This window comes from Setaria italica, chromosome II, assembly GCF_000263155.2.
Source record: "Setaria italica strain Yugu1 chromosome II, Setaria_italica_v2.0, whole genome shotgun sequence".
In the NCBI taxonomy this organism is placed as follows: Eukaryota; Viridiplantae; Streptophyta; class Magnoliopsida; order Poales; family Poaceae; genus Setaria; species Setaria italica.
In genome coordinates, this window is record NC_028451.1 from 31136721 (window position 1) to 31205539 (window position 68819).

General features: G+C 47.5%; 6 protein-coding genes and 1 long non-coding RNA gene across 9 annotated transcripts in view; 6 read left to right on the forward strand and 1 right to left on the reverse strand.

Annotated features, from left to right (window-relative positions):
* The window catches only part of LOC101774947 (probable folate-biopterin transporter 6), a 6341-nt gene extending 4074 nt beyond the window's left edge, over nt 1–2267 (forward strand). The window contains exon 7 of the mRNA XM_022824319.1: nt 1191–2267. Within this exon, the coding sequence (XP_022680054.1) occupies nt 1191–1793 (603 nt within the window). The 3' untranslated portion in view covers nt 1794–2267. The remainder of the gene's footprint in view (nt 1–1190) is intronic.
* An 18013-nt stretch (nt 2268–20280) lies between these two features.
* LOC101763727 (aspartyl protease family protein At5g10770) lies at nt 20281–22806 on the forward strand. The gene is made up of 2 exons (XM_004956802.3): nt 20281–20649; nt 21326–22806. The coding sequence occupies exons 1-2, from the start codon at nt 20502–20504 to the stop codon at nt 22618–22620; spliced, it is 1443 nt and encodes a 480-aa protein (XP_004956859.1). The 5' UTR covers nt 20281–20501; the 3' UTR covers nt 22621–22806.
* A 1271-nt stretch (nt 22807–24077) lies between these two features.
* On the reverse strand, nt 24078–29158 carry LOC101764122 (probable monogalactosyldiacylglycerol synthase 1, chloroplastic). Its single transcript, XM_004956803.3, has 8 exons — nt 28539–29158; nt 27550–27722; nt 26720–26881; nt 26477–26618; nt 26161–26385; nt 25739–25801; nt 25550–25624; nt 24078–24661 (listed from the first exon to the last, which is right to left on the reverse strand). Exons 1-8 carry the CDS (start codon nt 29055–29057, stop codon nt 24425–24427), a joined length of 1596 nt encoding a protein of 531 aa, XP_004956860.1. The 5' UTR covers nt 29058–29158; the 3' UTR covers nt 24078–24424.
* Nucleotides 29159–30932: 1774 nt separating this feature from the next.
* Nucleotides 30933–31289, forward strand: LOC111256278. The gene is made up of 3 exons (XR_002676306.1): nt 30933–30952; nt 31107–31178; nt 31269–31289. It is a non-coding gene; the product is annotated as an uncharacterized LOC111256278 (long non-coding RNA).
* A 2221-nt stretch (nt 31290–33510) lies between these two features.
* LOC101764529 lies at nt 33511–36331 on the forward strand. Its single transcript, XM_004956804.4, has 3 exons — nt 33511–33941; nt 35698–35847; nt 36024–36331. The coding sequence occupies exons 1-3, from the start codon at nt 33723–33725 to the stop codon at nt 36099–36101; spliced, it is 447 nt and encodes a 148-aa protein (XP_004956861.1). The 5' UTR covers nt 33511–33722; the 3' UTR covers nt 36102–36331.
* A 1591-nt stretch (nt 36332–37922) lies between these two features.
* On the forward strand, nt 37923–45817 carry LOC101764942 (AP2-like ethylene-responsive transcription factor At1g79700). Of its 2 annotated transcripts, none has more exons than XM_004956805.4 (9): nt 37923–40031; nt 40105–42249; nt 42375–42457; nt 42765–42773; nt 42914–43002; nt 43115–43188; nt 43324–43374; nt 43537–43613; nt 44850–45817. In XM_004956805.4, the coding sequence occupies exons 2-9, from the start codon at nt 42074–42076 to the stop codon at nt 45455–45457; spliced, it is 1167 nt and encodes a 388-aa protein (XP_004956862.1). In that variant the 5' UTR covers nt 37923–40031; nt 40105–42073; the 3' UTR covers nt 45458–45817. The 2 variants fall into 2 exon arrangements, with proteins under 2 accessions (XP_004956862.1, XP_022680128.1); XM_022824393.1 differs by having other exon boundaries at nt 37923–38927; nt 39560–42249.
* Nucleotides 45818–47691: 1874 nt separating this feature from the next.
* On the forward strand, nt 47692–55178 carry LOC101765742 (queuine tRNA-ribosyltransferase catalytic subunit 1). Of its 2 annotated transcripts, none has more exons than XM_004956806.3 (16): nt 47692–47899; nt 47993–48089; nt 49290–49383; nt 49911–50089; nt 50370–50420; nt 50874–50930; nt 51053–51173; nt 51373–51439; nt 51543–51584; nt 53339–53444; nt 53601–53711; nt 53919–53990; nt 54091–54192; nt 54276–54322; nt 54411–54438; nt 54589–55178. In XM_004956806.3, exons 2-16 carry the CDS (start codon nt 48072–48074, stop codon nt 54748–54750), a joined length of 1257 nt encoding a protein of 418 aa, XP_004956863.1. In that variant the 5' UTR covers nt 47692–47899; nt 47993–48071; the 3' UTR covers nt 54751–55178. The 2 variants fall into 2 exon arrangements, with proteins under 2 accessions (XP_004956863.1, XP_014660142.1); XM_014804656.2 differs by having other exon boundaries at nt 47692–47867; nt 47952–48089.
* Nucleotides 55179–68819: the final 13641 nt, after the last annotated feature.

A 68819-nucleotide genomic window follows, 5' to 3' on the forward strand; every position in this document is an offset into this window, starting at 1 on the left:
TCAGTAAGATGTGCAGGATCTTCACAAAAGGTTTAGTCGAAGTAATTGCTGTAGTCATACATGTGATGGGGAAAGGGGTGTATTGAACTGGAAACTGGAAGTAATACTACCAGACACCAGTGAAAATAAACTTGGTGTATGTGGTTTGTTCTGCGTTGATACGAGCCTGACATGAATTGATTTTATTATAATACTTCTGCTCTCAAAACATTTAGAAAGAGTGCAGCATGTGAGCAAATTGTAGGCATACAACTTCCTTGCTTGCTTTCTTCGCATCTTCATCTCAAGATGATTTTCACTTTTTATTATATACAGACATACAACCTTTTAATCTCTGAAGCATATTTTATAACTTTATCCTTATAATACTAAAAGTGCATGAAATTGGGAGGAAAGTACAAAAAGCAAGAAAGAAATAGAACATTGAGGTACAACACCAATCACTATCTGTAAACTGAAACTAACAAAAGCAAGATCTATCAAAAAGAAACCTAGATAAAAGCTGCCCTCCTTCAGACTGGAAATCTGGGATGCAGGTCCTGGTCCACCAATATTGCTGCTCAATAATGCTGCCCTGAATGTCCCTTTGTACTATATGATAGACTGGTAAACTACATTATCCCAAGTTTTTCTCTCTCCATATTTTAGAATCTTAGCCTGGATTTGATCATTTGAATAGCCAGTCCACTTTTGAATAGCGTCTCTGCAACACTGCATCTTCATGACTCTTAGGCCAAGATTTAGAGGTTTAAACTGAGAAGTAATCCATGGAATCCTTAATATAGCATTTTTTCAGAAAGATCAGTCATCTGATGTTTATACCCAAAAAAAAGTATTAGCACAATGAGTGCTACACTTTACATTTGAATTGTGGAAGAAGAAGAATGCAAAATGTCCCTTACCAATGATTAAAAACTACTTGGGATTTGGGAACAAAATGGCCAGTTTGTGGTTGTTTTGTGGAGTTGTGCTGTGCAATTAAGGGTAACCTGCTAGGCAGTAGCTACAACAATCTTTACCGATCCAGTGGCCAGGTTTGTCTGTCTCAACAAGGAAAAATTACTTGTAATATAGAAAAGATAAGTCCTGCGTTTTTTAATGAAACTTTTTTCCACAAAATGCCAAAACTATCATGAGAATAATACATGTATGCATGAAAATCATTGTTGCACCCACCTCCATGTATGCAGGAATTCGTCGGGCTGGTCCACGCCATCGGCGCGGTGGCGTCCATGGTGGGCGTGCTCATCTACCACAAGTGCCTCAAGGACTACCCGTTCCGGAGCATCCTCTTCTGCGCGCAGCTCCTCTACGGCGTCTCCGGTCTCCTGGACCTCACCTTCGTGCTCCGCTGGAACCTGGCGCTCGGCGTGCCCGACGCCGCCTTCGTGATCCTGGAGGAGTGCGTCTCCCGCGTGGTGGGCCGCGTCCGGCTGATGCCGATGATGGTGCTGAGCACCAAGCTGTGCCCGCCCGGCGTCGAGGGCACCTTCTTCGCGCTGCTCATGTGCATCGACAGCCTCGGCATGCTGGCGGCCAAGGCCGGCGGCGCCGCCGTGCTGCGCGCGCTGCACGTGACCAGGGACGACTTCGCCCGCCTCTGGCTCGCCGTGCTGCTCAGGAACGCGCTCAGGCTCGCCACGCTGGGGGCCATCTGCCTCGTGCCCACGGCCGACCAGACCGACGTGCTGGTCCCGCGAGAGCTCCTGGTGAGCTCGCCGGCGGCTGTGGCCGGTGATGACGAGGAAAGGCTGCAGCTCGCGATGCTCACTGCCCACACTGACGATGTATGATATATATGATCCACGTTGTTGTGTACAAAAGGAAATGAATCAGCCAAAGTGAGCATGCCTCGTGCCCACGGCCGACAAGACCGACGTGCTGGTCCCGCGAGAGCTCGTGGTGAGCTCGCCGGCGGCTGTGGCCGGTGATGACGAGGAAAGGCAGCAGCTCGCGATGCTCACTGCCCACGCTGACGTTGTATGATATATATGATCCACGTTGTTGTGTACAAAAGGAAATGAATCAGCCAAAGTGAGCAAAGGAATTTTTTTAAAGGAAAAAAAAAAGAGCAATGGACTCATGGGTACTACACGGGCTCTCGGAAAAAAGTTGCTAGAGTTGCTGGTCCAATCACCGATAAGTTTCCCACTTGGGACCCTCTGATTGTTGGTCAAAAGGAGTCAGAATTTCTAAAATCAAATAGCTTGTACTCACTCTAGTAAAAGATACTCGAGTCTTTTGACTTTTCATCCTTGATATGCGACTTTGACCACTACTTTCTATTAGCATATGCTTGTAGGATATAATAAAATTAATATGAAGTTAAGAAAATATCTTCAAGGTCAATCCGAATATTTATTTTTTATGTTTTTAACTAGAATTTTTTGGAGTTATTGATTGCCAAAATTTTAAAAGTTTGACAAAAAGAAAACATCAAGTACTAATGCCTAGGCCCTACGAGTTGTGAACAAGGAAGGTCCAAAGCCTAACTATATACAATTAAAGGTGAAGAAAGATGAGCAACTCAATGCTCTAAGGTTTACAACCAAAGTTAGTTCCACTTTGCCCATAAACATATAAATAATTATTTTAATTTACAATGCAAGATCGGTGTACTATATTCGTCATGAAAGCTACTTCATCTATTTAACTTTTTTTGTTGGAAATTGGAATACGACATTTTGTAGAAATTGCTAGAAAAAAAATCTCATCTTTGTAGACCAGATCACCATTATCCTCTTATCCCAAATATAAGTTGTTGTAGTGTCGACACCGGTCGCCTTCAATATGATACCTTGACTGGCAATATATGCAGAAAATTAATTATTTAAAATAGAAAGAGTTATACATATTATAAAATAATTTCATGATAAATTGAGTAATGTCAATACATATGACTTTTAAGATATTGATGATCAAAGACGTCAAAGTTTGACCAGCAATAATATTATGCAAATATGTATATTATCGGCCATACATCTATGGGCCCACCGGGAGGTTTGGATAGTTCTAGATACAGGGTTGTACACCGAGACGTATCAGACATAGAGACTACGGTGCAGAATGGCGTGGTCTACATGCTACATGGAGGATAAGGACTAGTCGAGGATTAGGAAACTAATCGTAGTACTTTGAGTAGGACTCTCTAGTCGAATCCGACTAGTACTCGTGTAAACAACCGACCTGTAACCCTACCCCCCTCCCTCCCCCCCCGATATAAGGCGAGGTAGGGATCCCCTCCAAACAACATCAATCAATATAATCCAACCAATACACAGAATGTAAGGAATTACGCGACATAAGCAGCCTGAACCTGTCTAAATCGTGTGTTCGAGTTCACCTTCGAGTTCCTAGTCTTCAGTGAGCCCCACACATAAAACACTATCTCAGATACCTTCTCGGTAGGTTGCTGGGTCTAAACACCGACAGTTGGCGCGCAAGTTAGGGGCTCTCGCCAAAGATCCATCGGCGAACTCGATGGCTCCATTCATCATCAAGCCCACTGTCGCGTTCGAAGAAGGCGCAACATTCGTCTTTAGCTCCTGGGTCTGTGTCACGGACAGCGCTGGAAACTTCCACCGCCACATTGCGCTAGCCCCAGAGGAGAACCACTACGACATCAACCTCCATCGCCAAGCTTTGGAGGATTTCGTTGAAAAATTCAACAAAATTTTCAACCTCTTCCGAGACCCAAGGGATGAGTTCGAGTACAACTCGACTTCTCCCACCAGTCGGACTGGTTCCCACAAGCTGGCGCTCGAGTCATCGTGCGAATCGGTCTACAATACAACTTGATTCCCGTTCGGACTCCAAAACACGAGCACCGTCTACCAAGCTTCCCTATCCAGATCCCAATCCAACTCGGATTCAATCGAGGACCTCGACTACTACTCAGATCCAGACGAGGAGACTCCTTTATCAGGTCCACGGCAGGACCTGGTAATCACATCTACTCCACAAGGCAGATTCGTCTACTGGATCAACATGAAGCCATCTGCCCTCACCAAGGACGATGAGTCACGCCTTGTCACATACCTCGACAACCTTCCATACGAGGAGGGAACACCTCTGTCGCCTATCTATAAAGAAGACGGCCCCGCGGAGATTCTCACGTCAAGTTCGAGTAGTTTCTCCCCAGAGCGAGAACTACTCGCCATCGTCGCTCCTCATGGGGGCAACGGCGAGGAGCCACCAGAAAGAAATCCATGACGCGAGCGCCATCCAGATGATGTGTCGACGGATGAACTCTCTGCCAATGTCCAAGGAGAAGAGACCGAGAGTCAAAGAAATCATCGGCGTACAAGAAACGCGGCATGAGCAGATCGTCGCCGCCGCCTTGCATCTGACCTATCCATCATGAACTTGGATCACGCTTTTGAAGTAGTTCAATCGCATCACCACCACACTCCTCTCACCACCATCGCCTCCATTGACTTGCTCACTCGCGTGATGGCACAAGACAAGTACACCAGGCAACTGGCTCTACTGGCGGAGCATGCGTACGAGCAACTCGATTGACAAAACCCGATCAGCTCGGTTCGACACACCTCCTCCAATCATGGCAGCAGTGGCAGGCACCCAAGTCGCAACGAAGCTGCTAGACCTAGTCAAAATGAGGTTCTCAAGATCAAGAACCCCAGAGCAAATCAACACAGGGTAGAAGGTAGTCGGACGGGACCCTCGAGAGGCTATGGCCACCGTGGGCCCTGCCAAGAGCCTGAGCAACCTCGCGACCTCCGTCAGCAGATAAACTAGAATCGCAACGCTTGTAACATTATCGAAGGACGCCGCCGCGAACGCGATCAAGAAGTTGACTACTTGGGAGAAAACTCCGACAGGTTCCCCGCTTTCTCCAAATGAGTATGCAAGACGGTTCTACCCGACAAGTTTAAAACCCCGGGTATTACCAAGTACGAGGGGAAGCAAGATCCAGTTCAATGGCCGCGGTGCTACTCATTGTTAGTCCAGGCGGCAGGGGGAAATGATGACACAAAAGTCATCTACTTCCCCATCAATATGGAAGCAGGGCCACTCACATGGCTTGAATCCCTAGAAGCGGGCTCCATCAACACGTGGAGTCAACTAAAGACGGCATTCACGAAAAACTTCATAGGGGCAATGCAATGTCCTGGCAACAGGATCGACTTGTCGCAGATCAAACAGCAACAAGGCAAGAACCTGTGTAGCTATCTACGCTGTTTCTTCGAAAAAAGCCACTATCGTAGACATCATGAAATCAGACGCTATAGAGTGCTTCCAGAACAGTCTCTATGATCGCCGGATGTTCCAAGATTTTGGCAGGAGGTGCCCGGAAAATATCAAATCCCTCAAGACTATGATCCAAGCTTGGGCAGATGAATAAGACAAAGAGATTGACCGCTTCGAGTCTAACCATAACCGAGGCCAGAACAACAACAACTAGAGCAATGGCCAAAGTAACGGCAAGAATCGCAACGATCGCCCCTACGACAACTGAGGCAACTACTCGGGTGGTCAAAACCTTAAGAGGAAGCTAGAAATACTGTTGCGACGATGTCCCAGTCCTCCAAGAAGAGCGGCGGAAATCAAGAAAGGACTCCATTCAAGGAGCTCCTAAAGAAGCAATGCTCGTGGCACCCACACTCCAAGCACTCTACGATGGACTGCTATAGTCTTCGCAGAGTCATGAAAGATCTGTCGGAACCTTCTGGAGCAAAATACAAGGGCAAAGCCAAAGAAGACGAAGATGAGGATGACAACGGGAAATTCTAGAACCCGTCCAACACCGTCAGCGTCATATTCGGCGGCACTCCGGGTAGTACTACCAAGCGATCCCAGAAACTAGCCCTTCGGGAAATCTTGTCCATTGAATCAACAACGCCTACGTTCCTTAAGTGGTCCAAAGTGCCAATCACCTTTTCAAGAAAGGATTAGTGGACTAGTTTCTCCGACCCAAGACGCTACCCTCTCGTCCTAGATCCGGTAGTCGCAGGCTCTCGACTCACAAAAGTACTCATCGACGGCGGCTGCGGCCTCAACGTGCTCTTTGCCAAGACTCTTAGGAAGATGGGCCTCGACGTTACGGATATGCTCACCCCAACGAACTCTCCGTTCTATGGGATCATCTTCGGGTCCCGGGTTAGGTGGTTTTGCTGGTACTTTCGGGACCAAGGATCATTACCGGACCGAGTACATCCGATTTGAGGTGGCCGACTTCGAAACTTTGTATCACGCCATCCTTGGAAGACTAGCATTGACCAAGTTCATGGTCATCCCACATTACGTGTACCTAGTACTCAAGATGCCGGGACCCAAGGGAGTACTCTCCCTGCGTGGAGACTTGAAGAGATCATACGACTGCGACACATAAGCTGTGGAGCTAGAGGCGACTACCTAGGTGCTAAATTTGATGATGCAAGTCTTCCCCGCCTCCAAGAAATTGACCCCGACAGAACTCGAAATCCCAGAAAAGAAGTCGGGGCAACCAAGGTCAAGCCGGCAGAAGAGGTTGATATCAAAGTTATCGACCTTGATACTAGCAACAGCTCCAAGACAACCCTGATTGGCTCAAGGTTGGATCCCAAATAGGAAGATACGCTCGTCAGCTTCCTCCGGGCCAACCGAGACATCTTCGCATGGAAGCTATCTGATATGCCAGGGGTGCCTAGGGAGTTGATCGAGCACTCTTTGAATGTGGATCCCAATGCTACGCCTAAGCGACAATGACTACGCCGATTCGCCCAAGATAGAAGAGAAGCCATCAAAAAAGAGTTGGCCAAACTACTCACAGCTGGCTTCATAAAATAAGTCTACCATCCAGAGTGGCTAGCCAATCTATCTTGGTGCGAAAGAAGAACAATAACGAGTGGAGGATGTGTGTTGACTACACGGACCTCAACAAGCACTGACCAAAGGATCCCTTCGGGCTCCCTAGGATTAATCAAGTCACCGACTCAATGGCTGGGTGCGCTCTACTCTGTTTCCTTGACTGCTTCTTAGGGTATCACCAGATAGCGCTCAAGGAAGAAGACCAAATCAAGACCGCATTCATCACCTCGTACGGAACTTTCTGCTACACTACAATGTCCTTCGGGTTGAAGAACGCAGGCGCCACATATCAACGAGCCATCAAGGAGTTCTTCAAGAAGAAACTACACCGCAACGTGGAGCCGTACGTGGATGATGTGGTCGTAAAGACCAGAAATCCTGATGACTTGATTGCGGATCTCAAAGAAACCTTCGCAAGAATGCAAGCATACCGGTGGAAACTAAACCCAACAAAGTGCGTGTTCGGTGTACCCTCCGAAAAACTACTCGAGTTCATCATCAGTCATCGAGGAATCGAGGCTAATCCCGAGAAGATTGCTGCCATCACCAACTTACATGCTCCATCGTGCATCAAGGACATCCAGAAGCTGACTGGATGTATGGTGAATCTTAATAGATTCATCTCAAGACTTGGAGAAAGGGGACTACCCTTCTTCAAACTACTCAAGCGGCAAGAAAAGTTCCAGTGGACCGAGAAGGCGGAACAAGCCCTTCAACACCTGAAGGACTTCTTATCAAAGCCACCGGTCCTCACGGTGCCTACTCCCAATGAAGACTTGCTGCTCTACATCGCCGCGACTACTAATGTCGTCAGCACTACCATGTATATAAAGTACAGAGGCTCGTCTACTTCGTCAGCGAGGTGTTGTTAGACTCTAAAACCAGGTACCCGCCAGTACAGAAGTTGCTATACGCAATACTACTCACCTCGCAGAAGCTACAACACTACTTCCAGGAACACAACATCTCCGTTATCACAAACTTCCCTTGGGAGACATCCTCCACAACAGAGATGCAACAGGAAGAATCTCCAAGTGGGCAGTAAAACTCGGAGCCTTGTCCCTGGAATTCAAGCCAAGGACTGCCATCAAGTCGCAAATACTAGTTAATTTCATGGCAGAGTGGCTGAAAAATCAAGTACCTGCACTGGCAGAATGACCAGAGCATTGAGTCATGTAATTTGATGGATCACTTAAGCTCGAGGGTGTTGGTGCAGGAGTACTCTTAAACTCTCCCAAGGGCGAACAACTCAAATATGTGTTGCAAATCTTTTGGGAGGTCTCTAATAATGAAGTAGAATATGAAGCGCTACTGCACGGGCTCCACCTGGCAGTCTCGATGGGAATCAAATGGTTGTTGGTCTACGACGACTCACTAGTAGTCATCAACCAAGTCAACGACAAGTGGGGTCGCCACAAAGACAACATGGATGCATACTGCCTTGAAGTACGCAAGCTGGAGAACAAGTTCTCTGGTCTGGAGTTCCATCATGTAGCTTGTGACAACAACCTAGCCGCAGACGTCTTATCCAAGCTTGGATCTACTCGTGCTCAAGTCCTAGCTGAGGTCTTCATCCATGAACTACACAGGCCATCCATAGTGGAGCCGGCACCTTCAAAAACCACCGATCGATGCAAAATAATGAGCCAAACTGGGAGGTTATGATGATCGATGTAGACTGAAAAATCCATTTCATCGACTACATTAAGGAGCACAAGTTGCCTCCTAAAAAGACAGAAGCAGAGTAAGTCTCATGGTGTAGCAATAACTACGTCCTCGTCGGGGACAAACTCTATAGACAAGGCGCATCATCAGGATTACTCATGAAGTGCGTCTCACGATAAGATGGCAAGGACATACTGGAGGAGATCCACAAGGGCATCTGCAGCAACCACGCATCATCCAGAACGATCGTGGGCAAAGCTTTCAGAGCGGGATTCTACTGGCCTACAGCTCTCGCTGACACCGAAGAACTAGTTCGCCGGTGCTAAGGTTGTTAATTATTCTTCGCCAAGCAGCAACACGTCCATGCCTATAAGCTGATCACCATACCACCCTCCTGGCCCTTTGCATGCTGGGGGCTAGACATCATTGGCCCACTGCCTACGGCGCTCGAGGGCTTCAACCGAGTACTCGTGGCGACTGACAAGTTCACTAAGTGGATTGAGGTGAAGTCAGTGACCTGCCTGAAGGCAGACGGAGTACTTGACTTCCTCGACGAGATCATCCATCGCTATGGCTTCCCCAATCGCATCATCACAGACGTGGGCTCGAATTTCAATAATCACAAGTTTTTGGAGTACTGCGAGAATAGCGGGATCGACATTCGGAACATCTCTGTCGCTCACCCATGGGCCAACGGCCAGGTTGAGCACGCCAACAGGATGGTACTGGAAGCTCTTAACAAGAGGCTACACGACATTGGCAACACCAAAGGAGGCAAATGGCTCAAAGAGCTACCAAATATCCTCTAGGGGCTTCGCACACAGCCGTGCAAACCCACGGGTGTAACACCCTAGGTGTTTAAATGGTAATTAGAGTTAATCATCTCCATAAACATGAGCATCATGGTAGTGCGATCGCGTAAAACCATTTTATTGTTGTTTATTGTTCAAATACAACATTACGAAGTAACTCAAAAAATTGCTATGTAACTATGCCTCCGCTTATTTTATTTAAATACTTGATGCAAAATGATGAATTTACAAAAATTTCCATAATTTTTGGGTGTTGTTTGCTAGTGTTAAATATTTAGTGAAGTTTCAATTTTAAATGTTTTACTTTTCAAATTCTGGGCAACCCCTTTTAGCTTTGGAGTTGGTTCAAGCTCCTTTGTGTTCTTTGTGATTTTATCTTTCCAATGGGTATTTTTGGGGAATTTTTTACCAGCTGCACCTTGCACTTTTGAAGGGGGAAAGTTATCTTCAAAATTTTTGCGCGGGCCCACTCATCACCTTCATCTTCTCCCTCCTCCCATGCCTCTGCTCTGCCACAAATGGCAAGGGTGAGCTCCACTGACCGCCATGCCGCCGCCTGTTCCACTGCCGACTTTGCAGTCAACGCACGCGCGCCCACCCTACGCACGTCATACTGCTGCCATCCCATCACCAACCGCCCCGCTCACGCCATCCTCGCCACTGCTCACGCCATCACCACCACGGTCACGCCTGCATCGCCACTGCTGCGCCTGCGCCCACACTGCTTGCCAGGACGACCAATGACCGCGCCCTCAACTTCATCTTTCCCACCAGCCAGCCTCGCTCTCCCTCTCCCTTTCACTCCACCCCACAGCCAGGACCTAGAACCAACCGAACCGAGCGAGCTCCTCCCACCGTTGGCAAAATTCGTCGCCTCAGCCCTGCCATTTTCCAGATCACCGCTGCCTAAACCTGCCTCACCTTCACAGCTCCCTCCTCGACCACTCCCTGGTCGTCGCCATGAACCATAGTGCCGGGGATTGAGAATCCCGCGCCCGCCATGGCCGCCACCCGCCCAAGCTTCGTCCCTCTATCGAACCCTCCCTTTCCGGCCTCCTCCTCACCAACCAACTACAAAAACCGAACCATAGAGAGGCTCGTGTTCTCGCTCTTGAGCCGGTTCGGTCAACTTGCCACGCCCGTTCCCGTGGCTCGCCGCCGGCGTGCGCCACCACCCATCGCGCCCATGGCTAGGGTTAGGGCCCAGGGCAAGTAGTAAGGGAGAAGAGGCGCCTAGTGGTGGGGAAGGCATGGGGGTAGTCATCGAGAGGGGAAAAGTTGTCATCGTGCTGGCATGGCTGCGCCTGCGCCGCCGCCGCCGCTATGCCTGGATGCGTGCGAGCCCAAGGTAGAAGAAGGGCGGGGGTCGAGTTGCGAAGATATAGAAAGTTCAGGGGGGTTATGTCGAAAAGTTTGGGTTTAAGTGTGAGGTGTGAGTTAGTCAAGGGGCTTAAGTGAAAGATTCAGGGGCTGGTTCATAAAAGGAAGAGCGGATCTATTGGGAAAAGCTATTTCGGAGGGCTTTCTCGCAAAAGCGTTTTTCTTCTTTTCGGGTTTAATTTTATTTAAAAGGGCTCTAGTTTGTGAAATCTATAGAAAATTATAGGAAAATGATAAAAATGCGAAATAAATCCTGTTAGGTTTCTTATGAACTGTTTACCTAGGAAAAACTTATTGTTGAGGTGCACCATATGTTTCCATTACTGAAAAAAGGCATGTTGTTTAATCTCCTTTTAATTGGAAGGCACAACTTGTTCATAAAATCTTATTAAATTATCCGTAGTATAGATTAGTGATGAAAGCTATTGTGAGAGGTTTTTAGCAACAAATCACTGACATAACTCCAGTTAGAATTTATTCTTTCTAATCTACCATGTCACCATGTTTGATTTTTAGTAATTTCTATGTTAATCCAATCATGCTCAAATTTTTACAGAAAACTTTTGGTGTGATAAGAAAGCTCCTGTAAATGCTTTATATTCTTATAGCATAGAATGCTTCCTGAATAATTACTCTTGAGATAAACTAGTTTAAGTTCTTAAAAATACTTGCTGCTAGAATTCTGAGCTAATAAATTATTGTTATGCTCTTTACCCACAGCATGATCATCCCTGAAAATTTTGCTAGTAGAATCTCTCTGGTTGCTTGTATATGTTATTTATTGGCCTCTAGTATGTTATTGCTATAGTTTTAGCCCTAAGCATATTTCTTGGGTAGAGAGAATATGTTTTTATGCTCTACTGGAACTCGTAATCTTGTATGATTGAGTTGTTGCACTCTCTAAACTTGACTTCATGCATGTGTCATAATCTTTCAATCAACTCATATATATGCATTTTCATGTAGATAACCCGCAAGTCGATGGTCTGTATGAATTGATCGTCGCGCCCGAGAGTGAGCAGCGTGAAGCCTCTCCATTTGAAGCATCCCAAGATCTGAACCAAAGTTCAAAAGAGCCCAAGGCTAATTTGGAAGGCAAGTCCCAGACCATAACCCCTAATTTCAAAACTATGCAATTATCTTAAATACGTGTTTACTTTTATGCATTAAGTTCCTAGGAGTTGAATGAAACCTTAGTTGCATGATCCCTAGGACTCCTAGGTTCAAAATACTAGTATGTATAGGTCGATAGAAGTGTCATGCTTAATTAAGAATGGTAGAGGTAGAGTGATTGCCTATCACTCGTGAGACATAGGACCTTTCGATATTTATGGCAAGTTACTTGAGAATGAATCACTGATGATAGAAAAGTTGGAGACCAGGCGGACACAGAAAATAAAGTTGAAGTTAGTATTGTGGTTGCATTCCGCCTGTATCGATTAAGATCCATTCGTTGTGGCCCCGCTGATCGAGTTTGAACAGTACTAACACATGCTGGAAGTAAGAGGTAGTTGAAACTGGTAAAACCTAGTGCCTTAGGGCGCGATTGCAGATTGAGTTGGTCTTGTTTCCTATTCGTGTGCTAGTCAGTAACTCACGATAGGCCCGGGGAGGTACCGGTGGGGTTTAGCACCCAAGGGTCGTAGGAGTTCGCAACTGCCATCATTCTCTAAGGGGAGCGTTTGCCATATGCGGCTCGACGGGGCATGCATATGTCGTGTGTATAGGTCCACCTTGCAAGTTATAAATCAAATCGATTCGCCGCCACTCTTGTTTAAGAGAACCTTGATCACCGTGTCACATCGTAGTAAGAAGTGGAATGAAAGGAAATGTGAAATGATGTTGATGTTGTTATCTAATCAGTTATTTTTCCACACTGAAAAGTTTTGAAAAATGTTGCTCACTTAGACTGGTTAGCTCAACCTTAAAGTGGATGCTCAAACTTGAAAGTAAGGATCCACTTTTAGTTGCTTCTTGGTAAAACAAACCCCTCAGCCAAAAGCCTTTCATACTAGAAGTCGGCTAAGTATATACCATAGTCGGATAAGTCTTGCTGAGTATTAGCATACTCAGCCTTGCTTTGTTGTTTATTTTTAGGTTTTAGTGATGAAATGATAGAGTTGGTTGCCGGTCAACCTTGGGATGGCCGTCCTTTACCTGAAGGGTGGTCGTTTGAGTGGTCTCTGACGTCGCCTTGAGGTGGTATCGTGTTGGATGACATGTAGCGGACTTCTCATGTCATCATGTATCTTTATTCTTGCTTTATCGTTTAGACTTCTGCTGTATTTCATTTCAAGAACTATGACTTGTAATCTTTTATGAAATTTGAACTTGGTTTGTAAATTAATTAAGAACTCTAAGTTTGTAACCTGAAATACCATGTTGTATCATCTACGCTCACCTTCGAGTGAGACTTGTTGCATGTTGTTTTGATCGAGGTACTCGGTGGTTGAATCGGGCTTGACCCGATGGGCGGTCAGATTACACCGTTTAAGTGTGTGCGACCGGATTAACCATTAAGATGATGGTTAGCACACTTAAGCTGGTTTAATTTGGGCGGTGTCGGGGATAGATCCCCAGTACCCACAAGGAAGGAAGAAGTTGGACTCCTACTAGGATTCCCCTGTAATCTAACTAGGACTCATACCGTGTACTCCTACTAGGACTCCTCCTTATAATCCGACTAGGACTCCCGCCCCCTCGAGTATATAAAGGAGGGCGAGGGTACCTAGATCAGCAGCTCACCTAAGCTCAACACCCAAGCGCAGGGCGCAATATACAACACCCCAAAACAGGATGTAGGGTATTACGCTACTCTAGCGGCCCGAACCTGTATAAATCCGTGTCTTGTGCCCTCGCTTTTACCTTCGGGTTCCAGGTCCGGTGATCCCCCAATCGACTAATCGACTACCTCGGGTACGCCCTTGGTAGGCTGCCGGTATAAAACACCGACATCTAGCGCCCACCGTGGGGTACTCGCCCTACTTCCTGGTCTACGGATTAGAAGCCGTCCTCCCCGCCGACGTCATGTGGAAAACTCCAGTGCTCGAGTAGTATGAGAAAGGTGCGGCTGAAGAAACAAGGCATCTAGATTTAGACAGCCTCGAAGAAGCTCGTTGTGCAACGTTTGTCCAGTTAGCAAGATACCTTGAAGGAATTCTCCGCTATCATGATCGAAACATCAAAGAACGTTCATTCAACATAGGCGACATGGTCCTCAAGCATATTCAAGACACCAAGGGGCTGCACAAACTAAACTCGCCTTGGGAGGGTCCATACATCATCTCCAAGGTCACTGGACCTGGATCGTACATGCTCCAAACTCTCACAGGCGAAGAAGTCAACAACTCGTGGAACATTGAACACTTGTGTAGCTTCTACCCATAGTTCACATACTCATGTAAATTGGCCATCGACCACAGTTGTATAGTTACAATTTAATAAAGTAGAGTTATTTTTTGTCGCAAAAGACTAGTCTCTGCCCACTCGCAACTTGTATTCACAAGTCTGCAGACATATCTTTCTGGTTATCAAACTCGTTGGATAGCAGCTGTTGGCGTTAGAAATCACTGATCAAATTCCCAACATCGGACACACGACCCGGGAGAATCTGCTTAGCTCCTGTTCGGGTGATTGCCCTGGTGCGGTTCGCGCGGCGTGCCAGCCAATCTGACCTGTTGATTGGCAAGGAAATAAACGTGTCAGTTCCCAGGGGCTGCGATTGGCTAAAGTTCCGATCTTAGGAAAGCTTATCGGCGAATCGGCCGATTTGCAGCAATGAAGGAAATCGGCTATGAGGCAACTGATTACCAGGTAGCGTTTGTAGAGAAAACTACTAGAGGAATCTAAACAACGCTAAGGTAGCAACACTAGGAACAGATCCGATCGACTATATGGAAGCAGTAAATTAAGTAACAAAATATAATAAAGCCGAAGGTTCTAATTCCAAGCTGGATAACTGGTGATAAAACTAGAACAACAGGTAAAACCAAGAATTCTAGTAAATATCGATAACTGGTGAATAAATCTAAACGAAACGACAGCGATGCGCCCGAAGTTAAAGCTTAGATATTACTCGATAAGCGGAACTTACAGAATTGGCCGGAGATCAAGTTGATGCAGCCCTACCAACCCGCACGAACTCGTGGGAAAAGAGAAAAAAGTGTTGGCGAAGTCGCCTGCTTGAAAGTAAGTGCGAGGAAATAGTAATTGGTTGTATTGAGTAGTTGATTATTATAGATCTACAAAGGTAGCTATTTATAGCCCCGTACAGATGACTCCTTATCTGACTAGAACTCTATCCCTAATTCAAATAGAAAACGAATATTTACAAGTACGATTCGTACTAGGTTGGTTATTATACGCTTCATGGGCTGATTTCCTCTTCATCCTTCTGCTTCTTTCCAAGCCCATACCGGCCCAATTATTCCAACCTCCTAATCGGCCGATTCCTTATCGGTAAAGGGTAACCGATCGGGAACCAGGCGTGTCCGATCCAAACCCCAAGGGTATCCATCGGCCGATCCTGTACTGTAGCATCAACCGATCTTGGACTGTAGCGCCAACCAACCGATTTCTAACTGTAGCGCCATTTCGGCCGATTTCCAACTGTCACCCCTGTATTCTACTGTACCTTCCCATTTCCTCTTCTCCTGGCGCCGATTTTACTTGTGACGAAATCTGGCGTCAACAGCAGCAAAGCAAGCTTGTTAGCTCCTTTGACAAATCTGTCCAATGACGGTCTTCGCAAAAGTCGTCAAGCCACTTGGGAGTTATCTACACTACCCAAGTTCTTACCTAGACAAGTCTATCTAATCGCAACTTGTAAAAACAACTCTGTAGTTCCAAGCCTTCAGAGCACAACACCTGAACAACTCAGAGAGGTTGCAAAGGTAGGCTCCAAATGATGAAGTCCTGAAGAGTCTACTCGCCTAAAGAGTCTGACAGCCTAGGTACTAGAATACTTGCACCCCGCAAAAAGGGTTGCATCCTAATTGTACTCAACATCGTGTATCTGAAGAGGCTCACAATAGTAGCCTTGTGCACAAACACTCACGACTACCGCACGAGTAATTATCAGGGTAGGTCGCGAGATGCACTAAACTGACAAAATTTAAACAATTCGACAAGCAAGCAAAAATTGTGACAAGACTTCAAATAATATTACATTTCATATACATAACTTGATTATATTACAAACAATTGTTTTTGCAGCTACTCAAGGTCTGTTTGACCGGCTACTTCCTTGGCAACAGGAGCCATCTCTTCCAGATATTGCTAGAACTGCTCATCATAACAATCCTCGGTGATGCCTTCTGCCGCATGAGGCAAGTCGGCTTGTAGGTAGAACGACTTTACCATGACCAGCAACTGCTTGGAGACAGAGTCCGCCGTCTTCTTGACGTAGCTGGTAATCTTATCGGGTACTTCCCTGAGTATTACTGCTAAAGTGCGGGGCTCTACGCCTTCCTCCGGGAGCTCCACCATGTCAGCAACAGGATGAGCGGCTTCTGTTACCTTTTTAAGAGCAAGGTCCTTTGCCTCCAACTCAGCCTGCTGCGCTCGAAGTTTCTCCATCAAGTCAACAAGTTGGAACTCCCCATCGATGCGCAGTTTCTTCTCTTTCTCGAGCTTGTGCTCTAGGATCTCGTACTTTGCGATCAGCTTGTCAATCTCATCCATAACTCGGTAGTACAAGTTTTGCCAGTCCATGGCACGACCTAGAGATCTCTATTCTCCTTGGTGAGCTCTGCAAGAACGAAGGCAAAGAAGAGGTCAGTACCGCTAAGGCCAAACAAGTACTCAGAGACAATGGAGGATAACAGTCTACCTTCATTTCAGTTCCTCAGGCCTTGATTGAGTTTTCGGAGCTGGTTCTTTTCTTCATCAGTTTCTGCACAAGGTTCCGGTACTCAGCGGTCTGGCCGTCGTACTTCATCAACAGCCGGGAGGAATATTGCCGCTCCTCGGCTAGTTTCTGCTCCAGCTCCTTACCTCGCAGAATGGTGTCCCCGTACCCTTGGATATACTTTGACTTCTCGTGAAAGTGCTAGATCAATTTCTACAACACAAAACAAAGTACTCATATGAGTGATGAGTACCAAATTCAAGTCAAAGCAACAGACAAAAGTGATACTTACCTCTGTAAATTCGCCCACATGGCGATGCATCTCCAGGACCGTGGCCTCTATCTCAATGGTGGGCAAAGGGTCCGCTAGCAGCTGGATATTCTCCAGGTTCACACAAGGAGGTAGAGTATCATCATACCCGGTGTGCTCCCCAGCATCTGGTGTACCGAGAGGGACCAGCGCTTGGCTAGTCAACGGACCAACCTCGGCAAACGGAAGGGAGGCAACACCATAACTAGTTGACGGCTCCGCCTCAGACGGCAGGACAACAGCTAACACTTGACGTGTCCCAGCAACCTCGACAACAGCTTCTGTCTCGGGGGCTACAAGTGTAGCCTGGACTTCATCCACAGCCGCCACCTCCACCTCGGCCTCTGGCTCCTTCTCGGCCTCTGGATTTAGCATCAGAGCCACCAGCTCCGTCACCATTGCGGAAGTACTCTCCGCGACGGGTTCGGCCTCCGGCAGCTTGGGGGCTAGCACTGCAGAAATATTAAGTGACACCAAGACATCGTGCACAAGAGCTGCGACAAGGGATACCGCACCTGGGGCAACTTCGGGCACGGGTTGCTCTTCCGGCGACAGAACTGCAGGCTCCAGGATGACTTCCTGGGCTGAGCAGCTACTGCCATCAGCCCCAGACTTCGTACTCGGGCTCTCAGCTTTCACGCTGGTGGATTTCCTGAAACAAGACAAGTGTTACAACACTCTACTCGACGACATCAAGATTAAGTCAATACTCGGATACTTACTTGGTGGACCTCTTTATTCTGATGGAGGGTCCAGTTCCTAGACGCAGTGCCTTGACAGTAGGCGATGGCCTCTCTAGGCGCGGCTCGTCAGATCACAGTTGGATCCTCACCAGCCTTAGCCACTGTCTCCTCCCGTTGAGTACTCAGCACTGGCACTTCCTCTATAGTCAGCAGCCTCTGTTGCACGACTACTATAGTCGGTTCTTTTGCCTCTATCTCCACCTTGACTACCTGCAAGTCAGCTATGTCAGAGTCTAAGTTCAGAATAAAGCAAACAATTCAAGAGTACTCAATCTTCAGGATCTTGTCTTCCTTCAACCAAACTTACTGGAGGTGGGACTTCATCGGCCGACAACTTCTTCACCGTCTATTTGACGGTGACGGTACGCGCCTTCTTCGGGCGTGGTGCCAATTCGACTTCCGGAACGTCCTTCGCTACACGCTTGAACGTCCCAGAAGATGACCCCGCCTTGTTAGAAAGATGGGGCTTGACAACATACTTCTTAGCAGACTCTGAATCAGAGCTGCTGAAGGAGGACCAGTCCGACGAGTCCTCCTGCTCCTTTTATTTCTCCTCCTCCTCGATCGCCCTCTGTACAGCCACAAGGGATAGTATATGAGGCGTGATGTCAGCACCAGGCGGAGGAGGGTTGGAGACATACAAGTTAAGTTCATCCTGCAACCAAGAAGACTAGTCAGCAAAAATGACGTCAGCACCAGGCGGAGGAGGGTTGGAGACATACAAGTTAAGTTCATCCTGCAACTAAGAAGACTAGTCAGCAAAAGTGACAAACGCCAAAATTATTACTCAGGAGCTGCAGGCCACGGGTACTTACTTGGTTTGGTGGGTTAACGGCGCAATGCTCTCGCAAGAAGGCCAAGATGCCCGTGACGCATTTGAAGAAGTGCTTCAGACATGCTATCACTTCATCTGGTGACAACTATTCCGACGTCATTCGTGATGGGTCATTGGGACCTGAGTAGTCGTACCCTGCTGTGCTACACAGTTGCAGGGGTCCACCGGTAGGCTTGGACAGTCTTAGATACGGGGCTGTATACCGAGACGTATCAGACATGAAGACTATGGTGCAGGGGTCTACATGGAGGACATGGACTAGTCGAGGATTAGGAAACTACTCGTAGCAGTTAGAGTAGGACTCTCTGCTCGAATCCGACTAGTACTATTGTAAACAACCGACCTGTAACCCTATCCCCGGCAATATAAGGCGAGGCAGGGACCCCCTCCAAACAAGATCGATCAATACAATCCAACCAACACACAGGACATAGGGTATTATGCGACATAAGCGGCCCGACCCTGTCTAAATCGTGTGTTCGAGTTCACCTTCGAGTTCATGGTCTTCGGCGAGCCCCACGCATAAAACACTACCTCGGGTACCCCTCAGTAGATTGCCAGATCTAAACACCGACATATATATCGTTGAATGGAGTAAGGATCAATAGGAAACACCCCCCGAGGAGTCTAAAGAGTAATGACAATTGGTGTGGTGCTTCATCAAATCAAGTAATCAACCCACTAACTAAGGGGTGTTTGGATACCCCCTTGCTAAACTTTAGCACCTGTCACATTAGATGTTTGGATACTAATTAGGAGTATTAAACATAGTCTAATTACAAAACTAATTCCACAGATGGAGTCTAATTTGCAAAATAAATCTATTAAGCCTAATTAGTCCATAATTTGACAATATGGTGCTACGTAACCATTTGCTAATAATGGATTAATTAGCCTTAATAGATTTGTCTCGCGAATTAGACTCTATCTATGCAATTAATTTTGTAATTATCTCATATTTAATCCTTCTAATTAGCATCCGAATATCCGATATGACCTCGCTAAAGTTTAGCGCCTCGTATCAAACACTTCGATCTTTCTTCCAGTGTCACGCGCGAATTGCGTTACCGCCAGAACTGAGTAGACCAGACAGTGCACGTCTCCTGCCCACACGACCCATCAACCGACATTGCCTTACCAAGTTGTACCACCCGAAGAAGGAAATACCATCAGTCGTCTCGGTCCCCATTACGCTGCCAATTGCCGCTTCACATGGCGGGATGTCCTACACCATAGCATGCAGCACATGCGAGGCCGATCGATCGAGCTCGCTCGTCTCGTCACGGCGGCACACACAAGCCACTGTTCCGTCTGCTCGTTTGTTCGGAGGCTCATCAATTCCACTCCAAGTAGCACAGTGCATTGCTGCCAGTGCAACGCCTTGGCTTGGCCCTCTGGGGACTGGGGGGTTCGTCTTCCTCCACGGGCTCGCGACTCGATCGCTCGTGGCATCTTCTTCTCCGTGCTACAGTGCGCGCGCCCAGACAAGGAGGGGCTGCGTCGCTCGCTGACCCCCCCGACCCGCCCCTGCTGCGGACATTAATGTCACTTACGCCCGGTTTTCAATGCGTCCACCCACGCACTCTGATGACTAAACTCCCGGCCTCTTTTTCCTCACCACAAGATACTCCTCCTCTTCTCGACTTCTCCCTCTCCCTCCATCCATCCCCATGGCTACTTGACTACTTCATGCTACCACTACTATACTGCTGCGCTGGTAATAAAGAAACGTGTCAGCAGCGAGGGCCTGGGATGGACCCCACCGGGTCAGAGAGAGAGAGAGAGAGAGAGTGCTGCGCTGTGAGCACTGTCTGGTGCTGCGGCCGAGCAAGAGGACATGCATGTGAAGCCCCCAATAATTCCTCTCCTCACCCACAGCGAGTACACCACCGCAACCCCACGCCCGACCCGGCGGCCAGCCGCCAGCTGCTGCGCCTTTGTTCCCATGCGCCGCAGCAAGCCTACCTCACCTCTCACTTGCTCACGCCACCGAGAATCTTTCATTCTTCTTCCCCCTCTCCTCCCTCCTCCGCTTTCTCTCTCTTCTTGAGAGTGAAGTGGAGGGGAAGAATCGCGGCTGAGCTGAGCTGAGCGAGTGATGGCATGGGGAGCTTGCATTGCTGCTCTGCTCCTGCTTCTTCTTGCTGCGACAGGTGGTAATGGTAATGGCGGCGTGCATTGCCTGGAGGAGGGGAGCCGGAGCCGGAGCAGGAGAGCCTTGCAGGGGAGGCACCACCTGAGGTCAAGTAAGTTCCCTCATAAATCACTATCCTTCCTGTCCCCCTTCTCTCTAGTCTCTACTTCGTTTCTTGGTTTCTCCGGCGTTCTTGGATGGATGAGGAGGAATCAATGGGTGGTCGGGGCTGGGGGACGCCAGAAAGATTCAGTCAGTCCCAATGCACCAGCAATGGCAATCCCATTCAATTCATGGATAGTTTCTATTCTTGGCGAATGAGGTGCTGTGGATTCTATTTACTCCCGTTCTGGAAATGCTTTTGATTGGAAATTGTGCGAATGCTACTGTTAGAAATGCACCTTAATTGGATGGAAAAACAAAACAGACAAGAACTCATCTTTCACATGAAAAAAATGGAGGCCGCCAAGATGGGACTGTCACGAGGAATGCGATGCGATTTCCATGGTGCTTTTTCGGTTTTTGGGGTCAGGCCTCCGGCAGTGCCAGAAGTAGCACGTCCCAAGTACTTTTTAATGTGGACGGATTACATAAACAACGATAAGAATAGTAAATTACTAAATTTCCATGTGGTAGGTGGTGACACCATCCCAGATTTTTCAGCTGCTGAAGTGTGCGCGCGTAGAGAGAGAGAGAGAGAGAGAGAGAGAGAGAGAGAGAATCGTGACTCTTCTTCATCCCCGTAGACCATGGTGTTCACTCACTCCCGATTTGGTTGGAATGTTCAGGAGCGGTGGGCGGCGCCACGGTGCTGGAGCTGAGGCACCACAGCTTCAGCTCGGCGCCGAGCAAGAGCAGGGAGGAGGAGGCCGACGCCCTCCTGTCCTCCGACGCCGCGCGCGTCGCGTCGCTGCAGCGGCGCATCGAGAGCTACCGGCTGATCGGGAATGATGCGGCGGCCGTGGCGGCGTCCAAGGCGCAGGTGCCCGTCACCTCCGGCGCGAAGCTCCGGACGCTCAACTACGTGGCCACCGTCGGGCTGGGCGGCGGCGAGGCGACGGTGATCGTGGACACGGCCAGCGAGCTCACCTGGGTGCAGTGCGCGCCGTGCGAGTCGTGCCACGACCAGCAGGACCCCCTCTTCGACCCGACCTCGTCGCCGTCCTACGCCGCGGTGCCGTGCAACTCGTCCTCCTGCGACGCGCTGCGGGTGGCGGCGGGCATGTCGGGGCCCGCGGCAGCGTGCGGCGGCGACCAGCCCGCCGCCTGCGGCTACACGCTCAGCTACCGCGACGGCTCCTACTCCCGCGGCGTGCTGGCGCGCGACGAGCTGAGCCTCGCCGGGGAGGCCATCGACGGCTTCGTGTTCGGCTGCGGCACCAGCAACCAGGGCGCGCCGTTCGGCGGCACCTCCGGCCTCATGGGGCTCGGCCGGAGCCAGCTCTCGCTGGTCTCCCAGACCATGGACCAGTTCGGCGGCGTCTTCTCCTACTGCCTGCCACTGAAGGAGTCCGACTCGTCGGGTTCCCTAGTCCTCGGCGACGACTCGTCGGTGTACCGGAACTCGACTCCGATCGTGTACGCCTCCATGGTATCCGATCCTCTGCAAGGGCCGTTCTACTTCCTCAACCTCACCGGGATCACCGTCGGAGGCCAGGAGGTGGAATCCTCGGGGTTCTCGGCCGGCAAGGTGATCGTCGACTCCGGGACCGTGATCACCAGCCTCGTTCCCTCAATCTACAATGCCGTCAAGGCCGAGTTCCTGAGCCAGTTCGCCGAGTACCCGCAGGCGCCGGCGTTCTCCATCCTCGACACCTGCTTCAACATGACGGGGTTTAGGGAGGTCCAGGTGCCCAGCCTGAAGCTCGTGTTCGACGGCGGCGTGGAGGTGGAGGTGGACTCCAGCGGCGTGCTCTACTTCGTCAGCAGCGACTCCTCCCAGGTGTGCCTGGCCATGGCCGCCCTGGGATCCGAGTACGAGACCTCCATCATCGGCAACTACCAGCAGAAGAACCTGAGGGTCATCTTCGACACCTCGGCGTCGCAGGTCGGGTTCGCACAGGAGGCTTGTGGGTACATTTGACTTTGACTGGGATTGGGGAAGCCACGAGCTATATATGTGAATATCTCTATACTTGCAGATTTGTTTCGAGATTACCTCGGGTGATTGGCAAATGGTAATACAGTATTTAGTTGCTGGCAAATCTACAAGCATCCACGATTGCTTCTGGAGTATCTGTTTTTTTATGCCAATTCCTTTTGCCATTCATCCAAGATCAATTGCATTGCAAGAAACCAGTGGGGTTCTGCGTTTAATTTTGTAACTCATAGGTAATGTAACTGGGCAATTGTCAGCTAAACCCTGCTGCAAGAACATCCATCTATACAGCCTTGTGGCAGAAACAAATCAGTGAAAAACGTAGGAATTCCAGTTTCCAGCTGTTTTATGAAAGGAGCTACGCAATGCCCTGACAAATTGTATAAGACATGTCGAGAAGCACATGAGAGAGGGATGCGGTATTATAAATTTTTTATGCAACTGAAAAGCAGATCAGGCGATGCCGGCCCTTTAGTGGTCAGAATTCAGACATGGAGGGCGTCGCTGCCTTTCCATTCGAGGACACCTGCAAGAGAACAGCTCACGGGGAATATATATACACACACGCACTGTGCAGGAATGTGATGCTACAGAATACAGATCATATCATGCCGCATGATGGTTTTTCCATCGGTATCACAAAAGAAAAATGAAGAAAATCTAGCGTCACTTTGGTAAATCTCAACCCGCCCCCACTGCCGGTCGGAGTACAAACTAATGGCGCGAATTCTCGCAAAGGAATAGGTTGTAGGTAAACATTTATTTATTGTTTATTTATAAATGCGCAGAGTTGTGTATCTCCATTTTAAACCGTGGTAAAAGTTTGACACTACACACTAGAGATAGTAGTTATTTTACAGGAGAGTCCATGCAATGTTAAAAAAGATAGGGTGCTTCCCATTTTCAGTCATGCACTTGAGAACAAACATTATGCTTGAGAAACCAAAAAACTACAAAAACAAAAAAGAAGAGTTATAGTACGATCACGGACGCACAATCCGTGAAACCAGTACAGCACAGTCGCTAAGCATAACGAGCTCACCTGACCTGACGGTGTCCCCGCTCCTGACCCGCGTGCCGGAGCCGCCCTTCGGTGGGTGAGGTGCGGGCAGCGCAAGCGACCAAGGAACAGGCTGTGAGCCAGAGCCAGGCCACAGGGAGGGAAGGAAGAGCCCTGCCGCATCCGCATGAGCTATAACGTTGCCAAAACAATTCGTTCATATCCACCAGCTCATGGTGACGCTAGTATTTTCGAAGGGGTTTAGGATGAGCGCCTGACACTTAGATCAGAGGACAGGGGATTTGCCACATGCAGGAATAGTGCCACTGGGTGATGGGGCTCATGAATCAGGGAAGTGTCAGTCAAGTAAGCAGTAGATGGACAGAGCTCCCATGTTTGACTTGACCAGATCCTACCACAACCTCTCGAGGATAAGATGCAGTCGCTTCAAATAATTTATGTGGGCAAATGAATTGTTTATTCGATCATCTGAAGAAAATCCATGTCTTCCAGATAAGCCCTTGGGAATTTCACTGGGCGGGAGCTTGGAACCCTAGAGGTCTAGACCCACTCAAAGCTCCAGACCTGGCCAGACCTTTGCATTTACAACAGTTCTGATCTGAATACACGAGCGAACTGAGTGGGGAAACAAACTTAGAGAGCTCAAATAATTTCACTGCTCTCATGGAGACATTTGAAATCAATTAATATTTCCAATCCTCACAATCAGCTATAACTAGTGCCGCATGGGGAAAAATGTCAAACTAAAAAAATGGAAGAAACGACCTTTTATGTTGCGCATGCGTACTGGGGTACGAAACATTTTTGCCTGACCAGCTCGTGCAGATCGTGGACGATTTTGAACACAGCATCTGGGCGAGCAAGTTTGAGGCAATTCTGGGACATAATTCTGAATTCGTCCGACTTTGGGCCAAACCAGTCGGCGACTATGTTTGCAATCTGTTTTGGAGATTTCGAGAACTTCCCGCATCCATTTTCAACAACGTACGGAACATTGCCAGCTTCCTGTGAATAAATAATTTTTGTGATAAGACATCGTGCTTAACAAAGTTAATACTCGTAGGTTTATTGAGATGTACTAGGTTGCTGATATGTTTCACTCTTGACATGATAAAATGCCTCATCGACTGGCCAAAGAAATAAAAAGTACTAATCTGATGCATACAGAAATAAGTGACATATTGCACGGTTAGCAAGTTATATTGGGGGGGAGAAGAAATAGGAAGAATCCTACCCAGCGTATATGCAAAAACTAAGGTTTTCCATTTCCCAAACTTTGAATCTCAGTTTTTTAAGATTTTAGGCTTTGCCCCTTGGGTGCCCAAGAAGTAGCATTACATCTAATTTTTTGGCCTGCCAAAAATAAGGTCAAATGATGTTCTGAATTCGCCCTTTAGTAGAAAACCAATGTGGTCAATTTGACTGGTCTCAACAGAACATAGACTAGACTGGCTTTCCTTCCATTAGCACCATCCAAGGGTATAGGCTTATGGCAATGCAAGTAACAATTTGCTTATACCTATAACTTTGTATAGGTCATATGGCATGAACCACGATGAAACAAACTGATGATAATCTTCAATGGGCAAGTAAATTTCGGATATGTATCCATAAAAGAACAAGGCCATGATTTGTAGCTAAGCTTGCGCTCGATGGTACATGAATCTATAGCAGTAAGGCATCATGCTATTTAAGTGACTTTTAACTAACCACTTCTCTAAGATTTGTAACATAGAAATTGGTCAATGGCCCAGGGGTTAATTCAATGTTCTGACAGCCTATATTTGAGGACAGCAAAATGTCAAAATGGCACATGGTAACAACAATATGGATCAGCACCGTGAAAAGAAAAACAAATCAAGCAGACTCTACAATGGGTGCTAAAGAAAATACCTGCCCAGCAATATAATCATTTAGAATAATTGGTAAACCACGGATCATCGCCTCTGCGATAGTACCAGGCCCTGCCTGAAATTCAACATAAATCATGTATTATGACATCGCCACCAATCACGAAAGTTGTATCACATATTCAAATACAAAGTGCATGATTTGAACATGAGATGCTAATGTAAGGCGTACCTTGGTAATGATACAATCACAAGCACCCATACATTCTTCCATCTTTGTAACAAAACCTTTCACCTAGATTTTAAATAGAAAACAAGGATTAAAAAATCTGGATAGTGTATAACTTGCTGGAGGTTGAAATACAAGAGACATTTTTAGTTAAGAGACATATTCAGTTCACTATGTCCAGATAATGTTTTTGCCGCAATAAACAGATCAGGGTCATGTATTCTAAGTTCGTAATATGCAATTGCTGCTTGCCTAATTACCACGAATAATGTGGCTTGGCTTAAGTTCACTGAAGCTATCTACGCAGTTGAAAAGATTGGACAAAAATGGTCTTGCTGAGGAAAGAGCAACTCAAGGAACTGGTAAAACGACACAGTTATAATGTTAAAATTATTAGATGTTACAAATCAGCTTATAGGGAGTACCTGAACTGGAACTTTCCAACTTATCGACTGCAATCGATTAACCAGCTTCTTATTACGTCCACAAATCACAAGTATCTGACCAGTGGGTTCCCCTAGGTTTTCATCATACAGAGTATCACCAAGCGCTTTAGCAGTGGCCTCAATAGGACCCATCCCTTCACCCCCACCCATCAATAGAACAGCAGGCAGATCTTCATCCATGCCTAATTCTCTTCGCAGTTCATCCTATAGCAATAGACAGTACAGTCAGTAACTTCTGACAGATGGAAAAGATTCAGAATAGTAGATGCTACACAGACACTAGCTGATTGTGTACCTTTGGTCGAACAGGCTTGACAAAAGAGGGTCGAACAGGGAGGCCATAGACTTTAATCTGTGAGGGCTTAAGTCCAGCTTTTAGTGCTCTCTTTTCCACTTCAGTTGATGGGCAGTAACATCTAGTGACAAGCTTGTGGAACCTAAAGTCCAACAATAGAATAGCTATTTCATTGTAAGGGTGTATGTCTCACATTGTGGTAAGAAACTAAGAACAGTTAAGCGAACATTGAAGCCAGCATACCATGTTGGGTGACAAGTGCTGAGATCTGTAATAACTGTAGTGAATGGGATCTTATCCAAAAGACCTTTGGATCTTAGAATTCGGAGGGGCACATGTTGCATTAAAGGATGTACACTGATAATTACATCTGGTTGGTACTTCATTAGGCCTTTTGCAACCTCTCTGCAGAAAGAAGTGGCAATTTCTAATTATATAGCTACCCTACTTTTAAAAAAAGAAGAGGAGGTAGCTACAGTACAACACAACTTGCATGAAGTAACCATGGTCTACATTCTCAAGCAGGATTTGTGAATCCTACAGACACGTCATTTTGCCATCACAAGCAGTCATCGTAGGACAAAAGCCCTAGGATATAAATGGTCTGGAATACTGAAGGTGGTCATCATTGTTCTTCATGATTATCATTGTTCTTCAAAAACTTTATATTAAGAGAACTTTAGTTCATAATGGGCAATTGCAGGTCAAATACCGCAGGCACATAATTTTTTGCTTTTGACTCTAGAATGAAGCAGGAAATTTGGGGTGAAAAAACTCACGCAAATAAAATAAATATATAGAAGGGAAAGAAAAAAATAAAAAATGGCCATAACAAATTTTCCTAATCTAAATTGCGCAGTGGTTACTCTGCAGCTGTACAAGGACAACATCTAGAAGTGTAAACACTGTGGTATTAAGCAAAATTATATGAAAACAGTGTACCTTATTCTGCACTACAAATATACATGTCTGCACTACAAATATACATGTCTAGTAATTCATGAATGTAATGAGAAAACTATGAAGACCCTTCCATGATGTAAAATAGAACTTTTTGTGATGTAACTAGTAACCTTGCTATGAATGTGGATGTTGCAGCAAAATGTGGCTGATGAATTACACGCGGTGCAGTACCATAGTATGTCATCTTCCACAAGGGTCCATGTTTCACCAAAAAACTATAGCTCCTTGGCAGTTGGTTGAATGGCCATGGAGTGTGGTCGGTCCACAAATCAGTGACAAATACCTGCAGCAAAGTTCCTTTGTTACAAATAAAACAAAACCTATAAACATTAATATTGACAAAAGTTCTTAAAAGTGAACAGCACAAATCTGTAACTCTTTCATTCTAATAATATTGACAAAAGTTCTCAAGAGTGAACAACACAAATCTGTAACTCATCGTTCTATATCTAAGAATTAAGCCAATGCATAAAGACACTAGCCACCACAAGTGGAGAAGTGCCAACTGCCTAGACTCCTTATCCTATTATAGACAGCAAAGGCAGCACTAAAGTTAAGCTAAACCATCATGTGTCATATCAGTACTGACTATTTTATCATTCCAACAAAGATAGGTTGTGACTCAGTGATACCAATGAGCACTACCTTGCAAACAAAAGGACATCCTTCTTCTCCACTAAAAGGACAGCGTCAACACAGCATTATGCTAAAGCATCAGAAAAAGGTAGGGTTACAAGCATAGCAAAGACAGTACCTTGCGAAACCATTTATTCACAATTAGTTGCAGTGAGCACATCGACCTAACAGGGTAGGCAACCTTATTAAATGCCAAACAGATAACAGCAAAATCAAATCACCAATCAGTTGCTCCATTCAAGTTCTTACAGCTTATAATGGGATAATTCAAGCAAGACTGCAGAGTTTGATAATGCATCGTACAACATATAATGTGGTGACACTATTAAGAGTGTACAAACCTATAGTGGTACACTGCTACTGTTAATGGTACGCAGAGCTTAGAGAACAACATGTTACATGTGCTGATGTGCAATAAGTACTATGCAAATCAATAGCGAAGAAAATGGGAACGAAACCGCACCTGGTAGTCGTCGCCGAACTCCTGTGTGAAGGCGGCCTTGATGGCCTCCGCGGACGCTCGGTGCCCGCCGCCCGTGTCGCTCATCAGGATCAGCACCTTCTTCGGCGCCTCGGCCCGCGCCGCGGCCTCCTCCACCTCGCCTACCGCATCCACATCCCCTCCGCCCCCTCCCCCACCGCCGGCGCTACCCCCTCCGCCCTCGCCCCCGCCGAGGCCCAGCCCGAGGGACGCGAACCCGAGTGGAGAGATTTGGTTCCCGTGCAGGCGCACGAACCGAGCGAACTCGCCCCACATCCGGTGGAGGCGCGACGCGGCGGTGGAGGCAGGGCCCGGGGCGGAGATGGCGGCGGAGAGCGCGCGGGCCCCGCCGCGCGGAGGGCGCGGGAGGAAGGAGGCATGGTGGGAGGAGGGCGCGGGGGAGGCGGAGAAGGCGGCGCCGGGGAGGGGCGCGGAGAGGAGCGGGGAAGGGACGCAGAGGAAGGCGGCCGGGAGCGCCGGCTCGGCGGTCGGCGCGGGCATCGCGGCTCGGTGCGGGCGGCGGCCGAGGAGGTCTCAGTCTCGAAACATTCGAGTGCGGTGGTGGTGGTGGTGTGGGGGAGAGGGGAAGGTGAGCCACACAGCCGGGGAGAGGGATGCGCGTCGGGTTTTGTTCGTGACGACGATGGGGTTGTTGCCTTGTTGGGTTGGGTCCGTGTGGCGTCCCACCCGGTCGCGGTCGGTGGCCGTTAGAGTTGGCAAGGCGTGTGAATTTGATGTGGGTTCCGGCTCATGACCAGCGAGGTCTTTGTTTTTGCAATTTGTGAGCTTGTGACCCGGCAAAAGATGGTCCTGAAAAGTGTAAAAGATTCTGCCTAACCACTCATACAAATGTGAAGTCGGCAAAATTAAGTGAGACATGTTACATGTGATTAATTAGCTATGTTTATGTTTTCGTGGGCAACTTTGTTTGATATACTTCACTTTTTTTCTTCCATGTGTTGGATATTGTTATAAAATTTCTTATATTTAGTACAAGTAAGATGACGTAATTAACAACTCAGTATTGACAACCTTATAGTACGACTCTTGTTTCCAAACGGTGGAAAATGTGAAGCATGCACTCTATTTCCAAATGCAATTCCTTTAGGACATTGATCCCCTTAAGCAACTCCAAGAGTTCCTTAAAAAATTCTTCCCCAAAACGATATATTGAGAACTATGCTAAAAATATTTCCCCTAAAAACATATCAGCCAACAGCAGAACGCTAAAAACTACCCCTAATAATTTAAAAAAGTTCACGTCGTCATAATTGGATCACTTACTTCTTGGCACAGAGACGCTCCCCGCCCTCGACAACCTTCAGGAGATCGAGTTCTGTGATCATCATCGGCCGACTCCGGAGCAACCACCAACGCCTCCGGCGTCCACGTTCCGCTTCTCGGCCACCCTCCGCGCCGCCACCACCTGTAGGTGCCACAACCCCGACGGCGGCCCATGTAAGGGATCCGCTTCCCCCGCTCCAGCAGCTCGGAGTCTCAGACTCAAGTTTCAAGAACTCGTCATCGAGGATGCTCCGTGTCTTGAGAAGTTGCTGTGTGCTCAACGTGTAGGCTTCCATGTATCTGTCATGGCAGCACCAAACACGTGAACTTGAGTGGAGGCCCCATGCAATCGTGCTCCTGCGAGGCTCTCGGAAACAATCAGATCATGCGCGGAAACAGATCAGCACGTGGGAATGAGCAGTTGGAGGGATTGGGGAAGGATCGGACTCCCGCGTATATGCGGGACGATGGAGGTGTTTTTAGCGTCCGCGCATTTTTAGGGAAGGATTGGGGGTGGTTGGATATAAGTTTTTTCTAATTTTCCCCTAAATAAGGTTTTAGGGCAATTTAGGGGGAGCTGTTGGAGCTGCTCTTAGAGTAACTCCAAAATGCTGCTAATCTTTACCCATACCTTCTTTAAGGAAAAAAGGAAAAAAAAAGAACTTCAAGAATCCACCTAAAACTTTTCTAAAAGATTGGCGATGCGAAAAACACCCTGGCCGCGGATATTTTCGAGCGCTTCCCAATCCGTCCCCCCACCTCTTTCCCGCGCGTGTTTTTTTCCTGGGTGCATGCACCAAGTGCCGGCCGCCGTGCCGGGGCCGCCCCGCAACACCCGCCGACCGCCCCGCGCCGTGCGCCGCCCCCCGCCACTGCCCCATGGGGCACGGCGTCAGCTGTGCCCGCACTGGCGACGAGCACGACTACTTTCGCACGGCGCAGCTCGGGGACCTCGACGCCCTCACCGCGCTCCTCGCCGCCGACCCCTCCCTCGCGCGCTGCACCATGCTCCACGACCGCCTCTCCGCGCTCCACATCGCTGCTGCCAATGGGCGCATCGAGGTCGCTCCTCTTCTCCAGTCACCCACACCATGGTGAATCGGCACAAGCAGGTGCTGGATCCCATTCAAACTGATGCCTTTTTTTTTTTTGCAACTTGCAAGGATCTCTCTGCTAGCTGTTGAAAAATCTCTTTTGTTTTTACCCCCGGAAAGAACAAAAATCTCATCTTTTTTTCTACTTGCTTGCTTCTTGTTTGTGCTCCAGACTCCGCTGATGCTCGCGGCGATGCACGGCAAGATCCACTGCGTGCTCAGGCTCCTCCAGGCCGGCGCCAATGTGAGAAAAGCTTCAAATTCCTTCTCCTAATGATTCCGCCGCTTGCAAGACTCACTCACTAATCATGAAGCCGTTCGATTTGTGCATCAGATCTTAATGTTCGATTCGGTGCCTGCAGGCCATCCTCTCGGCGGCACAGACCACGCCAGTGGCCGACTCATGGTGAGATTTTGTCTCCTCGTGGCCCGATTAGCTTCTCTTCCTAAGTCAAATTGCAGATGCTAATTCAGGTATCACTCTCTACTGCAGGTTCCTGGTAGCACATCATTGCATCTGGTGGCTCGCCTGGTGCCATGGGCCGGGTGTAAATGGGCTCAATTATAAAGATGTGGTCTTTTTTTCAATTATTGGGGGTAGTTTTTAGCGTTTTGCTGTGTCCTGATACGTTTTTTGGGAAAAATATTTTTAGCATAGTTTCCAATACCTCGTTTTGAGGAACTCTTGGAGTTGCTCTTATATAAACTCATGATCATCTATTCTAAAACTCACCCATAAATACTAGTGAGGCCTAGCAACAAATAAAAGGAGTTGCCTCTAAAAGTTGGACTCATGCTCTCGGGTGTCCTCGCGTTCCCGGAGATACTCTCACATTTTATTGTTACCTTGGTAAATGTTAGCTCTTCTATTATTTCTTTGATGTGTACTGATATATGCACATATTACCATATTGGGTAATATCAAGGTTCCTGCTCCAAAAAAAAAGTTGAGACTTATGATATGCGCCAACAAGGCAGGTTCCAAGATTGGCCAAGAAAAGCTGACCTATTATGATTGTGCTAGGTGTGCGAATATGTTTAAGTCAAACTGTTTTAGTTTCGGTCTAGTTTAAGAAAATATATTAAAATATATAATATCAAATAAATATACTATCAAGACACATTTCGTGGTAGATTTAATGAAGCTTATTTGATATTATAATTTTAGTACATTTTTCATGAACTTAGTCGAAATTATACAAGTTTGAAGAAGTGAGGACAAAACCAAAACACCTTACTAACTAATGGCTAACTTTGTAGGTTTTTCCCTTGACTACAATTTATACTAAGTATGAAAAATACTATTGGTTTCATGTGGTATTAAGTTTAATTATCTGTCTAATGTATTTAGAATTTTTTTTGCGAATACTCATGCTGAGTCAAGGACTCAACCTTGAGTGGATGGATCTCACCACAAAAAGGAATCTAATCAAATCAAGCTCAATTTGTTTCAATAAAATATTTGTATATATGAAACTCGTTGAAACTTTTATAGGTTGTCACGTATGTGCGTACTTTATGTTTAAGCTTAGCGCTACATGTAAGAGAGCTTAGCGTTCTAGTGATAGTTAGGTCGTGTAGTACATTCAGAATTTCAGATTAAGAACGATGCCAAAAATGCCACTTACAGCCCTGGTAATTCCATTTAATTTTCGGCATTTGCGTTTCAGTAGCCAGATTTCAGGTTAAAAGAGATATTCACTTGGGTATAAGTTTTGGATTCCCCCTCTCTCTTTTTTAGAGTTTAAGGAGAAACAGACCCTGTCCATATCCATTGCAAACAGGACAAACAGGTTTAAGCAGTTACATCTTCAGTGCCTCAAGCCCCACACAGGCATTAAGAACTGTTAAAAAGCCAACAAGCTAAACAACAGTACTACAACACTCCAATTACATTGAGAACCACCTACTCAATTCACCTCAACTGGACCATCACTCTCTAGCTGCACACAAAAGGAGTACTGGTAGCAACTGGGAAGCCCTGCTACCGTCTTCTTTGCCTTTTTCCTGTTTTACGGGTTGGTGTTGATCACGAGGAAGCACCATCTTTCCAACAAATCCTCCCCGGCATCGTCGCCGGCGCCTCCAAGCTGCTCAGCCATGCATTGTATCTCTCCAGATGTTTTGCAGGGCACAGCAGGATCAATTCCTGAGCATTCCTGACATACTCCACCAAAGCCGCGAGAGGTCCTTCCACCTGCAGTTCTGAAAACATATCAAGTTCCTCGGTTTCTAAATAGCCCACATGGCCGCGGCACAAAACATATTCATCACACAATGCTTCTTATCACTCATCCAAAATCTAGCCACATATTCAAAATCCCTAGAGCCATCTGTGCCACCCATATCAGCTAGTCCTACCCAAATCTGTTGGGCAACCACACACCCAAAAACAGGTTCAGTTTCAGCACAGAAAAAACAAGTGTTGTCTTCTAGTTTTCTTCTCTTAGCTAGATTCTCTCTGGTTAGTAGTTTGTTCTTTGAGAGCAGCCACAGAAAAATATGAATTCCTCCTCTTCGCCTCACCGCTACATTTTTCTTTGAGAGGACTCGTCCTGCTGCCTGCTACCGTGTGACTCGTGCAGAAAGTTTCCATCGGCGCGAGTCCAGGACGCCACACCGGCCAGCCAGCCAAAGACGACCCGTTAGTCACATACCAGCACTACATTTCAGCCCAGTACCACGCGCTTGGTCCACAGGACAGGAGGCCCGGAACCCGAACCTCTCCCCTTCCTTCCTCCTCCCCCGCCCCTCCTCTACGGCCCCCGAAGCGGAGCCCCTCCGACTGATGCAGACGCCGGCGACCACCTGCGGGGCCCACGCGCCCGCCTTCGCTCCATTCCCCCGCCACGCCGCCCCTCCTGGAAGCTTCAGGAAGCCCTGTCCTGGGTCTTCTCGGCGGGCGCCAGGGCTCCGGCTCGTCGCTCCCATGGCCTCCACCGTCAACTCGCCGGGGAGCTCCTCCGACTTCGCCAAGCGCATCGAGCGCGCCTGGCTCATCTCCCAGGTTCCCCAGACTCCCTAATAACTCGCTGTTCGGTGACGTTTGTTTGTTCGATCGGTCCGGCATGTGATGCGTCAAGTTGTTGTAGTCATTTTAGGAACACTCGATAGTCGTGGCTGTGGGCGTGTGGCTAGATTGCGCCCCTTTGTGCAAGGTGTATGTTGCAAGTGCAACACAGTATCTGGGTTTGGGGCCTTGTATGTGAAACTGAATGGTTGTGGCGAATTCTCTAGCTGATGATCATCTGAATTTGGCACCCTTATCAGGAAAGATTAATTATGTGTCCAAAGGAGGACAACAAATACGCTGTTGCCATTGGTGATTCAAACATCCATTTATCCTCTGTTGGTAGAAGATTCCAGGAATAGTTTATGTAGATGTTGAACTCTTAATCCAAATGTAAGGTACTGTTTATTTTTTAAAAAAGAAGAAGGGCTTCATAGCATTTTGGGTGCATGCATTCGGACATACTAGAAATGAGTGGGATGAGTAATGAATCAGACGTTATGATGCGTGTCTTCTATACAGACTTTCCTTACGAATTGGACGGTTTCATGTGAAATTCCTCAACAGATCTTTAAGTTGCTAATTTGGGGAGCTTAGCTAGCTCTTCTGAGAAGTTGGTTGAGAAGGGTTTCAACTCCTCGCCACATTTTGCCAAACGGCTCCTCGTGCCAAAATTCTGGCATGCCACAACTCATGGCAAACAAATTATTCACCATACTCACGGTAAGTTTGGGCGAGAAAAAGGGTGTATGGCAGCTGAGGCCAGAAGCTAAGAAATTGCAGCAAACCATGCATTTAGTCATGTACTAAACAACAGGCTACTTGGTCAACCTTGTGGCCCATGCCTAGTGCAGTGGCAAACCATCCATGGTAGTGAATCAACACCCTCTTAGCTTCATTGAGAACGCTTAGCCAACTCTCATGTGTGGCAGAAGAAGGCTTTGATTTTGTAAAATTTGGGGGACTTCAAGTTTCCTTGTGAAGCCCAAGCTAAGAACCCACACCGTTTGAGTGAGTTTAAACTACCAGTTCATTAAGCTATGTAGAACCTCTTTCAAAAGACTTACCTTCTTCATCCTTTACTGACTTTGCATATCTCTCTATGCGAGCATAAGAGCATTGAACAGCTTCGTTCATTAGGAGTTTCTAAAAGAAGCATTACAACTTTTTTTTTCTTATATGATAACTAATGAGAGAATTTGTAATACTTTAGCTTTGCAGAGTGTGGTGCTGTATTCAACAAATTAACCCTCATTCTAAGGCATATTTGATATGCTAGGAGTGATTCATTAATTCAATTACATGTGTGTAAAAAAGAAGGAGAAGTGTTCCAAAGTTTTGGAAGATCATGCTGTTGGATTTTGTTCATGTATGTGGCAATAACCAAATTTGGAGAAGATGGATTGGAAAATGGAAATGCTACTTCTTCTAATTGCTTGCTTTTAGTTCTCCAAAGCTCAAACTAATAAATTGATAACTAATAAAAGAGATACAATGTTAATTATATGATGCACATTGCTTAAAAGTTATAATTGCATTATTTATTATGAATCAAATTGTGGACACCTTACCGAGAGGGCAGCTAAATAAAGGTCCCAAGTTTCTTGTTATTTCATCATTCCAGGCTGGTGATTAGAGAAGAGAATTAAATTTGATCAGAACTGGGCAAACCTAATCTTTTGTTCTATCTGCAGCAGTGCTATTAGTTGCTCAGTCTTGTGCTGCAGTCTAACATTCATGATCTGGTATGCAGCAACCAAGACCAATTTCTTGCTCTTCCTGTCAATCTGCTGGCCATGTGGAGTGCAAGTGGTGTGCAGGCACAGGTTTCTTTATCCTTGGCAACAACATGTTGTGTGAAGTACCCTCAAGAAATACAACATGCGTGATATGCTCTGGAAAGGTTGTTTGTGTACCTTGCCATTCATTTTTGATTCTGCTAATACATCTAAATGCAGAACACTTAATGTGAAATAAGTATACTGTAACTGTACAGTACTTTTGCGCTCCATGAACACGTTCATTTGACATGACTATGAAGTAATATATTAACTTACATAAGATATTCTTCTATCCCAGGGTATTGCAAGTTGTGCTGATTGCCAAGGGACTGGGTTTCGTGCCAAGTGGCTTGAAGAGCCTCCTGTTGACAAATGAGCTAAGGAAATCAATCATAATGTAAATTTTACCATTTCTCAGTAAAATAGCTAATTGTATGAACCTGTGTCCATATTCTCCATATGCAACTATGGCACTACTATTTTCATGTAACTGCATCAGTCCCATGCCTATGGTGACATGTTGTTAATTACTCTACATACCATTTCTATAAGAATATGAGTAGCGAGAGGTATTTCTCACTCTATCTCGCAGATTTTACCTCTGTACTCTGCATCTTTTCTTGTGCAATGAGCTACATGCAGAAAAGTAGGACATACCGTTTCTCTTGCTTGTTTTGTATGTAAAAAGATGAAGATGCATAGTGCTATTCAGGGAACTAATATTATCTAAACATCACGGTGAGGAAATTTATTACCATTTCTGTTTAAGTTATTCATAATTTCATATGCACAATACAATGTTTCCTGTTCCAGTTATATTCTTTTTCTTTAATGTATTGTATAATCATGGGATCAGATAATTTATGTCAGCATTTATGTTTTCTTAGCTCTTTTCTTCAACCAGATTTCCTTAGGCCATGACATGGAAAAATGCCATGTAAGTCTACAATAGTGAAATAAACTGCAATTTAACTATAAATCAGAGAATGGTCTCATCTCATGTTAGCACCAGCCAATAACTTGACATATGAAGGCAAAAGAGCCAACCTTCTAAAATATGTACAGGCCCCCAAAGTAAAATGAGAAAAGGCAGTAAATTGTTTAACATCTATGGATCACAAGTTTGCATGGTTTCATTTTAATATTGTCAGTTTAATAGGTTACAAATAGGCCCTTGCAAATTGGAACACTTTGGCTAGTTGTAACATGAGTAGTGGGATTCACCCCGTAGTAACTGTTGTTTTTCCAGTTACTTACCTCAGTAGATGTTGCAACCTTGAAATTTTCAAGCCAAATCATCATTGGAAACACAGATTTGCCCTGCTGTAGTTGCATATTGGCGTTCTTTGCAACAACAGTATTGAGTGTTGTTGTTCATTTTAATCCATATGCAGAAAATACTTCCAGTTGAGATCAACGTCGGATTAGCTGTCTACAAATCCTTGTGCGTTGTAGCTTCTCTAGTAGCCAAATGTTTTTGGAACTTGGAAGGATATGCTGCTTTTGTATTAAGCAAACAAACCCGTTCTCACACTGCCAGAGCACTTTTGACGACTTATGGATAAACTATTTGAGTATGTGCATTTCTTTGTCAGCGTGGTTGCACATATTTCTGATAATTGTTTGGCACCATATATCTGATCATTTCCTATCAGATGAAAGGGTAGGTTTTATCTGTCTGTTGCCAGGAACAAATATTAGATCAAACTGAGCTGGCTTCTAAATTCAGAAAATTGTTACTTTTTAAATCTGAAATTCGATGAGAGCAAAGCTGCCCTATGTAAACCTAAATAGTTGTGGTGTGCTTTTGTGTTTTCTGGTAGTAAACTACTGAAGATGCCAAAATCCCTTTCAGCACCACTTTGAGGTCTGCAGCATTTTCCTTAGCTAAATGAATTTTATATGGTCATTCATGGACTTACTGCCTTGACTTAAAAATCTAATCATTCCATAGCTGTTTACTGAATGAAGTTATTAGTTGGCTTTGGAACTGCCTCTTAACCTATGCGTTAGGGCCAAGTACACAAAGGACAATGTTTCTATCTACCCTATGCTTACTGTTTTCTTCCTTTGGAAGTAAATGAAATTATCCAAAAGATCTGAAGGGAAGGGATAACATTGTGAAGTACAAATCATGGAGCTTGCAATATTGTTATACCGCTATGGACAACTCAGTTATTTGTCCTCAGCAATTATGGCTTTTATTCTAGGGATGGTTTTGTTTACCTCTGCTGTCCATTTGGTTAATATGTTGGAAATTCCAAAATGGTCATTTCTAGATCTATGCTGATGGTTGAGCAATGCATATTGCCAAGGTATATTGCAGTATTTCAAAACATTAACGAATCAGCAGTGTCTGTATGTTTTCTGTTCCAAATTTATTTCTTTTCAATGTAGCTTTGTGCTTCTGCTGATTAACTTGTAACCACAATTTTATACTATGTTGTATTGTATGAGGCTGTATGCATATGCCATCAAATCCTTCTTTGGGAGCTTTTATCTTGGGCAAAACTTAAGGTGGATGATTTTGAGAAAAGGGGATGATGCATTGATATTTCCCTATTGTCTTTTATATTTTGTTGCGGGCTATTTTATCTTTTCTGTTGGGCTCATTTGGCTATGGGGTAGAGATGGTGTCAGCAGTTAAGACAAAAATTGTACCAAGGATTGGACTGCTTTGAGCCATACAACACAGATCCTCCAAATGGAAGTAGCCAAAGCTGTTGTTTGGTTGCCAGTGCAATTGATAGAACTTGCAGCGCAAAACAAAACGACAATTGATTGGAGTTGTATGAATTGATTGTGACTTTTATGGCATATAAGCGTTACCCTGAAATGTGAAAGGTCTGCATTAGATATTTGGATTTTATACAGCGTATCTGCAAAATAATGTCTCAGTGTATAGGATCCTGTAATCTCTGTTGTCTGTACCTTTACCTTTGATAGGGGGGCTTGAAATTATATATCTTCATGATTAGAAGGCTTACCTATGAGTTTTTGCAGTTTTATTTCTTTATCTGGCATATTCAGAGAAAACTGACCTGGTATATCAAATGATCAAAACCTACCTTTTTGTTATGTGATGATTGATCAGGACATTTAAAGAAGCCATGGAGGTGAACAGAAGAAAGACAACCCAAGGTCATCTCTAATCATCCAATAAATAGTTATGATTTGACAAGCCCACTCTCCATTTCTTCAGGTACATTCTCAAATCGCTCATACTGTCCCATCCAGACGGGAGATTTGGATTGCTATTTTATTTTATTTTATTACTGCTGCTATTGAGAACTGGATGAAAATGATGCGCACATTGGGAAATTTGTCATGCCCCAAATATCCCTATGCATGGAGCTCAATCACACAAATACATTAGGGGATCCATTTGCTTGTCAACCGGGGAATCTTAAGGCGTTGTCGGAATTTGTGTTAGCACTCTGCAAAATAATGGTGCAGAGTTGGGTTTGCGTGTGGTGCTGGTTTACTCTGTCCAGTCCAACCATAAGAAACATCATTAGTCCATTTGGTGCATGGTGAGCGAGGCATGCTGAACCTGATTGGTCACCGGGAGCTGCTGGGGCGTATTAGGTGTGACTCTCGCAATCAGATTGGTTTGGGACGCAGGTGGCTGACTTCAAGTCCTTTTGCCCCCAGTTGCCATTGCGGTCCTGAACTGAACATCAGGTGTAGGCATTAAGAATTGTCCATCTGCAAAATCATGGTGGGGATCGTCTCATTAAAAGGTTTTCTTTAGATAGCAAGGTACGCAAAATAAATTAGATTTTTTCTATTGTCACTGATTACAGTTGAATGCTTGGCTGTTTTTATGTCCAGCTGGCAATTGACAACAAGGTAATGAATTCACCAGTTGGACAGGATGAAAAGGCTCATTATACTATTTATTATGCTTTGAGTATAATGTACTGTAAGCCAATCTTAGATAACTTGGTCCAGTTTTACTGTACTCTGGAGCACCTCTGGATTGTAAGAGGTTTAGAGTATTATTAGAATCACTTTTTACATAATAAGGATATCAAAATTCTTGTTGGGATGCATTCCTAAATCCTAACCTCAACTCCTTAGGAGACCAAACTTGAGGTCGATCCTAGATCTTAGAGAAGCCCACTCTCACTTCATTTTCCTCCAACATTGTTGCATTGTTTCACCATTCACTCGCATCATATGTAGCATTCCCGCGTTTCAAAATCCTATGCTACTTGGTATTTAACAACATGTCAAGCCAGCGATCTTGGAAGTGCGGCACGCCGCTGCGGTGGTACCTGGACGGGTGCTTGGCTCGGCACAGGTACCTGTCCCATCAGCAGGTTAACATGCCTGCTTCAGTTTCTGAACATGCTTTGAATCTTTGTGGAGTTCAGACTCGAGCGGCTTCGACTCCGGTGATGGTCATGGATGTGCATGTACATCGGTATCACTATGGACAACACGGGTTGCCGTTGGCCCGTTGCGGCGTCATTAACTGGGAGAATGTACCGGTTTTAAGGGAGGGAGGCGGATCGTGACACCGGACAGTCGGAATTCGTTGGGGGTTGCTCAATTCCGTCATAAATTCCAGCCCATATTCTTCAAGGGGCTCTTTCCTCTTGAGGGAAATGATTCACTCCACGTAAGAATAAAGTGATATTGGCGACGGAAATCTACCCGGGTCAGTCAAACGTGACACTGGCTCACTCTTTCCTCCTTCACGATATCGCTGTCTGCTTATTGCCAAACTCATTTTCCCTCAAAAGTATGAAAACATTTGTACTTTTCCAAAGAAAAGTGAAGTACATGGAAAAATAAGAAGCCCGACAATGCCGGTTTCTGTCAAGGTCAACAAAAAGTCTCTGTTTCAAGTTGTTTTTACGAAGAATTTAAACATTCGCTCGGAGAAAAAGCGAAGGTAACCATCATTCTTGGTTTGCGTTTTTCCTCTGATTCCGCGGAAATTCTTGCATTGTTGCCTCGGAGAAATCCGTACGACGGCTAATGGATCGCGGAATAATGCTCACAGCTCACCATGAATGGTGGCTGCTATCTCGATGAGAAATGGGGCTAAGACTTGGGGAATGCGACTTTTTGACGCTTGAGCCAATGTTTGGTCAAATGAAGCAGCCTGTTGCCTGTTGTTTGTCTGTTTGAGCTCACAGGGAACAAGATTATTTTGACATTATTCTCACAAGAATTGAGAACACAGATAATTCAGGGAAGTGTTTGGATGCCACAGAGGGAAAGATACATATTTCAAAACACATCAAGAAATTCCACAGGAGTTCCGAAATAATTTCTCAGATGACAAGGTAGAGTTGGCAGTTGAATCCCAAAGAGGCATATTAGAACCGAATTGTCTCGAGTTCCTACATTTTCCTTCCACACTCCAAACGGGAATAAGCCTCCAGGACACTTTACAGCATCAAAACCGTGAGATAACGGACAACAGGATTTACATAAAAGCGGTGCCATTCTTCACCAACATTGCAGCATGCAGAACAAGTGATCAGTGATGAACACCTTACTTTCATCATGCACCATATACCAGTCTCTGTCAAAATTTTCTTCCCATCGCTCTCTGCCGTCACCTCTCCATCCCTCTTGTTTTCATAGTACAGTACCTGCAGCAGCGTCGAGTAAGGCCGTAAAAAAGCCCCCATTATCGACGAACACGACCCTTTTACGTTGTTGTCAGAACGTCAAAGGGAAACCGGCTCCTAGCATAGCATTCTCGATGGATGGAGCTCAATGCGGCTAGCTGAAAAGTAGCAAAAAACGTGGGTGCTGATCTGATCTGAGCCTGTCTCACGGTGCGCCGGACTTTGGTACGTGACGGCTGAAAGCAGCATCGCGATCTTGCGGAGTGTATCTGTGTATGTCGTAGTGGAGCTCGGTCAAAGTGGTGATCTTGCTTGCGGGGATGGGGAGGCTCCATGGCTTGCGGAATTAGGAGGACGGGGGAGGATTGCGCGTACGACGTGGCGCAAGGATCACCATCAGATGATTCCCATCTGGCCGTGGCGCTTCGCCGTATCACAAGCTCGCTAGGGACAACAAGACGCCGTTCTTAGCCGGCCAATCAGATGGATCAGAAAATTTTAGAGAGAGAGATAGAGGGGAGAGAGGAGAGAGAAAGGCCGGCTGGCCTCTCTCTCTCCCGTCCTTCTACCTCCTCTGCTCATTTGGCATTTGCCCTGCTCTCCAAACACCAACTAATTTTGCCGCCCCATCACCGAGCCCTCCCTCAGTCCCTCCCTCCCTCTCTCTCTCCACATCTTTAAAACGGCCACCTCCAGAGGCCACCATAGTTGGCCACCCACCTCTCTGCCTCTCCTCTCTCTCACACACACACTCACAATGGCCAAGCCGCGCAAGAACAGCGCCGCCGCCTCATCCACCAACAGCAACAGCACCGCCAGCGCCGCCGCTGCCGCAGGAGACGTCGGGCCGCGCGCGAAGCCGAAGCGCACGCGGAAGAGCGTGCCCCGGGAGTCCCCCTCGCAGCGCAGCTCCATCTACCGCGGCGTCACACGGTGAGTCCGTTGGCTAGCTATAGCTAGAGCTCACGGCGCCGTGGCCTGTCAGCCAGCCGCCGCTGTGAATTAATTCCCCGCTGCTGATCACTCACGGCGGCGCTTCTCCGGTGGCACGCATGCAGGCACCGGTGGACGGGGCGGTTCGAGGCTCACCTGTGGGACAAGAACAGCTGGAACGAGTCCCAGAACAAGAAGGGCAAGCAAGGTCAGTGGTTTTAATCCTCCCCTCTCTCCTCTGCTTGCTGAATTTTTTACCGCGCTAGCGTAGCAGCAGGCCGACGGTCCCCAGCCAAGATCACGATGCTATGTCCGATCCTCCTACCAAGGGGGGCCATATAAAAAGGCATAGCATAGGAGTAGGAGTAGCTTATTGGAATATTTAAGATAGTAATACTGTGACAAGCTTATTTAATCACAGAAGCTGTTTGATTAAGCAGTGAGATCGATGATTCATCAGAATAGGACTCTGACCATCTTGTTCTTGCTGCTCTTTTTGTTGTTGGTGCATGCAGTTTACCTCGGTGAGGCTCTCGAGTCACGACCTTGGCATGACACGAGAGGAGCTATAGCTACACTCCTCTCTCTCTCTATCTCTATATACACATAAAGAAAAAGAAGAAGACGCGTGTTGCTCACCGTCGTCTGTGTGCGTGGCATGCAGGCGCGTACGACGACGAGGAGGCAGCGGCGCGGGCGTATGACTTGGCGGCATTGAAGTACTGGGGCCCCGACACCATCCTCAACTTCCCGGTACCGCCAAAATTCATTTGTCGCACGCGCCGGCACCACCCCAGCACACAATTTACAACAGCTTCAAGTTCCTCGGCTTATTTCTCTGCTGCCATCTCGTGACATCTCTCAGGCGTCTGCGTACGAAGAGGAGCTCAAGGAGATGGAGGGGCAGTCCAGGGAGGAGTACATTGGATCCTTGAGGAGGTAGGAGTACTATACAAGGCTTTTTTTAGTTTGACAACAAATTCGATCAGTGATCATTTTATATTATCGATCAGCAATACCGAATTTACGTCTATGCTTAACCAAAATAATCAGGTCCATGAAATTTATCCGCAGGAAAAGCAGCGGGTTCTCCAGAGGTGTCTCCAAATACAGAGGCGTCGCAAGGTAATTGATCTCTACGGCTTATTGGAAACCCTCTTCTTTTTTGGCTGGGAAAATAGTGGAAAAACCATTTTGTTCTAAACGATCCTCAAGCATACATGTAGTAGAATTGGAATACAAATAAAATCAGTACAAATTCATATGCACCGTCAATCTTTATTACAGACATCACCACAACGGGAGATGGGAGGCGAGGATCGGTCGTGTTTTCGGGAACAAGTATCTCTACCTCGGCACTTACGGTAAATTCATTTCCTTGCAAAAAGTAACCGCTTTGCTGGAATATACAACACTACAAAGTAATAACGATTTTCTTTTATCGCAATCCATGAGCCCTGTAAAGGTGCACCAAATTTTTTTTTTCTATCTATACTATAAGATAAAGTGCACTGTTTTTTCGAGCTACATAAAGTGAACTAAGTTTGGAGCCATTTTGTAATATAGAGTCAACTCAATTTTTGGAGCTATGAATTATGGCTCCGTACTTGGCGTATGCCAAGCCAAATCCGAGTAGTGTTAAGTGCAAGTCGTTCGGGCGGCAACTGTACTGTAGAGCAAGCCTGCGCTCGTACAGGTATGTGCGGGTGTGGCCCCGGCCCTAGCGACGAATGTGCCATCGGTCACATCGGGGTACGAATTGATTGACCATATGAATTCCCAACCAATTCCTGCATCCTCCTCCGATTGTAATGGCTGACTCCAACAGCGGCGCGTGCACAACACGTGTTCCGAGTGCTGGAGCACCTGTTTGGAATTCTCCTGTACTGAATTCTTGCAAAGAAATTCTATCCCTATGCGTAGAAATATACGTAGCACTCTTGAGAGAAAAAAAACTGTCCACCATGATTTAAATATGAACTACTAGCTAGTCCATGAATGATCACGAGGTTTGGGAAATGGTCTAGATGAAGCAGTTGGTGATGAGCTGATGATGCAGGAGGCGAGGTCATTTGGGCCATTTGGCAGCAACTTGAATTCCGGTTAGTTGGGGGAGATTAGATGCAGTGACCTCACCTCACTGACGTCGACCCCCCCGGCCGGGGCCAGCAGCACCAACTTCCAACGGCCCCCCTGTGCCGCTCTGCACTTGTCGGAGCCTACATCCATTAACACTGAGATTAGCCGCAATCAATCCTCATAAAAAGGAGGAGGTGTAGGACCTGTAGTACACCACTCTAGCGGAGCAAAGATCGACACGGTGGGTGCGCTACGTACGCAGTTTGCACCTAATCCTCTACTGAAACTCTCAGACACGTCCTGATCAGGTTCAGGATAGCCTTGGGCAAGAGTCCATGTATGGCTCCTTGACGGAATTTGCAAGATTCGTATGAAATCCATGAGTTCACAGCTAACAAAATAATAAACTCAGGAAGAATCGCAGCGATTCTCAGAGAATACGTTCAAATTTCTCTGGAAAAATTGCGTCTTTCGGTGCTGATCGGTTGTTGACAACGTGGACCTTTTTCCGTGCACGGCAGCGACGCAGGAGGAGGCGGCGATGGCGTACGACATGGCGGCGATCGAGTACCGTGGCCTGAACGCGGTCACCAACTTCGACCTCAGCCGCTACATCAAGTGGCTCCGCCCGGGCGCCGACGGCGTGGCCGCCGCCGCCGCCGCGCAGGACCCGCACCCGATGCTGGGCGGCCTGGCGCAGCAGCAGCTGCTGCCGCCGGCGGACACCGCCGCGTTCCAGCACCAGGGCGGCGCGGAGTTCCCGCTGCCGCCGAGGACGTCGCTGGGCCACACGCCCACGACCTCGGCGCTCAGCCTGCTGCTGCAGTCGCCCAAGTTCAAGGAGATGATCGAGCGCACGTCGGCGGCCGAGAGCGGCGCCACCACGTCCTCGTCCTCGTCGCCACCGACGCCGTCCCCGTCCCCGCCGCCGCCAACGAAGGCGCAGCATCAGGCGGCCGGGGACGGCGGCGCCGCCTCGCCGCAGTGCGGCTTCCCCGAGGACATACAGACGTTCTTCGGCTGCGAGGACGTCGCGGGCGTCGGCGTCGGCGTCGACGTTGACGCGCTGTTCTTCGGCGACCTCGCCGCGTACGCGTCGCCGGCGTTCCACTTCGAGCTGGACTTGTAGCTCATCAGGCTCGATTTACACTATGGGCCGTTAATTACTTTTAATTCATAATATGATTTTTTGTCGATAGCAGAATCGGATCACCAGGTTCCCCAAGAAATGGTGAGGGAAACACAAACAAGAGCAGGATGTAGCACAGACAGACATCACCTAGTCTGTTGAGAGATTTTACAGTGGTAGTGAGGTTTACTGAACAATTAAGATTGTATTTTTTTTTTTCACCTTGGTAACCTGAGGTAGAGTGAGTGTGAGCGAGCAAGAGATTGTTTCATTTGTTTCATTCCTGAATCCTGACATAAAGAAAAACAGCAACCATATATACACATATATTCACAAACATACCTGATAATTTGTTTTCTCCTTAAAAAAGTGCATCATGTTCTTATCTGTAGTGTTGCTTTGGTTCACATGGATGGTCCTGTCTCCTGTCATGAGCAATCCTGTCAGTTAGTAGGCTGGTTTCTGAAGCCCTGTCTCAGCATTCGAATTCTGAAGATTTGCATCCACTCATACTTTTACTACCACAGCTTACAGCGCAAGTACGCGTCTAAGGCCGTGTTTAGTTGGGGAATTTGGGAGGTGCCAAATTACTGTTACAGCACTGTAGCACACTGTAGCGTTTCGTTTGTATTTGTAAATTATTGTCCAAATATTGACTAATTAGGCTCAAAAGATTCGTCTCGCAAAGTACAACAAAACTGTGCAATTAGTTTTTAATTTCATCTACATTTAGTACTCCATGTATGTACCGCAAGTTTGATGTGATGGGGAATCTTCTTTTTGCATAGTGTCAAAGTTGGGAGTTGGGAGTAACTAAATATGGCCTAAGATTTGTGCTTGAGGTTGAGGACGTCCTTGCTCTGCGCGTGTGCCAGCACAGTTCTGTCGTGCCAGAGCAGAGCAGGGCGCCACGGCGGCGATGGCTGGCCGTCAGATCGTGCGTACACTGGCTTGGCTGGAAAACGGAATGGCCAGTCACCGGGTCACTCCTTCACTGTCGCAGCGTCACTGGCTCGTCCGGTCATGGGCGCTTTTCACACTGGCGTCGTCCTGGCATGTGCCCCCGTGGGGCCACGGCGGCGGGAGCTCGATCGGCGCTGGCTGCCCGTGCGCGCGCTAGCCACTCGTTCTGGACGGCGACGTATCAGAACGGCTGGCTGCCGGGCGGTCGCCACCCGCCGGCCGTGCCGGGATCTGGCCGGCCGGCCGGCGGCACACGCGCGTCACCTTTCACCTACGGCGAGCCGTGATTTGGCATGGCTGTTGCCTGTTGGCTGGTTCTTCTTCGTTGACGACGACGACGGACGAACGGTGGTGCCTCAGGGAGGAGGTCTTCGTAGGCACCGTCGCTTTGTCAGTAGCTGCTGTTACGGCTAAACGCACCCGTTGGATTGGATTTTTAGCAGGTGGTTGGCTTGTCTCCGTCTCTCTGAATGTACTCCATCCTTGCGTTTGGCCTCTTTCGGTGTCGCGGTGCCACTGCCAAGGAAGATCCTCATTTGTCGTTTTCCGACAAAAAGCTTGGTTTGTCTGTGGCCATGTCGCGGCGGCGGAGGATGCAAAGAAATTGCAATGGCAGTTTCTTGCCGTTAGAACTGAACTGCACCGCATGGTTTTAGACCATTTCTGCATCCTTGGATGATGAGAGGACACGTCTTTCCGGACCTGAAAAAAGAGGCTCGGCCTTGAAATATCCAGATTAGGCCCAGTCAGAAAGCCCAGCAAAGCTAGGCCCAAACACTAGTTCCTTTAATATGCTTAGTCCAGTTTTTATTTTTATTTTTATGATAAGGTAGTCCAGGTTATTTCCTTTCTAGAAGGGTGAATCCAATCATATCATGCACGATTGTTTCACCCGCGAATATAATATAATCGAAACTTTCCCAATTTTGTCGCCACCATTTCTCAAAGATGTTCGTACTAATACAGAGGCAAAGGGGTTTGAATCATCTGTACAAATCCTTCAGTCCAATCGGACTCAAATTTGAGTTATGGACTCTTCTACCACAACTAAAATGTGGTTGGACTTCCATACTACTATGCGGGAGGCACGATAATGTGCCATGCAATTAAACACGAAACCAAATAGGCAAAAGGATCATTTTTAGAAGTTATTTCCATTGTATCCGTTTGTGAAAAACATTTGTAGAAAAAAAAATAAAAACACAAAATTTTCGTGCCCCCCGGGGCGCCCTCGTGCCACACACCGAGTCAAAAGTAGGCGCGCACCACTCCCTGTCCTGAACCCTAAACCCTGCGCTGCGGGCCGGCTCTTCACCTCCGGTCCCCGTAAACCGCCGCAACAACTGCAACTCCACCTAGCTCCCTCCTCTCCGGCGTCGGGCGTCCTCGCCTCCGTCGTTGGCCCCGCCGCCACCCATCTGGACCGGCACGGAGCGGAGATCTACTCGTCCGTACTTCGTGTTTGATTTCTTCTTGTTGGTAATAAGGAGGAGCTTCCTTCATGCTGTTTTTCCGCCCTTTTTTGCTTCAGCCTTCAAATTCGATTTGCTGTTTCTCGGGTTGGCTCTCCAGTTTGTCGCGGATTTGTGCTCTTTTGGTGGCGGCGCATCAATCCGGGTTCCGATTTTGTGGTTGAAGCTTTCTTTCCCCCATGGCGCTTCGGTTCGAGGTGAGTCGATGCTTTGCCTTCCCTTACTTTTTGATTGCAGAACTACTTAGTTCTCTTCTTATGTGTATTTGTGTGTATTCGATTCGCGGGGATGGGAAGCGAACATGGGTGTTCCCGTTGTTGCGGCCTTGCGGGCTTCCCTGAAACTGCCTGTCGAAGTTCGTCTGATGTTTGTGGTGTGAAAAGCGGATAACCTTTGTTTGTTGATAAGCGGTTGGGTCGAATATCTGAACCTACAGATTTGCAGTTATAATCTATATTGTTCTCTTGCAAGATTTTGCACGGGGCACTGACTAGTCCAAATAGTGGGAGTTGACCAACGCAATGCTGTCTTAAGCTAGGCACGTGTATTTCCGACCTACAGCCTACAGGCTACAGGTGGAAATTGTCTTTTCCTCGTTATATAGTGCACGTACTGTGCAATGGGAATAACTTAAAGGTAGAATCTTTCAGTATTCCTACACCTCAGTTCTGTATTATTATTCACTGAAGTTAGGCCCTGTTTGATACCGGTTGCTAAACTTTAGCACCCCACTTGTAGCACCCTTTTAGCATTTGGGTATCCAAACAGGTATGCTAAAAGTGGTGTGCTAAAGTTTAGCACATCCTTTTTCATTAGCACATCCAAGGGGTGCTAAAGGGTGCTAATAGTGCTAAAAGTGGTCCCCCTCTCCACTTTTTCCCACCATTGCCCCCCCTCTCTCCTTCGCTGCAATTTAAGAGGCGTAAATGAGAGGCAATGTTGTCATTTCCCACCAAAGGTGCTAAACTTTAGCATAGTATCCAAACAGCCCAAAGTGCTAAACTTTAGCACTCCATTTGAGAGTGCTAATCTTTAGCACTGTGCTCTGTGCTAAAGTTTAGCGCTTACTATCCAGACAGGCCCTCGTGAAAGTAAAAGGTTGAGCAGGAAAAAGTTAAGATAAGTGGGCCACATGGCACATGCTGTCATTGTGGCATGGTACAGATGTGCTGGCGTCACTGTTAGCTCAGTAGCTCATCTTTGAACTCCTGTATAGATCACCATCTTTGGTGGATAAAATTTTGTGGGTTGATTTATTGAACTTGTTGAGCTATGCCCTTATAATTCTGGAATGTGAATTATCAATAAAATTTGAAACAATAGAGCTCAAATAGAGAATTAAATTTAAATGTGTCCATGGAATCTAATGTGGAAGTATTTCTGTTTTGTTCTTGCAGATACTAGGAAGATTCAATCGTGCCCGGGCCGCTCGTTTAACTCTTCCTCACTTTACTTGCCAAACACCACTTTTTATGCCTGTTGGAACTCAAGGTTTGTTCTCTGTCTTTTTCATATGCAAGTTCGGTCTGCCATTTTCCCTTGTATTGTATGATTATGTGATACACATGTGCTTTGTAAGATCTGAAATAAATAGTCAGGCTTTATAGACCTTTTACTGCTAAGTTCAACCAGAAGTTTTCCGCACCATATGTTGGACCTGGGGACTGGATAATATCTTGAAATATGAGTGTCCCCATGATGATAAACATCGTAGTATCCTTATTTTTTTTGTTGCAATAACTCTTATGTATTTCTGTACTTGAAAGAATAAAGGCTTCAGCCATGATTTACTATCCCCAGTTAATGAAGATTAACTGTACTTCAAATTTTTTTCAGGTGCAGTTTTCAGCCTTTTCTTGTCCTCTTCTCTTCCAACCTTTGAATCATCATAGCTCCCAAAGTGTCTTCTCATTCAAATAGTTCAATATGGTTAAGAGATTTTGGTTGTGCTTGAGCTTTATGGAATCATGTGCGCATTTCTGGTATCTCACAATGGTTTTGTCTTTCTTTTTATTTAGGTACAATAAAGGGCTTGACTACTGACCAACTAGAGGATATAGGTTGCCAGATTATACTTGGAAACACCTACCATCTTGAACTCCGTCCAGGTTCTCGACTAATTGATGAATTGGGTGGCCTTCACAAATTTATGAATTGGAAAAGGGCATTGCTGACTGACTCAGGCGGTTTCCAAATGGTTGGTCCAAATATTTGTTTTTTTAACACATTAAATGTTGTGGTAGACCATATTAACATGCAGAACTAAACCATTGGCTCCTTAGTTTGATGCTTTCTTCATATGTAATACTAGAAAGACGGAACGTACAACACTTGTTGAAGCCCATTTCCATACAAAAGCATCAACATTCATCTTTCCAGTTTCATACGTACTATGAGCACCCATGTTTGAGTGTTTGGTCCCTTCTGCATTGTTGTTCTGCTTCTGTTTTGCTAATGACTTGGAAATTTTCATTTAGGTTTCATTGCTGCATTTGGCTGATATTACTGAGGAAGGAGTTACATTTCAGGTAGAGTTTTTGTAACCACTTGTTGTGTGATGCTCTTGTTCTTTATTAAAGTCAGATTAAATTATGTTTCTTAGTGCTCTATTGCAATATTAGTAAAATTGATCAATCAGGTGTATGAGGACATATATCATCGAATTGAATCTTGTATGAGGACATATCTCAGTTTTAATCGACCACCATACCTTTTATTTGTAGACAAACAAATTTCATATTGTTATCATAGGATAATCAGGAAATATATTCTCCTTTCTGCATGGTTGGTGGGATGCATTTTTAGTTGAAGTAGCTTGAGATATAATATTGAATTTTGATGCCATCTTTTTGCCTTATTTGTAGAAGGGAGTTGTTCATGCATTTGCTAATTTGATTGTCTTGGTAAATTTTATTGGTGTTGGTAAAATTTTCTTTTTATACCTTCTCTGATTTTATTGCTCTTTCATGCCAAATCTGCAGTCACCTGTTGATGGGAAGCCCATGCTCTTGACACCTGAGGAATCTATCCATATTCAGGTGTGGCATTCTCTTGGCAGCTTTAAGTTGTCAAATAATTAGATTTGTCCTATCACAAAATCCTAGTTATGTATGTGTGCCAACTGCCAATTCCCACCCATAGTTGTTGAAAATGAATGCAGAACAATATTGGAGCTGATATAATCATGGCTCTTGATGATGTTGTGAAGACCACAATTACTGGCCCAAGGATAGAAGAAGCTATGTACCGCACCCTTCGCTGGATTGACAGGTGCATAGCTGGTATGATTATTAATCTGGCTGACAGAACTACCGAGTTATCTGTCATTAAGTGAGAGTCTAGTTAGAACTTGTATCATTTCACTTACTGGCTCTATATATGTGAGCATTAACCAAAAGAACATTTGAAACTGATAGTGATGTATTATCTAATGACAACAATGCTTTATGGGTGTGTGTTCTGTTCAATGTTCAATTGTAGCTCACAAGAAACCTGATGTCCAGAACTTATTTGGGATTGTGCAAGGAGGATTGGATCCAGTTCTTAGGTGAGTTCATCTACCTTATTATATCCACTACATGTATCCTTGTTTCTTCAGGTCATAAATTAGATTGGTAACTGACTGTGCTATATTTCCCCCCTAATTCTAGAGATATCTGCGTAAGGGGCTTGGTTGAGCGGAATCTTCCTGGGTATGTCACGGACTAGAATTTCATGGAATTGCTGAGTTTGACAAACACAATTTATTTCAATGATTTTGGCTTTACTTTTATCTCCAGCACCTATGGCATACTTTCAAAATTGTCTCTGTTTTAAATGTATTATTTGCTTTAATTGCGTATATCAGTTCACAGAGGCGTTGAAAAGGATGAAAAGTGGTAAGGTGATGGGCCCGGATGGTATCCCAATTAAGGTGTAGAGATGCCTTGGGGATATAGCCATAGTATGGCTAACCAAGTTGTTCAACCATATTTTTCGGTCGAACAAGATGCCGGAAGAGTGGAGGAAAAGTATACTGGTACCAATATACAAGAATAAGGGAGATATTCAAAGTTGTACTAATTACCGAGAAATTAAGTTGATAAACCATACTATGAAGCTATGGGAGAGAGTTATTGAGCATCGTTTGAGAAGGATAACATGGGTCTCTATGAACCAATTTGGTTTCATGCCTGGAAGGTCAACCATGGAAATTATTTTCTTAATAAGACAAGTTATGGAGCGGTATAGGGAGAAGAAGAAGGACCTACACATGGTTTTCATTGACTTGGAGAAGGCGTATGACAAAATACCAAAGAATGTTATGTGGTGGGCTTTGGACAAACATAAAGTCCCAACGAAGTACGTTGGACTTATTAAGGACATGTACAACAATGTTGTAACTAGAGTCCGAACAAGTGATGGCAACACAGATGACTTTTGATTAGAATAGGACCGCATCAAGGATCTGCTTTGAGCCCTTATCTATTTTCCTTGGTGATGGATGAGGTAACAAGGGACATTCAAGGGGATATCCCTTGGTGTATGCTCTTCGCGGATGATGTAGTGCTAGTTGATGAAAGTCGAGCAGGAGTAAATAGGAAACTGGAGTTGTGGCGGGAGACCCTAGAGTCAAAAGGTTTTAGACTTAGCAGAACTAAAACTGAATATATGAGATGTGACTTTAGCACTACTACACATGAGGAGGGAGATGTTAGTTTGGAAAGCCAAGTAGTGCCCAGGAAGCATACATTTCAATATTTGGGATCAATGCTACAACGAGATGGGGATATTGATGAGAATGTTAGTCATAGAATCAAAGCGGGGTAGATGAAGTGGCGCCAAGCATTAGGAATTTTATATGACAAGAGGGTACCATTGAAGCTAAAAGGCAAGTTTTATTGGACGGCGATTAGACCCGCAATAATGTATGGTGTAGAATGTTGGTCTACAAAAAGACGACATGTCCAGCAGATAAGTGTTGCGGAAATGCGTATATTGTGTTGGATTTGTGGTCATACGAGAAGGGATCGAGTCCGGAATGAGGATATACGTGATAGGTTAGGGGTAGCACCAATTGAAGAAAAGCTTGTCCAACACCGGCTGAGATGGTTTGGACATGTCCAACGAAGGCCTTCGGAGGCACCGGTGCGTAGTGGAACCCTAAGGCGTGACAGTAATGTGAAGAGAGGTAGAGGAAGACCAAAATTGACATGGGAAGAGGCAATAAAAGGAGATTTGAAGGGATGGAATATACCTAAAGATTTAGCCCTGGATAGGAGTGCTTGGAAAACAGCAATTCATGTGCCCGAACCCTGATTTGTGACTCTTGTTGGGTTTCAACTCTAGCCTACCCCAACTTGCTTGGGACTGAAAGGCTATGTTGTTGTTATTGTTGTTGTTGTAATTGCGTATATCGGTATGTTCTATTAGTTATTTGTCTCATATTTTTATGTTTTGTTGCTAGATTTGCAATTGGTGGTCTTGCTGGTGGTGAAGATAAGGACTCATTTTGGCGTGTCGTTGCCCAGTGCACTGCTGGATTGCCTGAAAATAAACCACGATATGTTATGGTATATGCCATAAGTTTGAATTTATTGTCTTGTTGAAGTGGCCATGTTAATTCAAATATTATGTTCTGCCTGCATAAGATTTTATCTAGTTTCAATCATGTGGCACGTACATATACTTTCTTCTTTGGTTAACTTCACTGCTTTGCTAATATGCAGGGTGTTGGCTATCCACTTGATATTGTAGTATGCAGTGCTTTGGGTGCAGACATGTATGACTGTGTTTATCCAACACGGACAGCTCGCTTTGGGACTGCACTTGTTCCTGAGGTATATCCACTTGACTAATCTATTCAATTCGAACTAGAGTGTGTTCCCATTGAATCACATCACAGAAGAACCTGTTTGATTTTTTTTTGGTCATTTTTATCCTTTTTACAGGTAGCCACATATTCTGAGAAGTTTTTTTTTTGTTTGCCCCTTTCTCTGGCTTCAGTACAAAGCCAACTTTTCTTATGTATCTCCTTTTCTCCATAGGGTCTCCTGAAGTTGAAACAAAATGCAATGGCAACTGATGAACGACCAATTGATCCTACCTGTTCATGCATGGTAAGGCTTGAAAGCACCAGGAACAAAGTGGTGAATTTATCTGTCTGTCAATCTTTTTTGTTAGTGTTGTGTAACATGGTCAAATTGGTCATCTTGCCAGGTCTGCAAAAAGTATACACGTGCTTACTTGCATTGCCTTGTCACAAAAGATGCTATGGGCTCTCAACTCCTGTCATATCACAACTTATCATTTATGATGCGGGTATGCTAATTCTTTATTTTGCCAAGTTATTTTTCCTTTGAACTTTTAACCACTGCCCCTGATTGTTTACTTGTCAATTGCAGTTGAGTAGAGATCTCCACACGTCAATTCTTGAAGGACGATTTCCAGAGTATGTTCTGCAATCAAACCCAATTTTCTGAATCGTGGGTAGAAATTTGCATATAGGGAAATAACATGATTTTTGTGTCCTCTTGTAGATTCGTGCGGGGATTCTTGAGGGCGCAGGTTTGTCTTGCTTTTATGTTATATGGTTGAATTGAACGATAGGCCAGATTACAGGCTACCTCCTCTCTATATCCAGAAACTAAAATCTAACCTATTGTGTTCTTTCATATTTGACGCATCTTACTTTACTGCCTAAACCGTGTTGTGCAGTTCCCAAAGGGAGATGTTCCGCAGTGGGTCCGTAACGCGATGGAGGTCGCCGGCATCGACATATCTGAGTGCTGTGCTTCCGCCAAATGCCACACGCCAAGCATCCAAGAGCCGCCTATACCTGTTCCAGTTGAAGTAAACGGAGTCGTGCAGCAGAACTAAGGCGCTGGCGCTTCAGTCCAAAGATAGAACACGACAGGCTTTCGTCACGAAGAAGGTTTGCTGTCGCCATACATGTAGGGTCGTCTCAGTCTCACCGGTTTCGTCACGGAGGGAGTAGAATAGAATTTTCCAACAGTGGCAGTGTTTTGAGGGTGTCGTGTGCGTGCACGTGTTTTAGAAACAGAAGGGGCATGGTACGCCATGCGTTCATGGTTCTGGGGCCTAGCTAGGTTATACGTCGTCGAGATGAGATGACTGGATGGAGAATTACCCTGTCATCGTGTCCTTTGCACGCAGTCATTGTTAAAAGGAATTTTAATGTTGCCGTCAGAGCAAAGAAAGGTGTAAAAGCATCAGTCACCTACGCTTAAACGTTGTTGTTGTGACCTAAAGGAATGTTGGTCCTTGCAACATTTTGTCAGCTGTCACTGATGACCTGTGCGTGCGATGCTTGCTTTCTTTTACTGCTAATTCTGTCCAGCACGAGCGTGACTATCTCAATGGGAGCAGCCGAGCAGGCGACGTGTAACAAGACCCGGCCAATTGGACTGGAGGTGGAGGCCGGTCCTGACTCCTTCTGACCTAACCGGTAGTGTCGACAAATTGTCTACAGCATCCTTGCAATTTCTGTTGCATGTGCATCAACGATGAAAGTTCTTGAATTACCATGTTAAGTTTGAGGCAGAATTACCTTGACAAGTCTTCAATTTCTATACTATATTTTGAATGGAACGGCAAGAGAGATTTGTCGTAAATTTTATTAGCAAAGAGAAAAGAAAACAGGAACAAAACAAGAGGGGGTTGGGGAAGAGTCAGCCTAGCACAACTAAGTTGGGCTAGAAGGCGCAGAACTAGCCAAAGGTCCCTCCCCGATTGTCGCAGCTTGGTAGTATTGAGCATCATTTTTAATCAACGAAGCCACTTCCTTTGGTACGTGCTAGAAAATTCTTCTATTGCGTTTCTTCTAAATATTCCACCAAAAATATGGAATGAGTCCATTGAAAGCGGGTTTCTGTTTCTTATTGAAGTTCCGTCGCAGTTGTTTCCACCAGTTGTGGATGGAGTGCGATGATGGTGCTTGTAAATCCTACCTGCCTAGCCAAGCTATCAATTGGGTCCATACTGTATGGGTGAATGGGCATTCCAGGCAGAGGTGTGTGGGCGTTTCCGGGCAAGAATTGCAGAGCTTGCATAGGGGTTCATGTGGCCAACCTCGTTTTGCTAGGTTGTTTGGCTGTGAGGATTTTGTGTTGAAGGAGGATCCACGCGAAGATTCTGCACTTAGGCTCCGCTCGCGCTTTCCAAATTTGCGTGGAAGTGAGTTTCTTGTACCATCCCGTAAAAAAATTGTATCTGGTAAGCACTCTGTGTAGTGTACTGGCCATCCTGTATCCATTTCCACTTAATCTCATCTTCCGAGTCTACGTCACGAGCTACTAGCCTTATCTCGTCCCGTAGCGATAAGTATTCCTGAAGTTTATCCGTTGTGTGGATAGGAAAGATATGTTTTATCCAATTGTTGTTCTCGGTGGCTTTGTGCACTGTGATATTTTTCCTTTTTGCTTTGCGGTACAGAGAGGGAACTATGTTTTTAGGAGACTGTCCATTGACCTAGTTGGACTGCCAAAAGCTGGCCTTGTCTCCTTTCCCGACCGTGATGATTGTTGAGGCGTTGAAGAGGTCTCTATCGGCGCTATCACATGCCCATGGTCTATCAGCATACTTCCATTTGAACCAATGCCATCTCAGTCTCAAAGCTCGCGCAAACCGCTCCAGGTCCAATATACCCAAACCCCCGAGGTCTTTTGGTGTACAGACCGTCAGCCAGTTGACAAGGCAATGCCCGTCACTAACTTTCTCCGGTTCCTCTCCTTTCCACAGGAAGCTTCTCCGCAATTTGTCAATTTGTTTCAGCAGCTATTTTTGCATTGGAAAAACTGTTAGGTGATAAATTGGTTGCGCTGTCAATACACTCTTGACCAACGTCTCCCTACCAGCCATTGATAAAAGTTTACCTTTCCAACCATGGAGGCGTCCTCCAATCTTATCAAGCAGAGGCTGGATATCCACTTGTTGGAGTTTGCGTGTGTGTAAGGGGAGGCCCAGGTATTTGCCGGGGAATTTTTCAATTTTACCTGGGAAGTCCACTAATGCCTCTGTGAGCGTTGTGCCATCACATCTTATTGGGAAGATCTCTATCTTGGTCAAGTTCACTTTTAGTCCGAAACAATTTCCAAACAGGGTTAGAATTTGGTTGATGTGGTGCAGCTCCGTTCGTTCCGGGTTGGCGAATATGGCCGCATCATCCGCGTATAAGGAGCACCGTAACAAGGCAGCCCGCAGGAGGACCGGATGCAACAGACTTGTGCTAGTGGCCAACTCAATTAGTCTATGAAGTGGCTCTATAGCAAGAACAAAGAGCATTGGCGAGAGGGGGTCGCCTTGTCGTAAACCCCGTGCGTGTTTAAATCTTTTTCCAGGGATGCCGTTGAGAAGAATTTTGGATGAAGAAGTGGCCAGTAAGGTGGCAATCCAGTCTCTCTATCATTGGCCAAAACCCAGTGCCAAAACCCAGTGCTTGCAACATCTCTAGGAGGAACACCCAACATACTGAGTCGAATGCTTTGGATATATCAAGCTTTATGAAGAACGACGGTTGTTTGGCTTTATGCAGTGCCTTAATCATGTTTTGCACATAGACAAAGTTATCATGGACGCATCTCTTTTTAATAAAAGCATTTTGGCAACCAGACACCAACTCATTAAGTCTCGGGGCCAGCCTATCCGCGAGAATTTTTGTGATGATTTTAGCCAAACTGTTTATGAGACTGATAGGTCGGAAGTCTGTGATGCGGGCGGCGTCACTTGTTTTTGGGACCAGGACCACGTTGGCCTCATTGATCAGCTCTAGGCGCTGGGTTCTAAGTGAGTGGAAGGCCTAGAGGGCCGCCATTAAATCAGCTTGGATGATCAGCCAACATTTTTTTAGAAGATTCCTATGAATCCATCAGGGCCGGGCGATTTCTCGTTTGGTAAATGCATTATGACATTCTTGATCTTAGCTTCCTCAAAGGGGTTTTCTAGTTCGCTTAGATCATGTTGTTGATACCCAAGGTGTGTCCAGTGTAAACTAGTAGAGCGTTCTTGGGTTTAGCCAATAAAGTTCACAAAATGGTGAAACACTACTTCTTCTTTGCATTGTTGGTGAATTGCCAGCCCATTGGCCGTTTGCAGGGATGGGATGAACAACTTTCTTCTCCTGTTGTTGGCGTGGAGCATGAATAATCTGGTGCATGCATCTGCTTTTCTAATCCAAGTAAGCCTCGAGCGTTGTCTCGCTCGTGACCGAAGAATGGCTACTAGGCTAACTGATTTTGCTTTAAGGTATCGGCGGAAGATCAGTTCATCACTCATTAAGTTTCTTTTTTCTTGTTCTGCATCCATGAGGAGGATCAATGTTTTGCAATCTCCAGCCATAATGGGAGGTTTCCTAAGTTTTGTCTTCTCCATAACTTGAGTGCTTTGGCTGTGCGAAGGAGTTTCACATGCAATCATAGAATGGCGTCCTGCGTATTGACTAGCTGAGTCCAAGCCGTTTGGACAGTCTCCTTGAAGCCTGGCATGCTGACCCAGTATGATTCAAAGCGGAAGCCTAAATAGTTTTGTCTGGCCACATCCCCCGTAAGAAACAAAGGTGCGTGGTCTGATCCCAGCGTAGGCAGAGCCTATAAGAGAGTTTTTGGGAATAGCAGGTGCCATTCGGGTGAACCACAAACGCGATCAATTTGGGTGAACGTTGGGTCATTTTGTTCATTACTCCAAGTGTACGCCTTGCCGCGTAGGTCAAGCTCCATAGGCTAGGCCTCGTCTAGGGTACCTTTGAAACAGGCCATCAATCGTCTGTTAACTCAAATGTTGCTCTTACCTTCTACTTTATATATTAAGTTAAAGTCCTCTGGGATTAGCCATTCGTTCTTCCCTCGAGATTTTAGATTCTTGATTTCTTCCAGAAATGCTTCTTTCTCAACATTGTCTTGAGGTCCATAGATGCCCGTGATGGTCCAGGTGGTGTTGTCAGCACGCATCACTACATCGGCCGAGACGGTATGTGTTGTGGTATGGACGTTTTGTAGGAAGAAGAAGTGTTCATTCGCCGCAATAAGGATGCCTCCCCGTATTACGTCGGCTGGCAGAGTTGTGAAGTTATTTACAAAGCTAGCTCCAAGCATGTCCCCAACTAGTTTGGAAGTCCAGTGAGCAATTTTTGTTTCTCGCAGGCAGACGATCACCGCGCCCGAAGCGATGACCGCATTTCTAGTACCCCGCACATTCTAGCATAGCAGATTATAGTTTGTTTGTGACATGGAGAACACAGAAGCAACTCAAATTGGACTCATGATTAACATCGAAATATGGTGGTCTAGTGGGCTTGGCGCAGAGGCCACATACAAAGCCGGCCTGACTAGGAGCTGGTGGCGGCTCAGCCGAGTGGGCTAACAACGAATGAAACGACGATGATTGATCGATAGACTTCGTGAACGTTGATGGTTGGGCTAGACCCATACCACCGCTGAAGCTGTGGGCCGAAATTGCTAGCCCAATAAGGTTACAGATCGAGGCAAGTTCCAGAGTTTCTTGCATAACATTCTGAAAATAAAACTACTCAACGATACTGAAGCTATCTTGCTTGATTTGGCTTCCATGGCACTTCTATGCTGGCAGCGCCAACTCCTCCATAGCTGGGGACGGTGCCACCTTGGACTTCTTCCTACTCTAGGGCTTGTTTCCTTCCTCCACCATCACCTGAAAAGCCTCCATAGTGTGCTTGCTGAAGGGGTGCGGGAGGCACCGCACCAAGGACTCAAAGTTAGTGTCTTTCTTTTGCTGTGAATCAGAAACTAAGTCACCGAGTTTATTAATCAACACTTGTTGAACCAGTTGAATGCTCCCCTTGCCTGGGTTTGCTTTAGCCTTATCGGCTAATCATGAGCTCTTTCGTTGTTGTGTACTTGGTTCACTACTAGCAGGTTTGACGTTAAGTGTGCTTTGGGGATTTACTCATGGGGGTGTGTGGAGTAGTGGTGAACTAGGTGATCCTGATACAAAGTTTAGAATGCATGTCAAATCATCAACACCTTCAGTTTCTGGTGCATTAGAAGGTGTCAGTGAGAGGCTTGGCTGCTGAAAACTGTTCTGTTCATTTGGATTATGAGTCTCAGGAGGCACCTCTGTTTGCTGCAGAGGTGTGGGTTCAGGAGCTTGTACCATAGGCGATTTAGAGGTTTCATGGGTGCTGTGAACCAATGTTGTATGCTCAGTGTGATCAAAGTTTTTGCTTGCTTTAGTTGCAGAGGTGTTACTGGTTGGTTATCCCTAGGTTGTATAATCTCTTTTGGGAGTGGTTTGGCAGGATTATTTTCTGAAATGGTGGCTTTTAATTGGTGCTCTACTGCCTGATTTTGCACTTGCTGTTCAAACTAGAGGATGTTAGGAGTGGTGAGTGCATCATCTTGAATGTGTTGCTCTGATTGTGTGATGTTCATTGAGACATTATCATCCAAATGTACAGGTGCAAGGAGATAAATAGATTCTGTTTGTGTTATGTGAGTGAACCTATTCTAACAAAGACTGATTGTGCAATTCTAACTGAATGGTGTCTAGTCCCTAGGTAGTACTATGCTGGTGGCCAAGATCCCCTTCCCTATATTCTACCCAGATGAAAATGCAGTTCGCTCAGAGTTTGGAGCAACCTGCTAGTTGATTGTGGCGCTACTGGTCTTTTCTGCTGCCGTGATTGTTCCTTCCATGTCCTACTCCTCAGCTCCTCTTAGGCCACGCGGTGAACAGATTGGGGTCCATCCTGTAGCTGATTCTAGCATCCCCTGGATGCGGCTCTCTTTGGATGAGTGACCTACAAGGGAGTGGGGGATAAAGGGTTCCTCTGTTATAGGATCTAACCAACTGACCATTTTTGCATCATCACACGACTCGACAGGGAACAAGTAACAACTGGGGTCAGCCGTAGACTCACCATGAAAGAGTAGGTTAGTGAAGGTGACCCTCTTGCTGCCCTTCTTCCTCCAGATGGCCTTCTTGGTTGTCGTCATCCGACGTTCCTTCCTGTCTTCCTCGACGCCGTGGGTGGAGGTTCTGTTGCGATGGCCCTGGTTGCTGCCGTGATGGCGAGTACGGGTGGAGTTGTAGCAGTCCTCCATCGCCCCACGACATCTTGTTGCCCTCCCCCAAGTGAATTGGCTGCAGTGGCACCGTGTGCCGCGGTTGAAGTTGTCGTTGTGGTCGTCACGGTCTCGGCATGGACGGTAATCACGGTTGGTATGGTCGTCATGGAACTGGCCACTGCATCGTTTGCCTAGCGAGTTCAGCGCGCCATAGTTCTAGAGGAACTCACGGCGTGCCTTCCTGTTGGGCGGTCAGTCCCCTCCATCCCCATCGTGGAGGAAGGAGAGGTCCTCAACCACGTCGAGGTGAAGCTTGTAGTCGAACACCCCCTTCGCTGCATGTGGTGGCTCGTGGTGCATCTCATTGGCCGCTAGCTCCCTATCAGGGTGTGTGATGGTTAGAAGTACCTTATTGGGGATCTTGCTTGGGTTGGAGGACCACGACCAAAGGTCGTATGTCCTGGTGTGGTCCTGATGACGCCAATGCCCCTCGATGTAGTGGATGGTGCAGTGTTGCTCGATGATCTTGGCCACCACCTCCTCGGACCATGCGTGCACCGGCATGCCCTTGATGCGCGCCTGACTCGGTACTCCAGCATGGTTTCCACTGTGTCGCGCCGCTCTATCCATGCCTCAAAGTTGAACACCCTTCCTTTGTTCCGAAAGTTGTGATGGAGGACCCGGTGGTAGGCCCTGGAGTCGTAGAAGAGAACGAGGTACTGCTCGGGGAAGTGCTTGACAACCTTCGCTTCATGGCGGGAGATGTGCAGCTGCTCTTCAAGGATGTCGATGACGTGGTGTGGCCCGATGTTGTGGCTATTGCTGGTGAGCCAACAATCCGCCATCTTGCCGATCAGCGACTCCCTTTTGCGCTTAATTGGTCTGGAAACCGAGATAGCGTCGTACGCCAGCTCAGGGCGCACCCGGGGATTGCCCAGGTACGTGGCCATGGCCGCCGCCTCTGCCTTGGCCGCCTAGAGGTAGGTCCTGCCGGCCGTGCAGCCGGCCGGGGTTGCAGTAGGTGGAGGAGCCCTGCCTGAGAGAGGAGCAGGGGTGGGGGGTCGAAGTGTGGTGTTGTTGCCATTGCTCTGGGGGATGGCGCTTAAATTGACTTCTCCAGGAAGGATAGGATTGATCTTTGTGCCCTAATGAAAGGCAGTGCCAGCATTTGGTTCTGTCTCTGCACTTTGCAACCTTGTGCTTAGTGGAGAAGCAATTAAGGCATTTGCCCCTAACATGAGCCAAGTATCTCTTCCTTCTCTGCTCATCCTCCTCTAGTTGTTGGAATGGTACCTCCTTGCTTGAATAGGTTATGCACCACCAGTAGGCTGGCATCACAATTTGATAACCACGCTCATCTGTCAGGTTCGGCCACATTTTAGCTCTCTGAGGTGGATTTGGGGAAGGATCCTGATGCCATGGTTGTTGTCCTCCAGGTAACGAATTTGAGAAGATGGGGATTGATTGCTTTCCACCCTCCTTGCTACTGAGCTTTCGCCTTGTTGTGTCAGCCGGTGTGAAGCTGTGGTGCTCTCCTTCCTTGCCTCGAATAGATGTGACTCATGTCCTTGCGGGGTTGCAGTAGCCATTCCTTTCCCCTTCTCTTCATATGTGTATCTCTTCTTCTCTGATTCCTTGACGCGGGCACCTTGATTTGAGGCCGCCATGGAGTAGCAATCCACTGGTGGAGCTGAGAGGATCTCTGGGTAGGTGCGCCTTTTGAATGAGGTCAAGGAGCACTGGATCTTGGTCTTTCTCGAGTTCTGGGCCTCCGCGAGATGACTTGAATCCTTCATGAATGTGAATCTCTCGAGCAAAATCTGGGAGAATGACGTTTACTGCTGGCCTGACTTGGTGTACCTGGGAAGCGTTGGCGAGTTGCCGTCGCTCCACTGACGGTGGCTCCGTCGTGGCCTCCATGCCACCGGGGGGAGCGCCATGGACCGGTCCAAGCACCAGCTTGATCTCCTCAGTCCCTAAACCACTAACGACGAGAGGGCGGTGGGCTTGTAGATCTTCCTCGGGCGCATCCGGATTTGGTACTGGCAGGGTGATCTTGTCGACGGCGGTGGGGGATCTTGGTGGGATTTGGGTTTGTGGCTGGAGGTCGCCTCGGGGGGGGGGGGGGGGGGAGAGGAGCATCTCGGTCATGGGCTCGGTCTCCAACCCAATTCAATGTTGTGCTCCTTTTAGATTTTTACTATATCGCACTTGAAACTTATATATCTGTTTCGTTGGCTGGCTGGGCTGGCGGGGAGGCAGAGTCACTTGAAAGAGACGTGACGAGGGTCAACTTCTAAACGAACGATGGATCTCACCTGTCAGCACAGCACAACAGAGCAATTTTTTCTCTCAAGTGATTTTCTCCCCCTTGTTCTCACTCAACTTTTTGTTATCCAAGTTCGCTGCTTTTTCGATAGTAAAATATTGCTGTATCACTTGCTTTTTCACGTACAATAAAACTGAAAGGTCGAGTCGGAAAGGCTATCGCAGCTCCTAGCCCGAAGGTCGCAGCCAGCAGGGCTCGGAGGGTTAAACATACAACAGTACGGTAGGAAGTTCAGATACATGGAGATGGCAGTTCTCCAACAGTAGAGAAGTCCTCAGCGAATCATTCTTGATGTAGGGCGAGCTCGTTCTGGATGTCCTGGACTGTCTGTCCAGCATGCTGAATAAGTGCTTCATTGACCTGTTCTGCTCCTTCGTCGTCCAGGTCGAAAAGGGCCGTCATCGCTGCAATGATATGGTCTGGGAGCGGCCACTGGTGTGAGTTGATATATTCCTGCAAGATGTCCTCAACTGGACGTAGCTCATCGTCCGAGACCCCTAACTTGCGCCACAAGTTGCGTTGGGCGCGCTGCAGAGCGGGTACGGACGGCTTCGTGGCAAGTCTGGCGCTCCTGCGGACTGAGGACACGTCGAAGCTTCGACGCGTGCGCTGGCGACGCATCGGGCGCTGCTGTAGTATCGGCGGGGCCGGTGCGGCGAAGAGGTCGTCTACGGACCCACCCCCCGCCGCGGTGGTTACCCCCGTGTCGTGGATGCCATCAGCAGTAGCGTGGGCAGCAGCCTGAGCACCCATGGCGCCGGACGTAGGTACCTGCATGTCGTGCAGTGTTTTATCAGAAGGGTCTGGCCCATCCTCAGGCGAGGCGGTGTCGTGGCCCAGCGCCCCATCATCTGGCCCAGGTGAGATCGCAGCTGCGAGGCTGGCCCGCGCGCTCCCCACGGCAGCAGCCGGCCCAGGGGAGAGCGCTGGCCCATCGTGCGCACCGCTGGGAAGCAGCCCAGCCAGTGCCAAGGCACACGTGCCCGAGTCAGAGACAGTGGCAGCCCGTGGAACCTCCCACACCGTGGCAGCAGGTGGCCTGCGAAGCGGCCCAGCAGGGGCCGTTGCGAGCAGCCCAGTATGTGCAACTGGGGGCCGCCGAGGGGTGTCTGCCGTCACCATGACCGGCGATTCACCCGGTGCAGATGTGGCGGCCGTCGCCGAAGATGCCGCCACGACGGTGAGGAGCCCTTCAGTGGCCACAGGTGGAGTGTCGCCGCTCAGCTGCATCCGGTCCAGAGCGAGCTCGACCTCGCGCGTCGAGGGTCGTCCGTGAAGCGCCGCGCCAAGCCTGTCGAAGACCCGTTGCAGGGGCACCAAGTGCAGCGCAGGGTCGGACCAGGCTTGATTCCCCGCCGGGCGCGGCGGGGTGTCAAGACCGATATCGTCAACCAGCGAGCACGACCTGGAGAAGAACTCGTCGACGCCGCGTGCTCCGAGGTCTTGACTATTCAGGGACTGCACAGATGAAGCCGGGCTTAACATAGCAATTGAACGCACCTGGGAGCTGGCCATTGCCTGGAAGGTGTGCTGGATTGCCATGGCTTGAGCATTGAAGAGTGCCTCGACCTGCGCACTCACCATGGCCCTGAGGTTGTCGAAGCGCGGCAAGGCGGGAGCGAAGACGGCGAAGCTTGCCTTGCATGGTACTTGGGTCGGCGGAGGGGCGGCAGGGGGCGGAGCTCCAGCAACCCGTCGCTGTCCCCCCCTGAACTTAGCATCCCATCTTCGCGGAGACCTCGTGCAGTCGCGGCGCATGACGTCCCGCCCACGGCTGTCGTGGAGCTTGCTGCTTCGGTCACGCCCCCGTCCCGGATGGTCGTAGCCGTTGTCGTTGTTGTCATCATCATCCGGCCGATGTGGCCAGTGAAAAGAGTCACGGCAGGAGCCACTGCCACCCTCCTGCTGTCGCGGCTGCGGCGGGAGATGTCGCGGCCGTTGTTCTTGTCCTGATCATCACGCCCGTGGTCCCAGGTGCCACGGCGACGACCACGGTCCTCCTCGGTGCGCGGCTCCGTATCCCGCGGCGGTCGTGGTAGCCTGGCAGGGAACTTTGAGCGCGCGTCAGAGGGGGCGCCATCCGGGAGGCCGTAGCGCCAAGCGTATCCCCGACACGTTGGAGTGAAGGCGGACGGGTTGTTGATGGCGCCGTCGAGGTCGCATGCCGCCGCCGTGTAGTCCTCCAGTACGCCAAGGTGCAAGAAGACCTCGTAGCGTACGCCCTGCTGCCACCGGTCCGGCAGCGATGTTGTGATGGTCACCGTGGAGGACTTATCAGCAGGTCGATGGGTGAATAGCAGCCAGACACGCTTGGGGATTGCACTTGGATTTGCCGTCCAAGCCCAAAGATCGACATGCCTGGTGTCGGTCTATTGGACGAGGTCGGTGTTGATGTACTGGAGGGCGCAGTGCGTGCCGATGATCCTCTCGACGATGTCCGGTGTGCAAGCGTGGATGGGGATGCCGTCGAGGTAGAGTCGTACTCGGTAGAAGATGCGCAGGCCGAGCGCATGGCTTAGGCTGCGCCATGGCCGGAGGCAGATGTCGATGTCGTGCCCCCGGAAGCGCCCACGGTTGCGAGCGACGGCGCACTGCTCAGTGGTGGCGAAGCGGATGAGGAAGGGCTCCGGTTGGTGGACGACAATGATGACGTCGCCCTGCTAGAGTCGAAGCTATTCCCTGAGCAGATCTTCAATGTCCCTGGCTCCAGCCTCGCGCGGCATGTGAATGGCCCAGGGGACGAGAGCCGTGCCTTCCCACTCCCTGGCATCGCGCTCCAGGTCGAAGGAGTTAGGCACGATGATTGCCTCCTCATCAGGGCGGGTGTTGGGGTCGCCGATGGCCATCGGGCGAGGTGACGACGAAGGTGGCGGTGGTGGTGGCGGTGGCAAAGGTGTTGGAGGGGATTTGGGATGCCGTGAGGAGGTGTAAGCAGGAGCTGGCGGCTTGCGGCGAGGGGGAGGTTGTGGCCGGGGAGCAGCGGCTGCAGGCGGTTGTGTTTGGTGGTGTTGTCGTCAGAGTGGAGGGCGCGGCTCGCGGCAGAGCTTCTCCCGGTGCCCCGAGCGGTGGCACCTAAAGCAGCAGACCGGGTCTCTGCACTCGGCCGCCCGGTGATCTTTGGCCAGGCAGTTGAAGCAGCGTCTCGCAGTAACGCGTTGGAAGGAAAGCATAGCTGTGGTAGATGTGTGTCTTGAATGTCCGCCGCTCGGCCGATCATGTCCGCCGTCGCGTCGAGCCACGCCGGGCAGCGTGCGGAGAGCGGGGTGTCGCCTGCGCTTCATAGCTGTACTCCATCCCTCGGTCGGCGAGGCGATGGGCGGAGGGGAGAGGACCTGCTGATAGGCGCCTCTGCGGCGCAGTCTTGGCGCCTCCACGCCGTAAATGCGACGCGGTTGAGCGGAGGCATCGAAGTAAAGGCGCTGTACTCGGTGCTTAGGGGGCGCCATCGACCGTCGGGTTGGAAGGGGGGCCGCCCCGAAGGGGGCAGAGAGGGCGCCCAGGCGGACAACTTCGGCATAGCTCCTTCCTCGATTCGCGGAGGCGGTTAGAGAAGGGGGCGTCGCAGGCTGCAGATCCGCATCAGGGGCCACCGGATCCGGCGTCAGAGGCTGCAGATCCGGCGATCCGAGCTGGATATGGAGGTGGTTCGCCGATGGGGAGGAAATGTTGAAGAAATGTTCCCAGGTGGGGGGGTGTGAGCTATCTGCGGGTGATGTGGGTGGATGGCGAGCGGGACATGGGGGAGGGGCCGCGAGTAGGGGGAAGCTGCGGCCGGCGTTGATGGCGGTGCGGCGGCGGCGGCGGCGGTGGGGAGCGGGCGGCTACCTCGGGGGGCATCTGCATAACTTTAACGATGACAAGTTGAATCTGACCAGAAATGCCAGGGAAAATTCAGTATCCAGACGGAGCTTGCTGGCATTGGTCGGCAGGATGGAGCTTTACGGGCTTATGGCTCTGCATGTTGCGGCGGGCGGGGATGACGGCGGCAGCGGCGGGCGGCGCTGGACGGGTGGGTTTGACCAACTTTGTGAGCCCATGAATCCGACGTACGATTTGCAGCCGACCGTGCATGAAATCGAATCGGGAAATCGCGGGACTGCCGGAGGCCAATTGTCTCCGAGAATCCTGTACCTGTTACGCGCGCCGTTACTGTCGGAGAAAAGAAAATTAAGGGAGAATTATTGTTAGGATTCGCCCGCTCCTTCTTGTCTCTCCTCCCGCCGGGTTCTATCTATGCCTCCCAACTTGGGAGTCCCAAGGCGCCTTCGCCTTTAAAATCGCGTCCTACTACCATACCGAGATCGAATCACACTCGCTCTGCTGCAATTGTTTGATCGTGAGCGCCATCCACCGACGACGGTTCTTCTCTAACTCTTGCGATCGCGAGGTGCCGTTGCAATTGTTTGATCGTGAGCTTCCGCGCTAGCTGTTTCCTTCTCCCTTGAGCATTTGCATTTTTCGGTTTCGTCGTCAAGTCTCCCCGTCGTCGACCCCGTATGCTTTTTATCTGCATGCATTCGGGAATGTGGAACATCGCTGCGGTCCGCCGGTCCCTGCCCACGGGCCGTGACGTGACTTCGGTCGCACTGCGCTCGACATTGTCCCGGGCCTCAGCTTGCCCTCCTCCCTCCTAAGCGTGGCAATGGACGCAGAGGTCACACAGAGCTGCTCTTCATCTCGGAGTACGTGTTCCTCGGTGCTGATGATCCACTGATCCAGTATATTTTCATCAAGTACTAGGTTTTGAGTACATACTGTATTGTACATCGTGTTTTATTTTCTTGAAAGACCATATTGAACATCGTGCTAGCTGTTGTTGGTTCTGTTAGCAACAACTCTCCTGATCTTGTGGCTACATCATGTATGTATTAGTTCATTGCCTTTTTTTTTTGTTTTCCGTCGGCGGCCGTGAAGTATTATATTTGCTTGTACGCAGTCGACAAGCTAGCACATTATGCTTTATATGCTCAAACTAATTATCTCCAGTTTGATATCGCGCTAGGGCCCCCCGAAACACGCAGACGCAGACGCACATTCATATGATTTTACTGATGTGTAAATACACACACAGGCTATCCTGAGCTACCTGAGGCTGCTGATACCACAAGATTCTTCCCAGCAAGTCTTCCCAACAGTACAAATTCAAATGCTATTGCGGCTGCTGATACCACAAGCTTCTTCCCAGCTAGTCTTCCCAACAATACAAATTCAAATGCTATTGCGGTCAAGAACACATCACTGACAGAGATCAAGTTCACCGTGCAGTTTTGTAACAAATATATTCATGTGCGAGGAACCTGACCTGCTACTGCTGTGAGACCCAAAAGCCGAAGCAACATTGTTACAAAACAGTTGAGGACTGGCAGGCCGTCTGCCCGCCGCAAGTGATGATGCTGGGAGGTCGGCCGCCAAATGTAGTAAATGCTATACCTCTTAAGAACAAAAATTAAGAGGCTGCATGCTCTTAGAATCTTCTTTATTTTAGTGGCATGTTTCTTAGAATCTTCGGTACCGAGCGAATAATGTAGCGAAGCATGATATATAAGAAAGGTAAGTATTTG

What these genes read in the sequence shown, in the direction of transcription:
- LOC101763727 (XM_004956802.3), top strand. Translation starts at nt 20,502, where the DNA reads ATGGCATGGGGAGCTTGCATTGCTGCTCTGCTCCTGCTTCTTCTTGCT. An exon ending in GAGGCACCACCTGAGGTCAA is followed by an intron (nt 20,650 to 21,325) that starts GTAAGTTCCCTC and finishes TGGAATGTTCAG; the next exon opens with GAGCGGTGGGCGGCGCCACG.
- LOC101764529 (XM_004956804.4), top strand. Translation starts at nt 33,723, where the DNA reads ATGCAGACGCCGGCGACCACCTGCGGGGCCCACGCGCCCGCCTTCGCT. An exon ending in GCGCCTGGCTCATCTCCCAG is followed by an intron (nt 33,942 to 35,697) that starts GTTCCCCAGACT and finishes TCTGGTATGCAG; the next exon opens with CAACCAAGACCAATTTCTTG. An exon ending in GCGTGATATGCTCTGGAAAG is followed by an intron (nt 35,848 to 36,023) that starts GTTGTTTGTGTA and finishes CTTCTATCCCAG; the next exon opens with GGTATTGCAAGTTGTGCTGA.
- LOC101764942 (XM_004956805.4), top strand. Translation starts at nt 42,074, where the DNA reads ATGGCCAAGCCGCGCAAGAACAGCGCCGCCGCCTCATCCACCAACAGC. An exon ending in ATCTACCGCGGCGTCACACG is followed by an intron (nt 42,250 to 42,374) that starts GTGAGTCCGTTG and finishes GCACGCATGCAG; the next exon opens with GCACCGGTGGACGGGGCGGT. An exon ending in AAATACAGAGGCGTCGCAAG is followed by an intron (nt 43,375 to 43,536) that starts GTAATTGATCTC and finishes TCTTTATTACAG; the next exon opens with ACATCACCACAACGGGAGAT.
- LOC101765742 (XM_004956806.3), top strand. An exon ending in GGACTGCACTTGTTCCTGAG is followed by an intron (nt 53,712 to 53,918) that starts GTATATCCACTT and finishes TTTTCTCCATAG; the next exon opens with GGTCTCCTGAAGTTGAAACA. An exon ending in ACTTATCATTTATGATGCGG is followed by an intron (nt 54,193 to 54,275) that starts GTATGCTAATTC and finishes TGTCAATTGCAG; the next exon opens with TTGAGTAGAGATCTCCACAC.
- LOC101764122 (XM_004956803.3), bottom strand. Translation starts at nt 29,057, where the DNA reads ATGCCCGCGCCGACCGCCGAGCCGGCGCTCCCGGCCGCCTTCCTCTGC. An exon ending in AGCACTTGTCACCCAACATG is followed by an intron (nt 26,619 to 26,719) that starts GTATGCTGGCTT and finishes GTTGGACTTTAG; the next exon opens with GTTCCACAAGCTTGTCACTA. An exon ending in GTGATTGTATCATTACCAAG is followed by an intron (nt 25,625 to 25,738) that starts GTACGCCTTACA and finishes GTTGAATTTCAG; the next exon opens with GCAGGGCCTGGTACTATCGC.